Below are 72,089 nucleotides of genomic sequence, written 5' to 3' on the forward strand. Positions count from 1 at the left end.
CTCCTTCGCACGCCACCCCAGCTTCCCCTTTCCCTCACACGCGACTTCAGCTTCAACTCCCCCAGCACCGCCAGCTCGCGCCACCACTCCAAGCTCCAAGCTCCAAGCTCCCTCTCACCCACCGCACTTGCCCACCCTGGTGCCAGGTTTTTCATTTATTTGGTGGAACCCGTTATTTCGATTACTTGCTATTGATGAGATTTAACTGATATTGGGGTGCTATTCAGTGTTGTTTGGATTTCTTAGTGGGTTGGGTTAGCCCGTTTGAATTGGTATTTAAGGGGACCTCTGACCGTATTCTCCTCATTCAAATTGCTTGAATCCATTGCTTTGTTGAGGTCGTCTATGGTAGCACTTGAGCTCTATTTTGTTGTTTTTTGTCTTGAGACCATTGTTGTGCCTTTGGTCGGGTTACTTCTGTTATTGAAGTTAGTTTCTTTTAATTGACTTGTTGGGGGGGGGGGGTTTGCCACAATTTAGGGTGCGCGTTTTGCGGCCAACTACACCTTTGGAGGCATTTACTGAGAATTTGTGTGGAAAGGTTTGGTATTTGTCTGCATTTGAGGACTTCATTGCTTATTGAATTGCTTTTGCTGGTTCTTACAATAGTGGGGCTTCCTGTGATTATTGATTGTTTTGTTGCATTGTTGGGAGCCGTGTTCTGATAGTGTGGGCAGCTACTTTCTGCGGTTGTTTGTTGATTTGGGAAGCTACTGTGATACTTCCATTTCCTATTGCTCATTTGTTGCATCTAATTGACTTGCTTGGGGTAATCTGCCCATCCATTTTAATTACTCAAGTATTTGGAGCAGTTGTTGCACATTCGGACTGCTTTGTTTCTACATCTGACTGAATTGGGACCACAAGTGCTTATCAATTGCATTTGCTATAAGTGTTGGGGTATTTGTATGTCCTCTGGATGATTGAATTGTGCATTTTGTTCATTGGATTGGCTTTAAAATTGTTATTGCTTTGAATTTCCGGCTTCCATTATTTGTTGGCAATTGTAGTCTCTTGTTGCTTAGAGTGACATCTAGAGACCATGGTGAGGCCTTGATCTGCTTCTAGGTCTAGGACACCTAGACATTCACAGCCTCTCCCATCCCAACGGCAGATGACTGGCTCCAACTCCGGAACACAGTTGAGAGACTGGAGACTCGAGTGACCCACATTGACATCAACTTGCACAACATGGCGTAGCATTTGGCAGCTTTTATGCACCATGCGGGTCTTGTTCCTCAATTCCCGCCTGACCCACCCCTGTTTTGACGACTTCAGGGAAGTACCGTTGCCTTTATCCTCCATTTTGCTGTTAGATTTTCACATTGAGGGCAATGTGTGACTTAGGTGTGGGGGGGATCAGTTTGGGTGCTAGTGTTTCCAGTTTTCGATTTTTAGGTGTTTTTCCTTTGTTTTTAGTTTGATATTTATCTCCTTTTCGTTTATTTTATTTTCTTTTTTTTTCTAGTGGTCAGTTCTTATATGAATACCAAGTTTTGATCTGGGGTTGTTGTCTCTAATTCTGATATTGCCAAGTTTTAGTAATAAAAGGGTATCAAGTTAATGTGGTTGAGTTCAGAAACATCTCTCTGGTGAATATCAGTAATTGCTTGACTTTTCTAATTTTTGGTTAACTTTTCTAGGTATAGGGAATGATTGTTGACATTTTTCATGTGAATTGGTCCAATTATTAATTTTAGTTCTCCATGTTTGAAAATATGAGGTTGGCTGCTATTATGTTTGTGTTATTTTCAGTTATTGTGCTATATGGCTGCAAATAAGAGTTGACTGTACCCCGCTAGTGTCACTCTGAGTAATCGGGGATCTTCACCAAAAGTGTCGATTCTCGCGTCAAAAAGTAGTGATCACTATGAGTACGTGGTCTTATAGCGATCAGAGTTGAGTAACCGGGCTCCTTCATCTGACAAATGTTGGAGTTCGCGTCAAAAGGCTTTAATGGCTAGAGAATAAGTTTTTTGTTACTTCAAAAGAGAAAAAAAAATAGAAAAATAGAAAACGTGGTAAAAAAAGGGGTAAAGATTGCGTTAGTATGTGCAAATTTCAGCTTGTCGAATTGTGATTTTAATGTGAGATTTTGGTTAATAGTTGGATCATTTGCTGATGAATGTTGAGCAACCATTCCTTTTCTTTAGATTAGTTTGCCTTGATTTGGAGGAGTTGGTGGTTTAGAAGCTAACTGGGGTGATTTTTCTTGGATCTTGACCTGTGATACTTGATGTATGTTTTACTTGGTATCTTGGCATTATGATAGTTGGAGCAATAGTCATTGTCAATTCTTGGTGTTTGATTGCTGCCCTCATGCTTGAGGACAAGCATGATTCAGGTGTGGGAGGAATTGATAGCATGTTAATTGTTAGTAATTTTACTGTTAATTTTCCCCTTTTGTCCTTACTAAATATTGTTTTAAATTGTTAATATATACTTATATTTGGTATTTGGACCTATCTACAGGAAATGGAATTAAAAAGTGCTAAAAAGGGGACCTGTTGGAGAAAATTGCACCACACGTGGGAGACCTCAAAAAGTTTCACAAACCCGAGCCCACCTAGAGCTGCAGACGGATTGCATCTCCTTTTGCTCAGTAGGAGTGTTTTGAGCATAAAAAAATCCTACGGGCAATAGGAAACTAAAAGCAAGGAATTCGGTAGAGCCCCACTTTTGGTTTGATTCTCAATTTCGCCGGGGACCACAGGGATAAGAAGCTTTAGTCATTGTTGGCTTTAAAAAGGAGAAAACGTACAGAGGCTTGGGGGATAGTAGTTAGCAGTAGTTTTAGGATAGTTTTAGTTTTTCTTTTCTTTTCCCTTTTGTTATGCGCACAAGGTGCTCGACAATATTTCCCAACGGGAAAAACATCCTTATTTCTTGCTTTCTAGTGAAAAACTTGATGTCTTTGCAATCAATTAATTTGCGTGGAGATTTATTTATGCGGCGTGGCTAAGTTTTTCATCTAGTCAAGGATCAACTCGACGGCACAGTCCTGAAAATTTGTGAGATCTAATTAGTTTTCACGCGTTTCTCAATTTATTAATATTTGCACGTTGTCTACTTGAATTTTCATGGGATTATTTTATTAATTGGATGTCAAGGGCCCGATGTTCAATGTGATTTATTAATTTCGTGCCAAATTAGTCGATTAAATCCGTAATTGTTTGATTGATTAATATTAGTGGCAACTGGTATGTTTACACATTAGGGGAACGTGCAATCTAATTTAAATAACCCTCGTAGCGTGTTATTGATTAGGGTTAGGTTTTTCTAGTTATTAATGCAATTAGGAAATTAATTCCTACAATCGTACCTAAGAATATTTCCTGGTTAGGGATGATCAATGGTCGTACCTTGATTATCAATAAATTAAGGAAAAATTGGTCGTTAGAATTCATCGGCGACTATAACTAGTCTATTAATAAATTAAGTGAACCTCTGTTGCATCAATGATCGGATAAATGGACTGTGTCTAAGTAGTTGTATCCTTGGCTAGAATTTATCTATTCTTGATTTAATTCCTGCTATATTCGTGCTAGTTAATTATTTATTTAGAATTGAATTGCTTAATTGTTTTTAGTTTTAGTCCGATAAAATCCCCCTTTACCAATTGAAATATCAAAGAGACAAATATTCCTAGTTCCTGAGGAGACGACCCTACTTGCCACTGTCTACTATTTAGTAAATTTTGTCAACTAATTAATTCTGGTATATCGGATTAAGCAAACTCTTCGAGAACAGGGTGAATCAAGTAACCCATTGCACACCTAGAGTCCCTGCTCCAGTACCTAGGATTAATTATTGACTGCTTTTAGTGGTATTTAGGTTTTATTTTTATTATTGCACAGGCTCGACGCCCTGTCAATCATATGCGTCTGAACATGATGAGGCTGAGTTTCTGGACTTGCTCTCATCATCAAACACTGTGTAAAACCCTTCTCGTAAAGTGATCAAGCTAGTACTAATCTTCTCAAGACTTGTGTATTAATCCATTTGGTGAAATAATCAATCTAGTAGTAATCTACTCTTTTTAGGATGACACTAATATGAATGTGTCCTCCTAGCAAAACATTTGACAGATTTATGAGGAGTTTCGAGAAACAGCAGTGCCACACGATGTGAATATTCAAGCATTATAGTTTATACGGGGATTTCAGAGCATGAAGAGTATTCAAGTCCGTGTACATTAGTTGATTTAGGTATATCACGAGAGAGTGGTGTTGGTATATTGGATTGCTCTCTTCTTATGCCTAAAGTGATTGAGTCTAGTTTCTTTTAGATCTTTACCTTGTTTATCACCAATAAAAGAAGAAATTGCCATGTTTGATGAAAGATACATGCAAAATACCCTGGGCAGATTCACCTTCCCAGTTGATGACACAAATATGAACTTGCAAGAAGACTTTGAGCTTGAATTGTCATGTGTTGCTACTACTTTGAATTGTATTTAAGAATTTTATGGCATTTATAAGTGTGCAAAATTAGAGTCAGTGCTCATAGATTGTAATTAACTTCACATCACATGTAAGAAATTCCCCAGAAAAATTCTGCAACTACTGCAGTTGGAATTTGCTCAAGTACTGTTCTGTCTAAAAGGATGAAATTGCCATCTAAAACTTCAATCTAGATTGACCTAAATCCACTGTTATGGTGTTCATGGAACATGTGACAGGAAGAGGGAGAGAGAGCATTATGGTGTAATTACTTTAGTACTGCTTACAAAAGAGAATAAGTAATCAAGCTAGTACTAGCTTGGCTGGTCATTGGAGTTAATCAGAGAATAAGTATTTACACATAAAGTTTAATGTTGTAAGCAGGGAAGTATGATTTCAAGCCCAAGTTCAGGGAACAATACACAAAAGATGGGATTTTCTCTTCATTAATTTTATCCTCCCAGAGTCATTCTATTTTCTCTTCATGACCTTCTGTCTTTCGATCATTTACTTTAGAGTCTGAAGAAGATGCAACATAATTATAATAGTTTTCTATTTTAGTTTCAATTATTAAAAAAAAAAAAAAAAGAAGCTGTACCACTGCAATAGCTCAACCAAATTAGTTATCCTCAGACGCTCTTCAAACCCATGACTGGCCTTCTTATAATTGACTGTGAATTTAGTTTCAATTATTAAAAAAAAAAAAAAAAAGCTGTACCACTGCAATAGCTCAACCAAATTAGTTATCCTCAGACGCTCTTCAAACCCATGACTGACCTTGTTATAATTGACTGTGAATTTAATCTCATCGAAAACATCATCAGAACAAAATGGGGAAACGAAGTGAGAAAAATAGGTATTAGAACGTCACGTGGTCATTAATTTGTTGCAGCATACTTGCAGGGAAATCAACAGAACAGAAAACTAAAACCATTGTTTCTCATGGTACATTTGACTCAGTATAAAGAGGATGGCAAAACTTCAATAAGTTTATTCGAGGTTTGCATTGGCTTCTTAAGGTTCCACCATAATTTTGCTATTTTGACTTTAGGGGCCCATGTTGATAGCCAAATTTGTCAGAATTGTACATGAAAATCACATCTTCTAGCAGTTTCTTGACAAGCTGTAGCATCGAATTCTGAAACTACAAAGAGTTGGATGATCATGTCCTGAACAAAATTATTCCTCCATACTCTGCTTTAAAGTTTTCAGTTTCCATTTCTAGGTGTGAGGAGTTCCAGCCTCAAGATGCTCACCTATGGTTTTAGATGTACATGGGATGTAGTTCCACCTTTGGCAAGAAGAGAAGACTTGAAACCCAATCGCATGTACTTTGTCCACTTTTTATCGATAGAGTTCATCTTTATAATTTATTGAAAATGCTTATGCAAAGTGATTGACCGGCTTAACCTCAAGGGTTGGCTGGTCTAGAACAATAGATGACATGAATTTTGAATTTAACGTTACAGCAAAAGTATAATGTATGAGTAAATCTTATATACACTGACAGTGTATGCATTATCACCGTTGGATTCATGACATATGTACAAATATTGAATTTCAAATTCAAATTTTACATAGTTGTCATTCATCCAACGCTGCTGACACTGTCAGTGTAGGAAAGATTAATCCTTAATTGTATGAATATAACCAAGAATGAGAGAGAATTTTGCATTACCTAAATATCCTCTCAAGGTCCTCAAAGCTCCCAACACTAGCCCAACCATAATCAACAAAATCGCCTTGCTCACTATCATCAAGAGGGCTCTGGAAAATTTCAGAAGCATTATCGAGAGGAGCAGCCTTGTCTTCTGGGGAAATTTTGACAGTCAAAAAGTGAAACTTTATAATAACAACATACAAAGGGAAATTATCTCCATGAATAGATTATGCACTGCATCTTAAATCATGTTTGCAAATATCTGTTACATTATTGGATGTTTCAGTACCCATAGTATCTTCATTAGCTTTTGCAGCACCCGGTAACGAGAGATCAGGCCATGAGTCCACACCAAATTCCATTGCAGGAAGATCTTCATTTGTGTCATATTGGGAACTGCATTGTAGTTTTAGTCCATGTAGATCACTTTGTGTAGCAGGTTTCTTCTGTTCAGCAGTTTTTACATCTACAGCTTCCTGATTCTTTTCTTTCTTAATACAATCTCCATACGAACCTAGAGGTTTTTCTTCATTTGCATCTCGATATGGAACAATATGATCCTCACATTCACCCCATATAATATTTGACAGCTGAAATGCAACAGAAAATATGTGGAATCTCATGACTTAAGAGCAGATGCGTAGAATAATAGAAACAGCATAACTTCACTACATTGTAAACCATTAAAGTGCATATACTAATTCATGACAACAAAGATATGCATAATTGCTCAATGATATAGATATATAGATAGAAAGATAGAGATATAGATTGATAGGTAGACACACACAGAAAAACCCACATCCACACCCCTAGAATTTAGCCTAAATTGACCTAGGGGGGACTGGTTCAAAGATTCTGCTTTCCAATAGATAACTTATTAGAGAAACCTTAACACCTAAAAATTACTAACACATGACAATATTAATAATCAAAATTTTTTTGTTTTCAATCATTAAAGAGTTAATTAATCACCCAGGCCATTTATCTTCCATATAAAATTTGTATTCAGTCCAGTGATCTTAAATCTTAGGTTTCCTTGCCTTGTTCAACTGCTTTCGATCCTGATATGCAGCAACTTTTGTTTCAGACAAATAACTTCATCAATGAAATTAACTTCTTGAGTAATATGATCATCCTCATGAATCCCCTACCCCAAAAGAAGTCCATTCCTGAAGAATTAGGGACCTTCTGCCAAGACAAACTACTTCTTGCATGCTATAGTATGATGAGCAAAAATTTGAGACACATATTACAGCTATAATGGGAAGAAACCTTCACTTGTTAAGTTTGACGTCTAAACTTCTTCGTCCCAGGTTCATCACATAATATGCATGTGTCTTCATTCTGCAACATCTCTTTGTTTGGCAAATTTGAGCATTACTGGATAAGGTATGATGTCTTGCTCCTGTGCCAACATAAATCATTCCTTCAAGGGTACTGTCCATGCTTCATATACAGAGAAATTTTAGCGATCCAGCTATGCTTCTAAGCAATTTGCTCTTAATCATGAAGTGCATCACTCATCGCCAGACTCTTGGATGCATGAGGTCAACCAATGTGGTGGAGTAGGTATTCTAAGCATCTAGAGCTCTTATATGAGGTATATCCAAGGATGAACAACTGCAGCTTTACTGCTCTACAAATTTAGGTGATTCAGAATCTATAAGCGGTCTTACAAATGGAGTCTAGGCTTCAGGAAATCGGTTAGGTTATCCTTAGAAAGCATATCCAAACAGTTGCTCTAAAAATCAGAAACCTGCGTTCATCATGTAGCAGCACGACACAGTTTATGCCCATATTAGTGCATGCAATAGATTGAAAACAGGTCTTGCTTATGATCATAAATAGGCTAATTCTCGAGGCTATTAAATGTTGAACAGCCACAATCTGAGGCATCTATAATCTCCTTACAACCTTGGATCCCTCAACTTCCATGGGGAACCACGGCAAACCCATCTCAACTCCTAAGCAAATTGTTTGCCAGTAAGACCAGCTCATCCAAGATTGCGATAAACTCTAAAGTTGGAATGGAAACGGTAAGTGGGACATGGAGAGGCAAACGTTATATGGCAATATATGTGAAAAAACTTCCATACCTTATGTAAATTTTGAAGGCAGTGAAGTCTAATTTTGTTAATGCTATGTACGAAATACTAATACTTTGAAGGCAAAATTATTGAAACTTTAAATTCTTGGGATGCAGCCCACCCCCCACCCTCATGCTTCCTCTGCATGTATGGCCCAAAGAAAGTGCAAAGACAATAGCAATTTCCACTTAAGGCTTCCTTTCAACACATAGCAATTCAAACATATCCAAGATCTGACACCAAAGAACATTAGGTAACCAAGGAGTAATAATGACGTTGATCAAGTTTTGCTCCCTGCTTTGGAGTCTCCCAACTAGACTAGGTGCTTTACAGGAACTCCTGATTCAGCGCATTTGAGAAACCAAAATGCCTTAAGACAAGGGTGCATGTATGAATCAAACCGTTATGACACGCATTCCCATCATAACTAACATATGCAGGAGCGAAAAAGACTACATAATTCATTACATTACAGATCCTCTTTTGCAAACCACTTTTTAACTATTCTGCTATTTTCCAGAAATTAAGGAAATAAATTTAGCAGAAATCTGTGGCTGTCTGCCACAATTGTGTCCTCATTATATGCACAAAGAAGAAACTTTGCATCAATTTGTAGATGAGATAAGAAGAAAATTTCAAGCAGTAGGAAGAAGACAAAGAAACCATGGGACAGAAAACATAATACAAACGAAGTCGTCCTTCCAAGGTCCTATAGACTGCACAACAATAAGTATTTTTTGAGCTCCATGAAGTTTACATTTATAAGACTACCTAAGCACAAGAAGGCTTTCAATAGCTATGGACATAAAGAAATAGATTAAGATACAGGAAAGCCTATCCAGCTTTTAGTCCACCAGCCAAACAAAAAAGATGGAAATTTCAAACTCTTCTAATCTATCTAGAGATGGAAGTATTATCTAAAATAATAGATGTGCAACACATTAGTCCAAATACTTGCATAAACATCAATTTCCAAATCATTTGTTTCCAATCAAGTCCCAAAGTTAATCTGCAACAGCTTCTGTGTTGCTACATTAGCATAACCCACACAAAAGGAAAACATCAAGGAAAATGCCTGTCCTTTTCCTTCTTTTGCGCAAGGTGCATATTAGCTAAGAGTCCATAACTTTGTAGTTATTGGTACCTTGATGCATATTAAAGACGTACTTCTGAGGTTTCTCTAGCAATTTTATGTTGTAAATGGGTGTGAACTATTTAAGCTTTTCCTTTTATCTCTTTATCCTCTGTAGTTCAGGCAATTAGACTTTGGTAGAATCTGTGTTTTCTCACAAGAATAGGATGGTTAAGAAAGATCAAACTCATTCAAATTGCTTGAAGATGGATATGGGATTCCGACAAATTTGAGGCTACTGTGTTCAGTGATTTAGCTCTGTGGTTTTTTAGCCCTAAATCTGGATGTCTTGCGGCAAATCCAATTTTCAAAACCATTTACCCATAGATTAAATTAGATGGAATAGGCGCGATGTTATGGTAGTTTGATTACCAATTTGAAATGGGAAAAAAATGAATAACCAAAATACAATGACGACTATATGAAAGTCAACCAAAATGAAATTCACGTTGCCAAAAAGAGAATGCATTGTACCTTAATGATTAATCAATAAATAATACCAAAAAAAGTTTGCTTAGGGATCAAATTATTTTCATGAGTGCCTCAAGAATTCATATAGAAATTAACTTCGACGGTTGTGGAACCATTGGCCAAGTAGTGTGCTTTAGGCAAATAAGCGTGTTTGAATTATTATTCTTTTGGAGTTTTTGTAAAAAGAATATACTATAACAATTTGATATATTTGAGAGTGAAAAGATGATTAAAAAATATATTCATAGAAAAAGTAAAATTTTTTTGGAGAAAAATTGCAGTCCAAATGAACATTAAATTTTACTTGGACATGAACTATCCTTTCTAAAAAACTTGAACTTGGCAAGGGCCTCGAGCTGGGGAGTATGTGCCCAACACCAGCTGGATTCGGATTTAGATGATGGATTAAAATCCAAGACCCAATTTATGTGGACTAATCGGAAAAACTGTTAGGGTCTTTATGTATTATCATTAACTTGACAAAACACAGCGATTATGAAAGTAAAGTATAAACAGGATAAGAAAATGACCTTTCAATTCTTTTCTTTCCCTTCATGTGATAATTTCTCACAAAATAATCTTTCAATTTCTCTCGCATCATTTAGCAATACTATTCTCGTAATTTTCATCTATTATTGTGAAACTTTTTAGCTGTTAATGTTAAATATTTTACAATTTTTAAGATACACAAAGAGCTAGAATTGATTGTAGATTTAGTTTTGATTTGATTTTTTTTATTTTTGCATTGCACTAGCAATAATGCAAGATGATGTTCATACGCAAAGCCAAAGAATTTTTCTTTTGTTTGTTACCTTATTGCGGAGGGGGAATAGAATAAAGCAAAAGTTGTTTATATGCAAAGCCAAAGAATTTTTCTTTTGCCTGTTCCCTTCTCGTAGACAGGGAATTTTTTTTGTAGAGGTGGAATTAAAAAAGCAGAAGTTGTCTCTCTTTGGTAGAGGAGGAATAAAATAAAGCAAAAGTAGATAACATGTCCTTGTCTTCACATAAATCAGTTTCCGTTTGTAGAGGGGCAATTAGAAAAAGTAAAAGTTGTCGTCTTCAGAATCAGGGAATAAAAAAAAAAAAAAAGCAAAAGCGACATGTCTGTCTATGCTGTGCTGATAACATGTCCTTGTCTTCACATAAATCAGTTTCGAATAACTGCCATCAGCAGAAAACACTCTTAACAACACCAATCCTGTTAAAGCTTTTGCTACGTAAGAGTAAAACCATCTCATCTTTTGCTAGTGAATTCCATCCACTGCAGAGTAAAACCATAATCTCATCCAAAATGGCAGAAAGCCTATCCTCAATCCTAACCTCTGCATTGCAGAATATAGGTAAATTGGTTATTGAAGAAGGAAAGTTTCTACAAGGCGTTAGCGAGCAAGTCAGTCTCCTTCGTGACGATCTCAAATGGATACAAATGTTCTTAAGATATGCAGATACGAAACAGACTGCAAGGGACGCTATACAACAGTGGCTTCCTGAATTTAGAGTGGTCGCTTATGAAGCAAGTGATTTGGTTGAAGATTATGCTTTGAGGGTTTCAATTTCAAGCAACAGAGGCTTTACGCGTGCTCTAAAGAGGACTGCTTGTATCGCCAGAGAAGGTTATGCCCTTCATGATTTGGGCTTAGCGATTCAAAGTCTCAGAACTAGGATATCTAATCTCACCAAAAATTTTGGCCGGTATGTAAATTTAATTGCCAGAACGGAGGAAGGAGAGTCGAGTGCTCCATCCAGGCAGCAACAATTAGGGCACACTTACTCCGTCGTGGCCGACGAGGATGTGGTTGAACTGCCTGATGATGTTCAGGTGCTGGTTGACTATTTGCTGAATGAGGTGGCAGAGCGTAAAATAAGCGTGGCTTCGATTTTCGGCATGGGAGGTATAGGCAAAACGACTCTTGCTAGAAAGGTATATCACCATGAAAGATTGAAGCATTATTTTAAAGGTTTTGCTTGGGTTTGCGTGTCACAACAATGGCAACCAAAAGATCTCTTATACCTGAACAGAGCAATGAGATTATGACGAGCGAAAAAGATAAGCTAGCGAGGCAGCTTCGAGAGCACTTGGGAGCTAGGAGATGTTTGATAGTCCTCGACGACATCTGGTCAACAGATGCTTGGGATAGCCTAAAAGATGCAATCCCAGTTTCGGAGCGTGGAACCAAAATTTTGCTCACAACTCATATTAGAGACGTGGCGGTACATGTTGATCCAGATGGTTATTGCGTCTTTTGAAACCGGAAGAAAGTTGGGAGTTGCTACGCATGAAATCATTGAGGGGGAGAAGTGGTGAAGGTAAGGGAGAAGTGGTGAAGGTAAAATCTTTCCCCTTTATTCATATATATATATATATATATATATATATTGACATACTATAATGGAATATGTAATATTTATATAATAGAATCGTGACTCTGTCAGTGAAACGCACATTTAATATTAGACAAATATGTAATTCTTCTTAAAATTCATTCTCTATTTTTTCTAAACAAATGAATGTTTTAAATTTGCGATAAGATACATGTATATTTTTATTAGTTTTAAAAAATAAGAAGTAAAGATTTTGTGTTTTTGTATTTTTCTATTTTTCACCCTTATTGCTAACTATAAGATTTTAAATTGATGTTTCACTAACCATTATGGGTTTCAAATCGCAGTAAATATTGGGTAAATATATTTTTAGCGTGCTACATATTTATATGTATGTCTATCCAAAATTGTCAGAAGAGCTCATAAGGAATTTTAAACATTTAAAGATCAGAACACAATATTTAAGAAGTTTTGGATTTCAAAGTGAAATGGCACACTATAAAGAAACATGGAATTACCTACGAATTTTTAGTAAGAAGCTTTAGAACTTCTTACCAAAAAGAACGGGGGTATGTTTAATAATCACAATAACTACGACCACTTACTGGCAATAAAGGATAGATCTGTCAAAGTCAAAGTTTCAATGGGTCTTGCTCCCCGACTTCTGACCCAGTCTTGTCGGTTTCATGCTCCACCACAGCCATAACCCAATTCCTTCTTCCCAAGTCTTTCTTGGTTTCTGTTTCCGCTCAACTTTCCTCTCCCCGGTTTCTTTATTTACCTATCTCATGCTTTTTATTTTTCTTTACATTTGTTATTGTATTTTCTTAATTAGTGTTGATGGATTTTCAATGTTCTTGACGTGTTATTTTCTGATTTTCGTTGCCTCTTCATGGATTTTAGAATACCGGAAAGCTTGTTGTGTCGTTGGATCCGAGTTGAAGCTGGATGACTCAGATGGTTGTGGCAATTTTTTGAGTCTCCGGGTTGACTCGGACCGAGTCTGAACGAGTCACTTGCAGTTCATGTGTCTCCAATGAATAGGAGACCCATCTCAGAATGGGGAGCTCCATCTTAATGATGACTCATCTGACTTGGATGAGTCTTTCAATCGTGCTTAGGATAGCCTTTTTCCAAGACTATTGACAAGTCTCAAGTCTTTGGATTGGGAGACTTATCGGTTACTATCAAGTTTTTCGTATAGTTGTTGCATGATGCTTATGAATGATAGATGCGTCATTGTTGATATTAATTCAGTTTGTTTAATGCTACACAGGTTGTGAAGATTTGGGCAAGATCGAAGAGTTAGGGAAGGAAATGTTGAAATACTGTGGGGGTCTTCCATTGGCCGTGGTGGTTTTGGGTGGAATTCTTAGAACTAAAAAAACCCTCAAGGAATGGAATGAAGTGCATGAGAATATCAAATCCTATCTGGCTAGGGGAGAAAAAATTGGGAAAGAAGGAGAGGTGCAAAAGATTTTAGCTTACAGTTACTATGACCTCCCTTGGCAACTAAAACCATGCTTCATTTACTTGGATAAATTCAGGGAAGATTCCAACATTAGAGATATTTGAAAATGATAGGAGGGAACAAGAAATAATGATGGAGGTTGCAGAGCGTTACTTGGAAGAATTAGCAATAAGATGCATGGTTGAGATTAAAGAACATGAGGAGGGGAAGCTTGCAGTAACAAGGTTCGAGTCATGTCGGCTTCATGATCTTATGAGAGATCTGTGCTTAGCCAAGGCAAAAGAGGAGAATTTGTATAAGCTGGTCGATCGAAGTCCATCACGAGATTGTCCTCCTGCAACTGAAGCACAGTATGGTTTAGTCCTTCATTTGCGTCCAGAGGATATCTTTCAATACAACTTTCCGCCAAAAGAACAAACTAAGCATCTTCGCTCATTCTTGTGTGATTCGTTGGTAGCCGAATGGGGATATTTTAATCCAGGGGTGAGAATAATGTCCCAGGTCAAGAATTTGAAGATGCTTAGAGTTTTGACAATTCTATCCTTCAATATGGCCTCCCGAAGTTGTTATCTCAAATCACCTATGAAATATGTCGGTAATCTTATCCATTTGAGATGTTTGAGATTGGGAGGTCGGAGAATAAACTTGCCATATTCCTTGGGCAATTTAAAGTGCCTGGAAACTCTTGATTTATCTGGTAGTGATTATACTTGTAGAATACCGAATGTGCTATGGAAATTGAAAGGTTTGATATATCTTTATCTTCCAGCAGAATGGGGGTGGTGGGAATCTCAGCCTAAACTGCGGTTGAGCAAGCAGCTGGAGATACTTGAATCATTCGATAACAGATTTTGCTAACCTGAAGATGTATGCGAATTATCGAATCTCAGATTTTTCAAAGCAAATGTGTATAAAAATCTCAAGGACCTGGAACACATCATCAATCATGTATCAAAATTGGACTGCATACGCATTAGCTCACTTACAATCAATGACTTTGATTTTCGCAGAAACAGGGGTTTGGATGTTCTTTCAAGGGTGTTGTTTAGTAGGAATATTCATGAATTAGAGATCAACGGTAATTTATGCAAGAAGTTACCAGATTACCAATCCCATATATTTCCTGACCTTACTGAATTACGGCTGTTTGACACTAATATTGAGGAAGACCCAATGGCAACACTTGAGAAGCATCCTAACCTAAGAAAACTGATACTTGGGCAAGGTTCATTTCTGGGCCAAGAAATGATCTGCCACTCGATGGGATTTCCCCAACTGAAACTTCTCGGGCTTTTTCAATTGGGTTACTTGAAGCAGTGGAAAGTGGATGAGGGAGCTATGCCCAAGCTCTCAACTTTAGACATTACGGCATGTAAAGAATTGGAGATGATTCCAGATGGGTTGAGATATGTAACCACCCTAAAAAAGGTATCTCTTTGGGGCATGCATGCAGAATTCAACAACAGAGTTATAAAAGAGAATGGTCAACAAGGAGAAGATAATGATAAAATAAGCCATGTGCCTTCGGTTAATATCTCCAGGTACTCTTTTTCTCCTTTTACTTTTTTCTTCTCCAATTTTTCTCTTTTTAATATTCAATTTACGGTTCTTGAAATTCCCTTTTTCTTAGCAATCTCAATTTTGATAAGCTTCACCAACGTCATTCAATATTTTCTTTTGTCTTTTTAATGATTATTGTGTTTTTTATAACTTTTTTTTCCTCTTCGGAAGAAACATGGTCATAGTACTTGCTCTGTGAAACAGGATCATTCAATTTTGTCTTTTTTGCAGGCGGTGAGGAAATAAGTTCATATTTGAATGCATTGCGTTCCAACCTGTAAGGTAAAATCAAAAGATTTTCCTTATTTCCTCATCCGTGGAAATGGGTTGACATAATCTCTCATAAATTAAATTTAATGGATTAGTATGTGTTACCGTCATATAATGTACTCATCAACAAAAAATGTTGCATGGCGTAAATAATGCCTAATAACTATTTAAACTATTTGTGCTTCCCATGTAATTGTTTTAGATTACCATCTTTATTTAATCAAATATCTTGGATTAAACTTAAAATCTGTTTAGCATTTGGTGATAAAGAAGAATCATGTTGCCTTCAAGTCTTATTGATATCAAAACCAACAATAAAAGAATTCAGTCAAGACTATTTACTTTAATTTGTAGTACAAAATGACATGACATGTTTGTTGAGGTGGCATTACCTACATTGCGATGTCCTTAGTACTTAATACAAAAAGCTAACTTATAGTTCATTTTCACACATTATACCTTTGTTTCACTTAGCATAAATAATGCAAACTTTGGATTTGAAAAAAATTTACTGAACAAAAAATGTCTCCGTTGTTTCCATTGTTAACGTTCTCTTATTGAGCTGCTTTTAATTTGCTTGAAGTGCTGTGCTCTGTACTGTTATGGATGTTGGTTTCATTTCCTTGCCAAATAATGTACCATGCCCTGCATCTGGTTGGGTTATATGATAGTGCTATTTGGGTAGCTATTGAGTTGTTTTTCAATTGGGCGCTGGTTAATTTACTTCCACTATAGTTCTCTTCTCTGAACTATTTTGGGCGCCGGTTTTATTTTCTAACCAAACAATGTTTGACATGGTTAATTGAGAACGTCGTCTACTTACTATCCCCAGAACCAAACAATTTTGTCCTCCCTTGATTTTTTTAATACCTTCCCTTGTTGTCTTATTTGTGTGCTTTGACTTTGTTTTCCCTTTTACTTATTCGAATTTTGGTTTGTTTGGCCTCTACCTAATTTAATCAAAAGAATTAGATTGTTGTTATTACTTTACTGCAAAAGTTTAGTCCATTCCCATGCACTGCAGTTTTGTTTGGGTTACCAAATGATGATGCATTTGGCAGAACTAACGTCACCTAAGTTTGGGTAAATTTTCTTTTATTCCCTATAATTTGGTACTTTATCACATGACCCCTTTATAGTTCAAAAATCTACATATAACCTCCTCATGATTTGGGTTAAAGTGTGTCCGTTAGTTTTTTTCATTAAAAATAATGATTAATAGTAAACAGTCAAAGTCAAACTAATAAATTGACAAATTCACCCTTTTACTACTTTTTTATTCTTTTTTTTCTTTTTTCTCTCTCTCTTTTTCTTTTTTTGAAAAGAGAAGAGATGATCTTGAAAACCTATACTTTCGCCTACAAAATCATAATTTTCTCCAAATACAAAAGAGATGTAAGAAAAATATAAATAAATAAATAAATAAACAAAAAATGCCAAATCTTTTTTTACTCCGAATATCATTATATGTTTCTAAACCCAAAAAAAAATTTCTAATTCTTATTTATCTATATTTTTATTTCAATATCTTCTTTTTATATTTGGAGGAAAAAAAGAAGTAATGAGTGTAAAAATTTGTCAATTTATTAATTTGACTTTGACTTTTTACTATTGATTGTAAGTTTTAATGGAAAAACTAACGGTAATATTTTAACCCAAATTATGAGAGGGTTATATATAGGTTTTTAAACTATAGAAGGGTAATGTGGTAAAACACCAAATCACGGGGGTGTTAAAAGATAATTTACACCCTAAGTTTCCGTGTTCTTATTACTTAATGGCAAAGGGCTATCTCATAGTTAATTTCCACACGTTATACCTGTGCTTCGGTTATCTGCTGATTCAGCTAACTAGCATAAATAATGCACCAAACACTATCTACATGGATAGTTCTATTGCAAGCTTGGCTTTGAAATAAACGTCTCCATTATTTCCATTGTTAACATTCTCTTTATATGTTGTTGCGGCTTTCCATTTTGACTGTCATCTGGCATTCTCCAGCTTACTATGGCAACGGATGATAGGTTAGCAACTACACAATATCTTGATGACTATACTTGTGGATACAGAAAGCCAATGCAGTAACTACATTTCTTGCATACGATTATTTCAGTCGTCCGTTTGCCTGTTGGTGACTGCTTGTTTTCATTTATGATGCCATGCTTTATTTGTGGCCCCTTGCTTGCATGATATTATTGCTTATTTACTTCGATTAGTAGCTGAAGATTCTGAACAATATTATTCTGGAAGTGATTGTTCTGTATGATAGTTAACCATTACTTGTTACCGTTGGCACTGGGTTAGCACTTAGTACATGCTAAGTTGCTAAAAATGCCGCCAAAAAAAAAAAAAAAAACTCAACATTAGAAGAGCGATACCGGGGAAGGAAGAGGCGGCGCTGTTCAATGAACAGATGGCCTTGTTAGCCGCGTATATCCCAAATATCAACGTAAATACAAGGGCTATATAGCCTATGTACAAATGTGACTTCTGTAAATATATGATCCCTGTTGCAATAGTAACCAGTTCTACGTATACAATGCATATGCACCACAAATAAACATACTTATCTAGGCTACCTCATGCAGAGCGTGAGGCCCCTCTACAACAAGTTATCCCTAGTTCCTAGCTACTAAGTGGACTAGAGCTAGATAGAGTTGGGATTACCGCAATCCCCCATTGAACTACAAAGTCAGTGTTTCAAAGTGATATAGTTTGGTTATCTATTCTTGAATTTTGTGAGACTACGTAATAACATGGGCAGAAGAAACATAGGATACTCTTGCCTAAGTCTAGCTTAAGTATTCCCTTAGACATGTTTGTATGCATATCAATGTGTCATTTTAATCTTTCCTTATTCTCAAAATTTTTCATGACATTTTTAGTTGTTGTTACTCCTATTTTTTGTCTAAAGTATATATCCATACTTGTTTTGCAGTGGATGGAGAAGTTGATCAACCCTCAGCTTCAAGTGATCCTCTAGTTGCCTAATTATAATTATACCAGTATTTTTATTTGCAGGATTGCTACATTTGGGCTGAGCCCTTTTTTTGGTGTGGTTTTGTGTTATAATGTTGTTGAGTTAACATTTCACTGCATTCATAACTGTCTTGTAAGAAAAAAGAATTACCATAGTTTGCTTTTCTTTCTTTCACATCAAATTACTGATGACAATGGGAAGACAAAACTTTATCTAAACTTCTCCTCACCAAAGACGTGGAAATCAAAGATGATGAAAATAAAAAGAAAAGAAAAGCATTAACTGTCTTATCCTTTAACGTTGCTGATGAGTTCTTGTTTAATGGCTAAGATTGAAATCTCACAAAATAAAGAGTTTAGATTCAAATCCTTCTTCCCTCTCCTCTCTTATTAAATTCCACCCTCCCCTATTTATTAAAAACAACACTAACAATAATAATAATAATAATAATAATAATAATAATCTTGTAAGACAAAATTTGCAGCGCTTTTCATGTAATCATTTGTACATATAACATATTAGTCGCTACATAAATTAGGTCTTACTCTAGCCTGCAACTCCGGTTACATCCACGTTGGTGTTGTGGATCGGATATTAGTTTGATAGACCTATCAACTAATGTCAAGCTCTCAGATTTAGGGCATTCAAAGAATCAGTTAATATATAATATGGTATACTGTAGCTTGAATCGTGAATGCATTCCCTCCAAAGTCAAACTTCTTCCAGCTTAGAAAAAAGAAATATCATTTATAATGTGGAATTTAGGCCCGTTTGATAAGCGAGTTTTTTGGATATTTATTTAAAACTTTACTCTACCTTATTGTAGAAGTTGTAGAAAAAAATTTTGAAATGTATAAAATTTTGAAAATTTTGAAGTACATAGTTTAAAAATTTTTGGAAGTTTTTTGAGGTTACTGTTGCTAAAGTTGTTAAAAAATTTGTAGCAGACAAACTTGGCCAAAAACTTGCTTGCCAAACAAGACCTATATTTGGAAGACAAACTAATCATGAGTTATTGTAGTGACATTGACAAAAGTCGGTCGAAAGAGAATCTATCTTCATTAAATATAGAAGTAACTATTTGATGGGCATAGAAACCACCAAAAACAAAGTACCTACTTTAAAGATCTACCTTTGAATGCAATAGTAAGTAGGGTTGCGTCCACGAAAATTGGCTGATTCATTTCTTTGCAAAAACAACAACTAAAATGAGGGGATTTTGAGAAATTAAATTAAAACAATTTAAAAATAATGAAAAGTCAAATAAAAATAAATTAATAATGTGCAAACTCTTAGTCAAAGGATTAATTTTAGTTTTGATTCATTTAATTGATCATTGATGCAAGGATAAAAATCATCTACTCATAAATAAATTGGTTGTGGTTGTTAACAGAGATTTTAACAACTTACTTCTCCTTACTGTCTCAGTAATCACAATAGGCTCTGTGATTACTTCCGTTCTTGATTAGAGAATCCTAACCGGGGGGGAGGGTTGGGTTGGGCAGTACAGGGGGAGGGAGTGTAAGTGAGAGGTCTCGGGTTCGAATCCTCCTGTTTACACTAAAAAAAAAAAGAGAGAATCCTAACCAACGGTCTCCTAGCCGTTTGTCATCACAACAACCTTAAGTGTTTTTGTGCGGTAAGAGGTGAAAAGTTTGATTCTTACCTTTCATCACTTGCCACTAATATGGGTTTCTTCAAATTCAAATAAGTGCATAGTGCATCTGTCTGATTCGATGGTAGTTCAGTTCTCGTCGATTCTCCTTGGCCCAATTGGACCCTCCTTTAGATAGGTCAGAATAGGAGCAAGAGTAAGAGTAGTGTTGAAGTTGCCGATTGACCTACTCTAAATAAGCTCTTAAAATTTAATTTATCGATGGCATTAGTTATTAAAGAAGTTATCAATTCTAACCAACAAATAGTGGCAAGTTATCTAATCAGACAAAATAATCATCTTGAGAATGAGCAGAGAATATATAAATACTTGTGAATAGATGAAACAATAAACCTAAATTTGATTTCATAGTTGATACGAATAGATGAAACAATAAACCTAAATTTGATTTCATAGTTGATACAGAACCAAAATTTCAATTATCTTTCAACTAGAAAAGCAAGTAACAAAAGAAGAATGCCATAAAATAGAAAAGTAGAGTGGCAAATTATTTAATCATGCAAAATAATCATCTTGAGAATAAGTAGAGAATATATAAATACTTATAAATTGATGAAACAATTAAATCAAATTAGTTCTCGCAGTTGTTGCAGAACAAAATTTCAATTACCCTTCAACTAGAAAAGCAAGTAACAAGAGAAGAACACTATAAAATGGAAAAGTAGAGTTAACAAGAAAGAGGAAGAGAGAGCTGCTCAAAAAAGGTCCCCCTCCAAGGCTCTCTACTCTCCTCTTGTAAGGAAATGTCTATCCTTTTATTTTTGGAATCCTACTCTAATAATACTACTTCCTAATACGACAAAATAAGACTAATTGGTCTATCAATAGGAAATAAAAGATTTATACTAATAAAGACTCAAAGTCCATCTCTAATTGCTGAAAATAAGGAACTAACATCGATTTTTATTAGGCAAAGAATCGAGACAGCGTCTCCTAAATTTTTGACTTCACGGCTTTTGTAGACGTACGTGCTCACGCTTTATAATGTACAACCTTTTGGAAAATTCCCTTTTAGACTCTTTTTTGTTTTAAATTCCTATAAATATCATCAAACACAAAATATTAGTAGATTTCATCAATGAACACAAGCTTTTGCTTCTTAAGAGATATATTTATAAATAAAATATATAGCTATCTATCTATCATTGTGCGTCTTAAATCAAAGAAGGTAAAGAGGGGCTGTGTGGAGTAATCTTGCTCAAGCACTTGATGCATTCTTCATGACTTCCTAGTGGATCCTCTATTTACCTAATTGAGTTGGTAGTTTTTTTGTTATATGAGCTCGCTTTTGTGCACTGCTGCATTTTAGCAATCCGTTATTTTTGCTTATTCTCATGTAGAGTTTTGACAATGTTTGTGAGTAGAAATACAACCGTCTTTGTAATAGCTTGATCCAACTTTCAATTTTTTTTTCGAGTAAATGAGTTGCTGTAATTCTTTTGGCCCTTCACTGCAAAGCTACATTAATCAGTCAAAGCTTCCCTTGGCTGCACCATGAAAATAATGAATTGAAAAGCGAAAGCAGTACTAGCAACAATAACAGAAAATCATTTTTTCAAACAAAGCAAAATTCAATCTTTTTTCAAGAAAACAAAAGGTAGAAAAAGGAAAATGATGATTTAAAAGCTTAAAATTGATATTGTTTGAAGTCAAAGTGATTTCAAAAAGAAATTGGATGCAAGATCAAAGTATTATGAAAAGATAAGAGAAGAGCAGCATTTGTTAAGAAAAAGAATGGATAACTTGAATAATTTTCTTCAAAACAAAAAACAAAATTCTTTTACAAAAGAAGAGAAAATTTGCTTTGAACCAATTAGTTTACTATTCTTAAGAAGGGAGAAACAAGATTTATTAAGACTACTTGTGTGAAAGATGCAAATGTTGTGTAATTTTTGTTGTCAATTAGGTCACATGAAAAATGAATGTTATGTTAGAAAGAATATGAGAAAAGATACGAAAACTATGTGGATTGTTAGACCTTATACTAACTCTTATGGATCCAATGATAAAAGGATACTGTAAATGCTATTTCTTTTTTTTTTTTTTGGCCAAACTTTATTTTTTTTTATTTATATCAAAGAAAAGTAACTAAAGAGGGGGACACGGACCTTACCTCCCAATAGTTCAAACAACCCTAGCGTTTTCTAATGGAAGGGAGACCCATCCTATCCAATCTAAGTGCCCCTCGGGCTCTAACAGGGAGATCTGCAAACTGATAGTAGACTCTGTCACCCCCATTATTGCAACCAACATTTGATAAGCAATCGGCCACTTGATTACCTTCTCTGAAACAGTAGGAAATACTGATGAAACAGGGTGAAAGCTGGAGGAGATTACGACACTCTGTGTGAATACCCCACGGGCACCGAGATGCCTGCATCAATATTTGAACCAGCACCAATGAGTCCACTTCAACATGCACACATACATATCCGTGGGAAAGGCACAAGTTAACCCCAAAGAGAAAGGCCCTCGCCTCAGCCTGGATGCTAGTACAGCTGCCGAAAGATGTGGAGAAAGCAAGCAATAGCTGTCCTGTATCGTCACGCAAGACCCCCCTCCCCCTGCCCTCCCAGGGTTGCCTCTTGAGCATCCGTCCGTGTTCAGTTTGACCCAATCCTGCGGCAGCCTCACCCATGTCACTAAGCGAGCCGACTCCGGCTTACGTGCAGAGGCAATGAAAACATAAAAGTCAGACCAATTCGTAGGGACCCAGGACCACCCAGGGAATCGCAGCATGAAGAGATTCCGCACCTCATCGAAGACAAAGCCAGAAATAACCCCAGGGCCGTAGACTTTCCCCTCAAACTGCGCTGTATTCCTAGCCTTCCAAATATTCCAGCAGATCAAAGGAGGAATAATCTAGTGAACAAAGCACAGAAACACATTCGAGCTCGAACCAAACCACCAACTAGCCAAGTGACCCCGAACCGTAGCACACGGGCTCCAAACCCCTGCCATAGAACCAAAGAATTTCCATATTGCTACAGCCAACGTGCCCCCACAAAACGTGTGGTCGAGAGTCTCAATTCCGCCCTCGGTACAACAGAAGCACTTCGAAGGACCAGCAATACCAAATTTGCACACCGTAGCATCCAAAGGCAGCCGATCCCTCAGTAGCTGAAGCAGGAAAAAAGAGGTTTTCAACGGAAGTGAGGGGTGCCAAACCCTAGAGAAGATAAATGACCGTGGTAAGTGGGCCCGCACTAAATCAAAAACTGAGCTCAGCGCGAAAACGCCAGACGGGGTGGGGCCCCAAACCATCGAATCATCCACTCCCTCTTCAATCCTCGGAAGGGCAAATCGACTAATCTCGGATAATATGTCACCCGACACCCAACCTGACAGCAACTGAAAATTCCATGAACCCCCTATGAGGAAATCCGAAATCCTGTGGTCCAAAACATCGCCCAATCGTCCCGACGAAGGCCCGGACCCTAGCCAGTTATCAAACCAGAAGTTCGAACTCCCCGAGCGAACCACAAAGGTGATGTGTTGCTCCGACAAGTCCCGCACCTGAAGCATCCTACGCCACGTGGCTGACGCCTCCACTGAATCACCCACCATACCCGGATGAACATTGGGAGCATACTTAGCCATCATGAACTTGGCCCAGAGAGATGAGTTCTGTCGAAATCGCCACCACAACTTCACCGAGAAAGACTTCACAACATCTTCCATGGAGCGAAAACCAACCCCACCCTCCTCCTTAACAGCACAAAGCTCCTTCCAAGAAATCCAATGGCGCTTGGGGACACCCCCAGCCCCACTAAATGTTATTTCTTAATTTTTTTGTGTAGTGTGTATGAAAAACACCACTAAAGAATCAAAATTTTATATAGTAGTGGGTGTTCAAAACATGTGACCGGAGATGCTTTATAATTCATTAAGTTAAAGTAAAAAAGTAGTGAAAATGTCACTTTTGGAGATGATAAGAAGACCAAAACCACTGGTGTAGATGACAATTATAAAAATGGTGAAACTTTCATTCAAAATGTGCTTCTAGTTGATAATTTGGGTTACAATTCGTTAAGTGTTAATCAATTATGTGATAGAGATTTCTATGTATTGTTTAAGAAGTATGAAATTTAATTCTTGATACTAATTTCAATGTCATTTTCAAGGAAAAAAATACAATGATATTTATATAGTTTATCTTGAAAGGATTGAGAATTCCAAAATCAAATGTCTCAAAGTATCAAATGATGCTCCTTGGTTGTGACATAGGCGACTTTGTCATTTTAACATGGACTTGTTAAATGAGATTTCCAAAAAAGAGCTTGCTAGAGGTTTGCCAAAAATCAAATTTGAAAAAGATAAGATTTGTGATATTTGTCAATTTGAAAAACAAACAAAGATCGCTTTTAAACCAAAACATTGTGTTACTACCTCTAGACTTTTGGAACTTTTACATTTGGATTTATTTGGACCACCTCAAATTGCAAGTTCAGGTGAAAAAAGATATGATTTTATAATGGGTTAAAAACAAAAAACCCCATGTGGTACACTTAATATACAGAAAAGCTCTTCGTAGTTTCAAAACATATAAAACGACACCTCATGTTTTAAACTAAATTGTAAACTAACAGAATTTATTAAACTTAACAAAAATGACAGTCTTGTCTGTTAAATTTACTGGATTCCGTTAAGATTACCGTTAAGTTTATCGGATTCCGTTAAATTTTTCGTTAAGTTTACCGGATTCTGTTAAGTTTAACGAATTTTATTAGTTTACAATTTAGTTCAAAACATGAGGTGTCGTTTTATATGTTTTGAAGTCACGAGGATTTTTCTATATATTAGGTATACCACAGAGGTTTTTTTTTTTTGGTTTTAACCCTTTTATAATTATTGATGATTATTCTATATATACTTGGGTGCTCTTTCTTGTTCATAAAGATGATGCTTTCAAAAACTTTGTTTCTTTATTTTCCAAAGTTTAAAATTTATTCAATATTAGCATTGTGAGTGACAGTGGGTCAAAATTTAAATAATGTAGTTTTCTAAATTTTTGTGATCACAATAATATTTCACATGAGCTTTTAACTGTTATGGTCTCCCAACGAAATGGTATTAGTGAAAGAAAAAATAGAACTCTTCAAAAAACTGCTAGAACCATGATTACTAAATGCGCTTTACCAAAATATTTTTGGGTCAAAACGGTTAATACGGCATGTTATATTATGAATAGAGTATTTTTAAGACCTATTTTGAACAAAACTCCTCATGAACTTTTATTTAGTAACAAGCCAATTGTTGGTTTTGTTAAAGTATTTGGCTGCAAATATTTTATTTTAGCTATAAAAAAACATCTTGGCAAGTTTGATAAGAAAATGGATGAAGGCATTTTCTTAGCCTATTCTAGTGATAAAAGAGACTATAGAGTTTACAATCGAAGAACTCTTGTGATTGAATACATTTGATGAATCTAATGATGTTGTCACAAAGAATATTTGTGAAGATGATGAATGAAGAAAATCCACCAAAAGAGAACACTTCTTAAAGTATGGAAGAAGAAGAAGAGAAGAAAGATGATGAATCTCCCAAGAAGCTCCCAAAAGTTTGAAAATTTGTACAAAATCACCCCAAAGAGCTTATTATTAGTGATTTGTTTGAGAGGGCAAAAACTCGCTCCTCTACTAGAACTTTACTTAATAATCTTGTTTTGATTTCTTAATTTGAGCCTAAGAATGTAAATGAGGCGAGAGAGGATCGCCTTGTCACAAGTCTCTTTGGGGAAAAATTTTCTTAGTTTTATCCCGATTAAAAACAATTTCCAGAGAATGAGAGGTTATGCAGTTCATGATGATATCAATCAAATTATCAGGGAAAGAGGTTCGTTTAAGGGTTTGTCTGATAAAAGACCACTCCATCTTGTCAAAGGCTTTTACAAAATCTAGTTTTAAAGCAAGCTGCCCAATCTTGGAACAGGATTTATTCATAGAATCGAGGACTTCTTGGGCTAAGAGGATGTTGTCAAATATGTGACGGGAGGGGGTAAATGCATTGGAAAGACTAATTTTTGCAAGATGGGTTTTAGGCAGTTCACTATTATGGAAGATATCCTTTTGTAAATGAGGTTACAGAGGCTTATGGGTCGATAGTGTTCCATCTTGGTAGGGGCATCAAGTTTGGGAATGAGGATGATATGGGTTGTATTTAGGGAGCGTAAGAGATGTTTGGAGTGAAAAAAGGATTTGATGACCTATGTAGTATCATTTCCTATGATAGGCCAGTATTTTTCAAAGAATAAAGCATTGAGACCATCCAGTCCCGAGCTCTTGTTGTTTCCCATCCGAAAGAAGGTATGTCGGATCTCATCATTAGAGATCGATTTGTTGAGGGAGACGCTATCCTCATGAGAGAGTTTGGGGATATGGGGATCTAGGGAATTAGGAAAAGGCTGTGGATTAGAGGAGGTATATAGTTGGGAGAAGTAAATTGCTAATGCCAGAAGGTAAGGAAATCCATTCAAATGTCTCAGGGTGCCGCAATCCCTGAATGAAGTTTTTGTGCTTTCTGGCGGAAGTGTAAGAGTGGAAAAAATGGGTGTTGGCATCTCCTTGGGTCAACCATGTGATCTTAGTTTGTTGGGTCCAATGTGTTTGAATGTCTTGAGCTTGGATCCTAGGGGTGGGTTGACTCTCCATTTGGCTATGGAGAGCGGTGAGGGTCTCCTCAAGGGAGGTGAGTGTGGGACCAAGGTTGGAGATAAAAGATTTACGCCATCCCTTAGACATGCGAGCAAGGACTAGTGATTTATGGTGAAAGCTAAAAGCATTTGAGCCCTTGACCTGGAGACTCCAGGCTTGAGAAACTAAGTGTTGGAAAATTTGAAGAAATGGGGTCGACGAGGTTGAAGGCTTGTTGTGGTTAAAAGGATAGGGAGATGGTCAGAGGAAGAAGGAGTGATGTGAAGAACTTTCACATGCGGGAAATGTCTAGACCAGTGGGAATTGCCTAAGGCTCTGTCAAGGCGCTTCGGGATATGGCCCGGACCTGGTTGACCATTATCCCAGGTATATTTAGGGCCATAAAACCCGAGGTCAAATAAGTGGCTATCAGCAAGGAATTGTTAAAAATTTATCATTTTTCTTGAGATTCTGCGAATGCCCCCGTGATGTTCATTTAGGGAAAGGGTGCAACTTAAGTCCCCTATCACTAGCCAGGGAAGGTCATGGGTAGATGCGAGTTGAAGTAAAGAGGCCCATACCTGAGATTGCAGTTGGTACCGAGAGAGGTTGTAAACACCTGTTAGTAAAAAAGGCGTGTGAGCGTGCCTGTGTTGGAGCTTGACATGGATGAGCCTTTTTTCTAGGGCAAAGTTTTCCACATCAAGGACCTGGGTGTCCCATAGTAGGCTGATACCACCTGAGTGACCTAAAGCTGGCACGCTTAGATGACCTGTGAAAGGTAAGTTCTGTAGGATCATTTCTAGTCTTGGACAGGCCACCATGGTTTCTAGTAGTAGCAAGATGTTTGGGCGGTATTTTTGGATCATCCCTTTGACATGCAGCATGAATTCTTCACGTGCGATGCCCCTACAGTTCCATGCAAGGGTTCGTATCTCTTCAGGGAGTTGTGGCGTCATGGAGTTGTCAATGCATGGAGTTCGTATCTGTTGGCGGGTTATTGTTGTCACGTGGACATTTAGGATTGCATCCATCGTTGCCCTTAGTCGGATGATTTCGTTTGGCTCCAGTGCAAACTCGAGTAGGTACTGATAATTCATATATGTCTGGGCAGGGATCTTTTCTGGGTTTGCGGTAATGCTTAAAGTTTTGGTTCCTAGTGGTCCTGAGAAGAGGTATGGGTGTAGATGGTAGGGTTGGATAATGAAGCGGTTTCTTTTTGGTCGGAGAAATTTGTTTTTTTTTGATCGGGAGGTTTTCCGTGGGTTGGTGCCTTGGTGGTAGTTGTAGCCAACTTGGCTTGCCTGGTTGTTATGAACCGAAAGGTTCAGGGAATCCTGGTGATGGGCCATTTTCGATCATTTGGTTCGGGTTCTCCTACTGTATGTTTTCGTTGGTGGAAGGGAGGGAGGGTTGAGAGTGTTGAGGGCCAGTGTGGTGTTGACATGGGGAGGGGGTTCCTGTTCCATGCGCAGAGGTTGGTAGAGGTATTTGGGAATAAACTGTTGTTGGGAGAGCTGTAGGAACCACTAAATAAAGAGACAAAAATACGAAGAACACAATAAGACCAAATTGCCCCTAGACTTGGCAAGAAATCACAATCCAGCCGGCAGAACACCTAGGAGGGACCACGCAGCACTGTTCCTTGGGCTTGGGCCTTTTTAAAAGATGGGACCAAGGAAGGAAGAAATGCCCCTATTGTTTCCCATGCGTTCTCTAACTCACTGATACATTTTTTTTTTCGGTAGATAAAGGAATAGAAATTAATTAATAGCTTAAGCGTTTGCCTGATTCACTTGCAAACTGCAAAGTAAACTCAGACAAACTTCTTACAAATGTCATGAAATCAGACTTATCAGTTGCAGCTTTTTCCAATAGGCTGTCTAAAAGAAAAAGTTGCAAAGAAAAGTTACGGGGAAGGAAAAATATTTGTGCTGGTGATCATTTTTTCAGTTAATTATTTTAGCTTACAAATATGAAAAATTTACTTAGCAGAAAAAAAAGTCTTAAGTGGATAATTAATTTAATGATGTTATGAAAATATGAATGTAAAAATAACTAAAAGAAATATCCTTTGTTTGAAAATGAGACCATCGAGTGACAAAACCATTTACAAATGGATTAAATTAGATGAAATAGAGGCGATGTTACGGTAGTTTGATTACCAATTTGAAATGAAAAATAAATCAATGACCAAAATATAAAAATGAGTATATGAAAGTCAAGCCGCCTTGCCAAAAATAGAACGCATTTGATATTAATGATTAATGATAAATAATAACACAAAAAAATTGTTCAAGGATCAAATTATTTCTCTGAGTGCCCGAAGAAGCCATATAGAAATTAACTCTGACGGTTATAGAGTCATCACTCGAGTGTCTTTTAGGTGAATGAACTTTCTCTTAAAGTGATTGATGAAGTGGAAGGATTATCAAACTTTTTACATTTTTCATAAATATTTTTCTAATCACTTTTTTATCTCACATTTATCAAATCACTATAGTGTATTTTTTTTTTAAAAATCCAAAAAAAAATAATTCTAATGGGACATTGGTATTGAGCTCCCAAATTCACTTTAACTTTACTCGGACTTGAACTATCCTTTCTAGAAAACTTGGACTGGGCAAGGGACTCTTCGAGCTGGGAAGTATGTATCTAACAACAGCAGGATTGGGGTTCAAATAACAATTGGGGTCTTTATGTATTGTGATTAACTTTACAAAACACAACGACCATGCAAGTAAAGTACAAACAGATGAGAAAATGACTTCATTTTTTTATTTTCTAATTCTTTTCTTTCCCTTCATCAGGACAATAGTGTTTTTGTAATTTTCATCTATTACCGTCATGCTTTTTAGTTGTTAATAGTCAAATACTTTACAATACTTAAGATATACAAAGAGCTATACTTGATTATAGATTTTAGTTTCAATCTGATTTTTTTTTTTTGCATTGGACTATGTGACGTCCCCACTTCTCCCTAAGGCGAACCAGAGGGTATCCGCGGAACATCTGCCCAACTCTCGCCAGGACTCAAGCAGTTTCCATTCAAGCTTAAAGCAAAATCATTCAACAACACTAGATAAGTAAGAAAGTGCGGAAAACTCCCAAACTTAACAATATACATAACGCTTATCCAATCATTACATTAAATTCCCAAAAGGTACATCATTACCCAAAATATACTACATCCGGGTACATCAAATATCCAAACCATATATTAGGTTTCCGAATTACAACCAGTAAGAGGTCTAGCCCAAAATATATTAAAACCCTAAGCCAGAAGTGTATCAAAAGAGTTCCTCCAAGTATCATTCCATACCCAATCCTGTTCAGGAAAACAAATCTACAGGGTGAGCGAAACGCTCGTAAGGCCAAGGACACACATGCAAGCAAATAGTTCAAGTAACAAGCCCAATTAACAGGTCAAATAATAAAGTACAAGTAATTGCCAATTCCAATGAAATGTAAACAGAAACAATTCAAGGATATGATAGCTCTCAGGAGCTAAGTTCCACTTGCATTGTCAGGGTCATTTGTATACCTTCCCGCGATGACTCTCCGTCAACCGGTGGGTATTTCCAATCCGTAGATCACCACTTACTTCCCTTCATTCATCATTTCACCCTCTCGGATCCGTAACCAACAAGCATGTAAAGGCGATACTATACAAGTATGCCAAGCAAGATCTCAAAAGATCAAGCTTCAGGTCCCAAGATTTACCAAGTTCTCCCGACCAAGACCTCACGATTGGCTGCGAGATTACGAGGTATAACCATTGGGTTTTGGGCGTCCCCACAGGTCAGGTTTTCAGAAACAAATCAAGTTTTAGCCGATGAGATTTCTCTGCATTCGACTTTAGGTCATATACATGTAAAATCCAGCAATTTCATGTAATTCATGTAGCAAGTCATGTATTGATCCAAGTAAAGGAGATAAAGTGCGGTAAAGTACACACTTTTCCTAACAAGTACAGTTCAAGTAACAACAGGTTCAAGTAGAGTTCATGTAGGCAACAGATCTCAAGCGAAGTGCAAGTAAACATGCACTTGACACTCACCAATATAAGTAACGAGGAAGAAATGTCCCTCGGAGCTTTAGGCGTTCACTGTAGGATCCTCTTGAAGGTTCTCGTGTGCGCCTAAGCAAATAATAATAAACTATCATTCACAAACCCCTACTATTAAAGAAGATCGTACCATAGTACAATCTTAGAAAGTCTCGTGAAACGAGCCTAAATTATCCTAAATCGAGGCTCTCAAGTGGGGTTTCAAAGTACAGGAGAAATTTAGTTTTCATCTTGGAAATTAAGTATAAATCGTTCAAGTAATATCGAAGGAATAAGGAGTACTTGAAAACTCCATTTCCTTGGAATTCAGAAAATTTCAGTTTTGATATGATACATTAGAAAAATCGTATCTCACGTTTTACAAGTCAAAAATTGGAAAACTTGGTACCGTTGGAAACCTCATCCAAGGTACTAAAAGTTCCTAGAATACTCTTTTCTAAGGTTCCAAATGGAAAGCATTCAAAAATAAGCTCAAAGTCGCTGTTTTGGTTCATAAGGCAGATTTAGGTTGGTTTTTGGCCAACTTTGAAAATTCGGCAAAATTCACCTGATTGGAACTAGCTTTTGAAATTTGGAAGTCTTTTAGAGTCGTAATCCAAGTTTACAACAAAATAAGTGGAATGAGAAACGGAGTTTTGAGACTAAGATATGGCAACTCAAAGTTACCAAAATTCCCTTGTGAAATATGGGTTTTCCAAACTCGAGTCATGAACTTTGGTAATTTATTTGAGCCATGAAACGGCCTCGGAATAACACCATAATTAGCAGTATAATACTACCATATAAGGGTTGTCCCTCTACCAAATTTCATGGAGAAATAACTTCAGAAAGGTAGTCAACCAAACAACCCAAGTTTCGAAGAATCCTAAGGCAAAACTGTCTTGAGCTTTTTGTTTTCCATTCCAAACATTTGGCCAAGGAAAATCCTTCAAACATGGTTCATTGGTGTAGGAAAGGCCTAAGGAACATTCATGATACATTTGGTAAGTGTTTTAACTCCAAGAAACTCAATTAGCAATTCCACACCAAGTCTAGCATCAATTCTGCCCAAAATTTAGGGTTTTCAAGAACAGGGCAGGTTTCGTATTTTGATCACAAATCACTCAATTCAACTCAGAATTGAGCATGGTTGGTGGCGTTGGAAACTACATTCATAAAACTATAATTTCACAGAAGAAATCATTTTGAAATTCAGCACACAACTAGCTCAAATTTGAGCCTCAAGTTGCAGCTTCTGAACTTCATTCCAAGAAAACAGAGAAACAGGACAGTCATCTTTAAACGGTTGGTACGGGGTACTCAGGTAGAATTAGGGATTGAATTTTATACCAAATAAAACCTGGGAATGTCTAGTTTCCAGTGCCGCAAACGACACTCGATTCTGACATCGGACCGATGAATTATAGCTGAAACAAGATGGCTGTCTGGTAGTGACGGGAATCATTTCCCAGTTTTGACAGATTTTCTAAATCTCAACATGCACCCACCCAAATCACGTAAAATTTTGAGGAAACTTTAAACACAACCTATATTTCACATTTGCATCAGAAACAAGTCAGTTGGACTTCAAGAAAGTACACTAAAATGCACGAAAATAGCAGGGCAGAATCGGCACCTTCACATGCAACTCCTCATTTGACTTCCTTTTCATTTTTGCCACTTAACTCTACTAAATTAGCACTTAATCAACACAATTAGCATTCAATCCTATCAAATCAGATCATCAAAGTTATTGTGGGATTTCATAGAGCCCACTCACCAATTTTCCAACAATTTAAAGCTGCCCATGAGAATCCAAGAGCTCATGAGTGTAATCTATCTTCCATAAAACAAGAATTAAGCGGTTGATCATTACTTACTTTCTTAGAGAGCCAAGACAGAAATTTTCAGTCACTTTGAGCTGGAGAAAAACCGTGAGAGGCAGCTCCTTTCCTAGCTTATCTTGATCACCAAGTGATTTGAAGGTTGCATGTAAAATTTGGAAGTGATTGAGCAAGGAATTGAGGAGAGAGAGTGGAGGAATTTTCTGGTCTTGCTCTTCCTTTGTTGCTCGGCTGTTTGTGAGTATGAGAGGAAGGAAATGCTGATGGTATGAGCTTCTAAGGTAAGCTTAAAACGTGTGGCTCAATTGTACTCAAAGCTGTCCACTAAAATAATGCACGTACGCGTGCGTTTCGTGCTCGATTTCTCGCGAGTTTATTGCACTAGTGCACTAAACCTCTAATGCACTTATATTCATATTATTATTATTCACTCTTAATAGTCCCAAAATAATGGCCTAAGGTTCCTCAATTACTCGTGAGCGTAAAAACGCGTATTTCCAATTTAAGCGCGAGATAGTGAAATTTCTAAGAAGTTCTTATGACGGTAATATAACTAATTAACATTTGAACACTTAAATGTAAAAATACCTATTTTGAGACTAATGCACAAGCTTCCAATTTTCCAAACTTATTGTATTCTCGAATCGATTATTTACTCCAGTCGCGTATTTACTATTTTCACTTAACGAGCCTTCAGAAATTAAATTCCGAAACGAGTCACTTTAAAAATATAACTAAGCTATGGATACATTTAATTAGGCCTAAAAATGTTAGAAAATAATATTTGGGGCAATTGGCCAAATAAATAATTAAATGAGCTAGAATTTGGAGTTTAAAATAGGTAAATTTTTGTGAGTCTTTACATGAGTCGAGTATTAATTCCTCAATTAACCTTTCTTAATCTACTATTCATCATTCTTAATTCTCCAATATTAATATACTCCCGATTCAAGTATAGCCCCAAAAAACGTGTACTCGTTATTCCAATCTAAACGAATTTTCTAACAGGACGCTTTAAAATATAAAAGAGGCGTTGTTCCATATAAATGGATTTTTTTTTAAATGATAGAAATAAATAATTCGGAGAAAATGAGTAAATAAATATTTAAGTAAACTTGTAATATTCGATAAATAAGAAAATTTTCGGGTCCTCACAGACTAACAACAATGTGAGATGATGTTTACATGCAAAGCCAAAGAACTTTCCTTTTATTTGTTCACTTCTTGTAGAAGGGGCTAGAAAAAAAAAGCAAGCAAAAGTTGTCTCTCTTTCCCGATAACATGTTCATACTTTCTTGTCTTCAGTCATAAAATAAACATTAGGTTTTCTTCTGAATATGTTTATCTTTGAAAAGATTTTGTGGCCTGAATATTAGGATCATCGGAGTACCAAGAATAAAAGAAAAGGAGACGCGGCCTCAATTCGAAAGAACAAAATTTGTCATCACCACAAAATTGAAAGGCTGGATAAGTCTGCCAGTCCTGCTTCTGCAGTAGGTATTGTGTCCCTTTCTTCTATTGTGGAGCTGATAGTTATTGTTAATTGTGCCTTTGTCTGAAAAATAATTAAACAATAATTAATAGAGATGGAATTGGTGGGATGTCCCAGTTGTTTGGCCACCAATTTTAAACGAAGAAAAATAATTAATGATCAAAATATAATGACGAGTATATGAAAGTCAACCGGCCTTAATTCACGTAGCCAAAAAGAGAACGCAACCAAGAGTTCAAAAGTTCAACTTCCCCTTCCTTCACCCCAGTAAAGGTTCCCCAAAAAGGGGGAAAAAAAAAAGGGAAAAAAAGGGCTTCCTTGGAATCATTCAAAGCTGGAACCTCTTCCAAGTTACAGATGGATACTTGACCGAGTCCCTTCAATCATTTCATTTGCCTAGAAAAAGTCAACAGAGTTTATAATACCCTATTTCGATTATTACAAGTACGCAACAATAAATAAAAACCCACGAGGCAATTCTTTGCCGATGTGAATTACTATAATTTCCAGGCGCCATTCAAACCAAAAGGGAAAAATAAAAATGCATACAAGCTAGTCGGCGTTCACGTTTCATATTATTTCGTAATCAAGATCGTTGGAGATTTTGCATTTTGGAACAGCTGTATCTAATGAAAGTTCAAAGACAGCTGACTCCTTTACAAAATGTGACTAGTCTCTGTAACGAAAGCTAAAGATATCAAACTTCGCATTAAATATGAGAGTGTGAGACAAATGAATGAAATTTGTCAATTTTCATGAATCAGACTTTTCAAAATTTTGACACTCAAGGTAAAGCAGTTAATGTATACATATCTGATAAACGTAATAAACGTTTGAAACGTACTGTTCAAAAGAGCATGAGCTCTTGGATCAAATTATTTTCATGAGTACCCCAAGAATCCACATAGAAATTAACTCCGACAACTATGGAGTTATCAGCCGAGTGTCTTTAGGGCGAATGAGCCCGTTTGAACTACTAGTTTTTAGAGATTTTGTTAAAAAAAATGCTATAATGATTTGATGTATATATCAGTAAAAATGTGAATGAAAAATATATTCATGAAAAATATAAAATTTTTTGAGAAAAAAATTGCAATGCAAAAGAACTGTAAAATTTACTCGACATGAACTATGGTTTCTACAAAACTTGCACTTGGCAAGGGTCGGAAGCTGGGGAGCGTGTATGTAACGACGGTCGGATTCGGGTTTAGATGAATAGAGTAAAATCCAAGACCCGATTTATTTTTCTTTTTTTTATTTTTTCATTGGACTTGCAATAATGCTCGTCAACCGAACCAAATTTATTCTGGTCCGGTGCGCACTGCGCAGTTGGACGAGCAGCCAAGCCAGCACCGTACCACTCTGATTTATTGTGGGTGGGTGCACCACAATAACGCAGGATTCGGGGCCTGATGGTTGGCAAAAACATGGGAACAAAGTGATGTGTAGGCGGCGCATCCACGTCCAGGGACTTTTGATAGGTAGATGATGTGGGCCCATCTTCAACGGCCAAAACATGGGAACAAAATGAAGATGAGCATAGAGTATTGCAGCCGTAATAACGCACCGTGTGGGGCCTAACAATAATAATGCATGCGTGGAAATTTCAAAAGGTTCCACACTTCAGTGAAGATAAACTGCACATGTCAATATCTGAGTCAAGATAAATTGAAGAGTAAAACCATCTCATCTTTTGCTAGTGAATTCCATCCATTGCAGAGTCAAACCATAATCGCATCCAGAATGGCAGAAAGCCTATCCTCAATCCTATCCTCTGCACTGCAGAATATAGGTAAGTTGGTTATTGAGGAAGCAAAGTTTCTACAAGGCGTTAGCGAGAAAGTCAGTCTCCTTCGTGACGATCTCAAATGGATACAAATGTTCTTAAGACATGCAGATACGAAACAGACTGCAAGGGACACTATACAACAGTGGCTTCCGGAATTTAGAGCGGTCGCTTATGAAGCAAGTGATTTGGTTGAAGACTATGCTTTGAGGGTTTCAATTTCAAGCAACAGAGGCTTTACACGTGCTCTAAAGAGGACTGCTTGTATCGCCAGAGAAGGTTATACCCTTCATGATTTGGGTTTAAAGATTCAAAGTCTGAGAACTAGGATCTCTAATCTCACCAAAAATTTTGGCCGGTACGTAAATTTAATTGCCAGAACGGAGGAAGGAGAGTCGAGTGCTCCATCCAGGCAGCAACAATTAAGGCACACTTACTCCTTTGTGGCTGAGGAGGATGTGGTTGGACTGCGTAATGATGTTGAGAAGCTGGTTGAACATTTGCTGAAAGAGGGTGAAAGTACAGAGCGCAAAATACGTGTGGCTTCGATTGTCGGCATGGGAGGTATAGGCAAAACCACTCTTGCTAGAAAGGTATATCACCATGAGAAATTGAAGCAGTCTATTAAAGGTTTTGCGTGGGTTTGTGTATCACAACAATGGCAACCAAAAGATCTCTTGCAAGGCATTCTACTCAAGCTTACTCTTGAAAACAGAGAAGAGATTATGAAGAGCAAAGAAGAGCAGCTTTTAAGGCTGCTTCGAGAGCACTTGGGAGCTAGGAGATGTTTGATAGTCCTCGACGACATTTGGTCAACAGATGCTTGGGATTACCTAAAAGACGCAATCTCAGTTTCGGAGCATGGAACCAAAATTTTGCTCACAACTCGTAAAAGAGACGTGGCGGAACATGTTGATCCAAATGGTTGTCACCATGAACTGCGTTTTTTGACCGAGGACGAAAGTTGGGAGTTGCTACGAAAGAAATCATTGAGGGAGAGCAGTGGTGAAGGTAAAATTTTCCCCTTTATTCACGTTAAATTCATTTTATGTAAAAGGCCGCCAATAGACAATTGAAATACTAGAATGGAAATATAACTACCATTTACTTAAACAGCTTGATCTTTTTTTTTTTTTTTTAATTTTTAGATTCATACAATCCAGTAGATTTGAAAAAGAAAAAAACTAACATGTCTCTTAGTGTCATGGTTCAAACAGTGTTTTGAAAACCGGATCGGACCGGCCGGTTCGACCGGTCGAACCGCGAACCGGCCATGGCACCGGTCCGGTTCCATGCTTAGGTTGACTTTGCCAGAAACCCGGTCAAACCCGGTAAAAACCGTGAAACCCGTTGAACCGCATTGAACCGGATTGAACCGGTTTTCGAGTTTTCCTTTTTTTTTTTTTTTTTTTGTGCAAAATGCTTCTAGCAAGATTCGAACTTAAGACATTTGCAATAGAAGACCAATGTAATAACCATTGCACCATCACATCTTATTTGTTTTTTTGATAATTTATTTATATAAAACAAACATCTATATTTCATTTTTCCATTTTTCTTACAAAATCTCATTCTCTCGTGACTCTTTCTTTTTAATTTTCAACTCTCTCTTTCTCTCTCATCTTTTCTTTTGTCACTCCCTTTTTTAATCAAACCTCTTTAGTTTTAATTTATTGATATTTTCTCCTATCTTTTAATTTTGTTTTTGTCCATTAAATTGAAAAAAGTTAAAAAAGAATTATTTTTCTTTAACCCAAATTATTTAATGCCACAACCACTCACTTTTATCTCATTTTTTGTTTCTTATCAAGTTTGCATTTTTATTTTCAATTATCTTGACTTCTTTCGAACTCCAAACTTTCTTTTTTAAATTACAATATTTAAATCTCAAATATGTAAATTAAAATTTAAGTTCACAATGTCAAATTTTCATAGACGTGAATTTTGTATAATTTCAAAATATTGTGATATTTTTGGGTTGGATTTGAGATTTTTTTGGTAGATATAATTAAAATTGAGATGAAATTTATTTGTTTTAACTTATAATTTAAAATTTTTATTTTTGAAAATCCAAATTATTCAAAAATAGTGAACTTTTCATCATATAAAGTTTTAAATTAGTCTATTGCATGTCTTATTTTGTGCATATATATATTTATATAAATTATTTTTTAAAAAAATCATTGAACCGAGGTTGAACCGGTCCGACCGGTTGAACCTCGACCCTTTCACCTCACCGGTTCAATTGACGGTCCGGGTTTTAAAACATTGGGTTCAAAGGAACGGTGGCGGCCGGACCATTCCACATCAGCGTAGCAAAATCGTCACTGTGTTAGTGAGACGCATATTTAATATTAGACAAATATGTAATTCTTCTTAAAATTCATTCTCTATTCTTTCCAAACAAATGAATGTTTTAAATTTGTGAAAAAATACATGTATATTTTTATTAGTTTTAAAAAGTAAGAAGTAAAGATTATGTGTTTTTGTATTTTTTTCACCCTTATTGCTAACTATAAGATTTTAAATTGATGTTTCACTAATCATTATGTGTTTCAAATCACAGTAAATATTGGGTAAATATATTTTTAGTGTGCTCAGAAGGAATTTTAAACATTTAAAGATCAGAACACAATATTTAAGAAGTTTTGGATTTCAAAGTGAAATGGCACACTATAAAGAAACATGGAATTACCTACGAATTTTTAGTAAGAAGCTTTAGAACTTCTTACCAAAAAGAACTGTTTTCGTCCACTTACTGGCAATAAAGGATAGATTTGTCAAAGTCAAGGTTTCAATGGGCCTTGCTCGGTTTCATGCTCCACCACAGCCATAACCCAATTCCTTCTTCCCAAGTCCAAACTTTCTTGGTTTCTTTTTCCTCTCAACTTTCGTCTCCCCGGTTTCTTCATTTACCTATCTCATGCTTTTTAATATTTCTTTATATCTCTGTTATTGTATTTTCTTAATTAGTGTTGATGGATTTTCAATGTTCTTGACGTGTTTTTTTTCTGATTACCGTTGCCTCTTCATGGATTTTAGAATACCAGAAAGCTTGTTGTATCCATGGATCTGAGTTGAAGCTGGATGACTCGGATGGTTGTGGCAATTTTTTGAGTCTCCGAGTCGACTCGGTCTGAGTTGATCGAGTCTGAACGACTCACCGGCAGTTCATGCATCTCCAATGAGTAGGAGACCCATCTCAGAATGGGGAGCTCCATCTTAATGATGACTCGTCTGATTTGGATGAGTCTTTGAACCGTGCCTAGGATAGCCTTTTTCCAGGACTATTGATAGGTCTCAAGTCTTTGGATTGGGAGACTTATCGGTTAACAGACTATCAAGTTTTTCGTATAGTTGTTGAATGATAACATGATGCTTATGAATGATAGATGCGTCGTGGTTGATATTAATTCAGTTTGTTTAATGCTACACAGGTTGTGAAGATTTGGGCAAGATGGAAGAGTTAGCAAAGAAAATGTTGAATAACTGTAGAGGTCTTCCATTGGCCGTGGTGGTTTTGGGTGGAATTCTTAGAACTAAAAAAACCCTCAAGGAATGGGATGAAGTGCATGAGAATATCAAATGCTATCTGGATAAGGGAGAAAAAATTGGAAAGGAAGGAGAGGTGCAAAAGGTTTTAGCTTACAGTTATTATGACCTCCCTTGGCAACTAAAACCATGCTTCCTTTACTTGGGTAAATTCGGGGAAGATTCCGACATTGGAGCAGAGAGTTTATATCAAATGTGGATAGGAGAAGGTATGATATTTGAGAATGATAGAAAGGAGCAAGAAACGATGATGGATGTTGCAGAGCGTTACTTGAAAGAATTAGCAATAAGATGCACGGTTGAAATTAAAGCATATGAGGAGGGGAAGCATGCAGTAACAGAGTTGGAGTCATGTCGGCTTCATGATCTCATGAGAGATCTATGCTTAGCCAAGGCAAAAGAGGAGAATTTGTATAAGCTAGTCGATCGAAGTCCTTCACGAGATTCTTCTCCTACAACTGATGCACAGTATGGTTTAGTCCTTCGTTTGCTTCCAGAGGATATCTCTCAATACAACTTTCCGCCAAAAGAACAAACTAAGCATCTGCGCTCATTCTTGTGTGATTCGTTGGTAGGCAAATGGAACTATTCCAATTCAGGGGTGAGAATAATGTCCCAAGTCAAGAATTTGAAGATGCTCAGAGTTTTGACAATTTTATCCTTCCATTTGGCCTCCCAAAGTTGTTATCTCAAATCACCTCTGGGGTATGTCGATAAGCTTATCCATTTGAGATGTTTGAGATTGAGAGGTCACAGAATAAACTTGCCATATTCCTTGGGCAATTTAAAGTACTTGGAAACTCTCGATTTATCTGGTAGTTCTCATTCTTGTAGAATACCGAACGTGCTATGGAAATTGGAACGTTTGAGATATCTTTATCTTCCGAACCACGGGTGGGGCCCTCAGTGTTGTAAGCTACGGTTGAGCAAGCAGCTGGAGATACTTGAATCATTCGATAACTTACTTTGCTATCCTGAAGATGTATGCAAATTGTCGAATCTCAGATCTTTCAAAGCAACCGTGTATAAAAATTTTGAGGACCTGGAACACATCATCAATCATATATCAAACTTGGACTGCTTGCGCATCAGCTCACTTATAATCAGAAGTTGTAATTTTGGCAAGACCAACTCCAACAATTCGAATGACAGCAACGGGAGTTTGGATGTTCTTTCAAGGGTGTTGTTTAGTAGGAATATTCATGAATTAGAGATCAGGAATAGTTTATGCAAGAAATTGCCAGATTACCAATCCCAGACGGTTCCTCACCCTGCAGGACTTACTCAATTAAGCCTGAGTTATAGCGGAATTGAGGAAGACCCAATGGCAACACTCGAGAAGCTTCCTAAGCTAAGAATACTGGAACTTGGGCTAAGTTCTATTCTGGGCCAAGAAATGAGCTGCCACTCGATGCTTTTTGGTTTGGGTAACTTAATGCAGTGGAAAGTGGATGAGGGGGCCATGCCTAAGCTCTCAAGTTTACGGATTATGGATTGTCCAAAATTGGAAAAGATTCCAGATGGGTTGAGATGTTTGACGACCCTAGAAAAGGTATCTCTAGTGGGCATGCCTGAAGAATTCAACAAGAGAGTTAGGAAAGAGAATGGTCAACAAGGAGAAGATTATGATAAAATAAGCCACGTGCCTTCAGTTACAATCCACAGGTACTCTTTTTCTCCTTTTACTTTTTTCTCCTTCAATTTTTCTCTTTTTAATATTCAATTTACGGTTCCTGGAATTCCCTTTTTCTTAGCATCTAGTTCCAATCTCAATTTTGATAAGCTTCACCAACATCATTCAATATTTTCTTTTGTCTTTTTAATGACTATTGTGTTTTTTTTTTTAATCTTTTTTTCCTCTTCAGAAAAAATGGGATCATAGTACTTGCTCTGTGAGATTCTTTTTAGTTTCATCTTCCAAATATTTATTTTTGTTTATCTGAAACATCATCTAATGTAATTCCTGTTCCGTGACTGATTAAGGAATTTGGTGATGTGGAAGTAAGTTTATATTTGAAAGCATTGCCTTCCATATTGTAAGATGAAATCAAAATATTTTCCTTATTTAAACTATTTGTGTTTCCCATGTAATTGTTTTAGATTACCATCTTTATTTAATCAAATATCTTGGATTAAACTTAAAATCTGTTTAGGTTTTGGTGATAAAGAATCGTCGTGTTGCTTTCAAGTCTTATTGATATCAAAACCAACAATCAGAGCTTGTGTTAATTCAATCAAATACTATTTACTTTAATTCGTAGTACAAAATGATATGACATGTTTGTTGAGTGATGATGCACTTTGATTCCATTCTCAGTTATTAGAATTGTTTCCCATGCAAGTGGTGCCTGTGGAGGATCGGGAGGACAAAATGTTGGTGGAAAATTCTTTTTTGAGATTTTTTTGGTTTAGGTTTAGTAACTTTTCTTTTTTTGCAGCAATGTTATCAATTTTTTTCTTAAAGATGAATGAATTTACTATAGATATTTATAGAAAAATTTTAAGATCATTATTTTCTATTACTAATTGGACTGAACTATATATATATATATATAAAAAGGATTGTTAAATATAAGATGCCAAAGAATTACAATTGAATAGAATGAAATATATAAGTTAAGTAGGAAAAGATGCAAGACAATTTTTTTTATTGGTTATAAATTTTTAAGTTTAGTTGGCAGACTTTACATTTGTTTGATTTGCTGGTCCTGTTTATATTTGTTTATCATCTTGTTTCCTTTTTTTTTTTAAATTACAAATAGGAATCGGTATCAAGTTCAGCTTGTGTTATTGTCATTAATAAAACACATATTTTTGTTATGAGAAATCACGAAAATATTGTCATAACATGAATTTTTTGGCTATGACAGCACACTTTTGTTGTCATTCCCCTGTTCCATGAAAAATAGATCCACTTCCAAAAGGTGAAGAAATTTTGTAAGATTTAATAGCAGATTTAGCTCAATTTTATGGCTATTTATCTATTGTCCTTCTGCTTAATCTTTTTCTTGTCTTTCTCAGAGTTTTCACTTTTTGTATCAGCTTTTTGAAGGAATTTTGTAATAGTAGATTTTGTGGTTATTTCTCTTCATTTTCGTGTCGTTGTGCAGATTGGTTGGCGGAATAATACGTTATTATGAAGTAGAAACTGTTTGTCCAATCAACCCTGTTTGACCAAACCCTGGGTCTTGTCTTAAGAAAATTCTACACTGAATCTCCTGGCTTTCCCTGATCACATCCGATTCAAATGTGAGGTAATTAAACTTAGTTAATCTCTTTTCTTTCTTCCGGCAATTTTTAATTTATATGGAAATTTTAATGCATAGAGGGATATTATTTGAACAACTTGGAGCAATTGATTTGTAACATGGATGCATATGGTGTTTGCACTTTTTTTTTTTTCTAAATTTAATGTGATTTGAAGTGGAATTATAGAATTCTGGTTTCAAAATTCAATCTGTGATGTCTTTTGTCACAAATATGTGCTTTTCGTCCACTCTTCTGAAATTAAAGTTCGTCCATTTTTGTGATTCACTATGTTAGTCTGTACAATTAACATTTATATGAAAATTTTCTCTGCTAATTGTCCCAAAAGAGGTACAAAGGCAGAATATTGTATTCTTATGGTGAATGATTAAGTTTGTTTCCTATATTGTTAAAGCTTGGTATATTGCAATTTTATCTTATGATGACTGATTAAGTCCTTTTTCTAGTTTCATTCTACTCTGAAAGTTAATTAAAACTCTGAAACATTTGTTAAACTATTAAGATTCGTTGCAGGAAATTCTGAGCCTCAGGTTTCTTAAGAAAACAATACTTGCCTCTATTACCAATTTTCTGTATTGAAAACTCTTGCCTAAAGTCTTCCACCGTCTTTCATTTGCATGTTGCAGTTTCTGTTATGCGGACTCCAAATGATCTGAAACCAGCATGACAAGGGCCAACCAGCATTTGTATGTATTGCGAGCATCTTTACTTAGCTATTAGGGAAAGATACCAATCTGTTATATGATCCTTCACTTTTAGTGTTTGACCCAACAAGGAGATAATGTGTGACTATTTTCAGCTTTTGGTTTGGTTAGTCTCACTTTGTTTAGCTGCTCAAACTTTTCTTGTGCTCAAAGCTGTTGGCATAGAGCTAGATTCAGTGCAAGATTCACCAATGTAGTTGGAGGAGGCCATCTATGTTCTTGTGTTCTTAAGAAGAGAGGGTTAAATTAATAAGGAAACTTTCCCAATTCCCTTAACTTTTTTATTAACCTTAAGATGATCATCTAAATAAGTACAATACCAAACTAAGAACCATCATTCTCCCAAAAAAGAGCAATGCAGGTTTCTTGATTCCAGCTTTTACTCCTACTGAATTTGAAATCTATCAATAATTTTCAATAAAGGACAATAAACAACTACATGCATGTAGACAAATCGAATTAAACAGTTTTTTTGGGTGCTTTTTTTCCTTTATCAACAAATGACTTTCGTTCCTTGTTTTTCATTTTGCTTAAATTTTGTTTATTTCTTTAAACTTCCTATGCAGTTAGAATTTTTCTTTGAACTTAAATCTTTTCTCTCTTTTTTTTTATTTAAATCTTTCTAGCACCTTTTTTTTTTATTTAAAGCTTCTCTCCCCCCCCCCCCCCCATAACAAACAAAAAAAAAATACATATCAATAAACTTTCTATATCCGCCACCATCCTCCCTTTTCGCCCTCCTCTCTTGGTTTAACTGATAATGTTTTGGAAAAATATCCTAAGTTGCGGTTAGATGGGTTGGGCATACTCGACTTATTCAATAACAGGTTTTATAACCCTAAAGACTTATCCAAATTGATGAATCTCAGGTCTTTCAGAGGAATTGTGTATCACAATCTTGAGAATCTCAAACAAATCGCTAACTATAAATATGACGTGGACTATATGTCCAAATTAAAACTTTTAATTATTCCCAACTGCAAGTATATGGGTCATTGAATCAGTATAGTGTAAATTATGGTCGATCCAGGACCACAAGTAACAATAACAATTACTAAGGCTTATCACTTAGACAATTGCCTAAACAATCTCAAATTAAAGTAAAGTGCAACTACGACAATGAACTAGTAAAAGCTACAACCAAAGATATGACAAGTGAGAGACAATAAGAAGATATTCCCAGGTTTTTGACTCACTTAAATGCTCATAACTAGGATGTGATTTGGTTTGTTGAAACTATTACCATACCTAGTCTTCACTTACTTTCGTGGTTGAACAAGTAAGCATAAGTTTATGAAGATAATGAAATTACACAAGTTAAATCCACCTAAATGCATTTCTACTTTCACGAATCTAAAATTCAGAGCTCAAGAATTCTGATCTAGTATTGTTAGCCAACTCTAGGTAGACAAACAATAGGATAGATAATTTGTAATTGGTGATCAAGTAACTACAAACATAAAAAACATGGAATACATGAACTAGCAACAAGCAATCACAATCAATCCACGGTCAAAAATCAAACAAGTTCATCTCAATCATAGAACAAAACAAACTTAGGTACTTGTAATCGATTAGGATGAAAGCACATGTTTTTCTTGAAACAAATCATGATAAAAACAAGTAAAAGTATGAGTTAAGTTTGAAAAAAAATGTTTATTCCAATAGTAGAAATAAAGCTCCTCAAACTCCTCTTGCAATCTTGTCTTCAAATGCAAAAGTTACAAGAATACCTCACCACTAAACAACTACAAAAGTTGCTGTGGACACCTTAAGAGTTAAGGTTGAAGAAATCTTTATTCCAATAGTAGAAATAAAGCTCGTCAAGCTTCTCTTGCAATTTTGTCTTCAGATGCAAAAGTTACAGGAATATCTCACCAGTAAGCAACTACAAAAGTTGTGGTGAAAAAACCTTAACTTCTCTAGATGTTTCAAACTGCCATATAGAGCCGTTGTGGGAACCGTCGTCAAATCTGGTCCAAACAGGGTTGGATCCAGTGTTCTGTTTTCCAAGTTTGATTCTGTCTTCAATTTGGTGCTGGATCCATGCCTGCTTATCTAGGATCCAGTGTTGGATCTGCTTCTCCTATTTTGCTCTACTACGATCCAGGATTGGGATTCGCAACTAGCTTCAATAGATTCACGGCTGGATCATCTTGTGGGCACTTCTTCGTATCTTTCTACCTTGGATCCTCTGCTTGGATCATCTTCTGTCAAGTGAGAGGATCCAAGGCCAGATCCAAGGGTCTTCCTGTTTCAATGTTTTTTTTTTTCATTTGTCACGCAAGCTTTACTCGTCCTTACTTGTGACTTCTCGAGCACACTAAATCATCCTTGAACTATCCAATAAATATGAAATTCACTCCAAACCACTGCTCGATCATTAATCCTTACAAAAACACAGATTTTGTGAGTAACATGAAATAATCACAAGTTTTTCATTCAATCCCCAATAGACACAAGATCTCAACAAAACTAGCATTAATACTCTCGTAGCTTTCAAAAGTATTCAAACACACTAAAACAGGCACACACAAATGATATAAAGACAAACACTCATCAATTTCAAACATAAACTGCATGCGCATCGCCTCGCTTGAAATTTGGAAGTACAATTTTGGGACCGACTCCAACGGCTTGAATAACAACAAGGGTTTGGCTGTTGTTGAAAAGGTGTTGTATGGTTGGAATATTATGGTACTTCAAGTAAGCATTTATAGGATTACCAGCCCCACATGTCCACCAGCCCCGTAGGCCTTGCTTAATTAGAGCTGTTCCACGCCATTATTGTGGAGGACCAATAGAAACACCGGAAAAGCTATATTTATGTACAAACTCTTTTTTAGACCAAGAAATGATTTGGCAGTCAATGGGATTTCTTCAGCTGAAACATCATGTTTGCCTATGTTAAAGAAGTGGAAGGCGGATGAAGGGGCCGTACCTAAGCTTTCAAGTTTGCATCTTCAAAATTGTAAAATTTTGGAAATGATTTCAGATGGATTGAGATTGACAACTACCCTAAAACAACTATAACTTGTGAATTTGCCTCAAGTCACAATTAGAGTTCAAATAACGAATGATGAACAATATCCAGATTATGATAAAATTAGTACTCTATTTCTACTTTTACTTTTCCCTACTTAAACTTTTTGTTTACCGTTCTTACAACTCCCTTTTTTTCAGCTTCCAATCTCAAGTTCAATAATACATTAATACTTCACCAACAGGATTAAATTCTCTGTCTCTCTCTCTCTCTCTCTCTCTCTCTCTCCTTTTCTTTTTGGGTATTGTGCTTTTCAATTTCTATTTTTTCCTTTCTGAATGCAACCGGATTATACATATTGCTTTGTGGAGTCTACTTTAGTTTTAACTTCGGATTGTTTATTTATTTATTCATTCTTCCTTAGACGTCTTTGAACGCAATTCTTGTTTCATGACTAATTAAGGAATTTGGTGGAGAATAGCAAGTTCATTACTTTTGAGTAGCTTCCATCTTCTGGCATAAAATCAAAGATCCTTCTTAAATACAACAATTCAATGGCTTTATATGTGTTAACGTTGATTGTACTAATGACCAATGTTATCGGGAGTAAACAATACATATCAATTGTTTAAACTATTATTTTACATTACCATTCCTAAGAATCGAGGAATTGATGCCAATATGTTGGTCTAAGCTCCAATATTTAGGAAAATTATGTGATAAGGAAGAATCAAGTTGCCTTTAGGACTCACTCATAGTAAAGCCATCACTCAGAGCACATGTTAATTCCATCAAGGCTGTTCAGTTTAATTCTTTGTACAACATAGACATGACATATTTGCCAAGTGCTTATGCACTTTGTGAGACTACCTAATTTGGGCTGAAGAAGCATATTTGTATGCGTATTATGTTCTTTTTTAAATCTTTGTTCTCCTTTTTTTTCTCCTTTTTTTTTGGTATTTTTATTTTTCGCCTCTGGGCTTTTTAGTCATGGCTCTTAATATAAACCTAATATTCATACTTGTTTTGCACAAATAGAAAGCTATTGAAGAGGATCCACCCGCAATACAGAGAGATGTCATGATGGATTGGGATCCTAAATTAGTTGATGAACGCTCACATTCAGGACAATCCACCCTCCTGTTACTTAATTAAAGCTAATGTTATAATGATTATTATAATTTGTAGGATTGTTGGATTTCAATGGAAATTTTTTCACAATAAAGGAGAGATTGGACTTAAGAAGCGGGACATTGGAGGGGCAGGGCCAGAAGATTTGAATTTGGAATATTTAATTCTTGGAATCTCAACTTTAATCACTAAACTAAGGTCACATTGACAATGGAATTCCTTTTGTTGCATCTTGTGTGGTATGATTTTTTACAAAATTTGTTCATTTTGCTGTAGTATCTTAATTACTTCTTGCTGCAGTTGTTGTGGTAGCATAATAGATTGCCATATTGTGCTTTTCTTCCACGTCCCATTCATCAAATTACTGGCCAAGACAAATACTGAATTACTTGGCCGAATACCTAGGCATCGAGGATGATGGAAATAAAAAGAAAGAGAAACATAATTGGATTGTATAAAACAAAATTTCCAGCCCTGTTTAATATAATCATTTTCTTTCATAGGAATGCCCTGATTTTGTACTTAAAAACGCATTGTTCAACACATGAACCAGGTTTTACTACGGCCTTCAGCTCCAGTTAGATTCATGATAAAATACATTTTACCCCTTGAATTGAATGATTTTTCACATAACTCAATTATAGTTTTTAAAATATATACATAACCTCCTTGTTAATAATTTTTAGCTTTATATAGAGTATTTTTGATATTTTAGTTGACTTCGTTAAGAAATACAAATTCCATCATTTTGACAATTCAAACTATGAGAGAATTATGTATAACTTTTAAAATCACAAGAGAGTTATGTGAAAAAAGCATTAGACCACAGTATGGTTAAATGCGATTTACCATTACATTTATGTTGCGATAGACCACAGTATGGTAGCCAAAAACTAGACAAATCATGTGAAGCTTTTGGGCTTAAGGGCCTCGAAAGATCAACTCTTATATAGTATGGTGTGTTTGAGCCATGATATATCGTGAAGATCCATTAAATCATGTGCGGCTTTTGGGTTTAAGGACCTCAAAAGTGCATAGTTTGAACCCAACCAATCAAAAGTTGTCCTGTTTGAATTATTATTTTTAAGAATTTTTATAAAAAAAAATTGTACCAATTTGATATATATGAGGTAAAAAAGTGATTCAAAAATATATTCATTAAACACATAAAAAATTTTCGTTAAAAAATTACATTCCAAACAACGTCTAATAACTTTAAACAAAAGGGAAGCCATGTTAAATAAAGAAAGAATTGTTCCAAGTGTTAAAATCAAACAGGACAATGAGAGGCTGTGTGCAGTAGGACTAGTGCTGAAGCAACTTTATGGATTCTTTATTACTTCCTTGTCAATTTTCCATTTGCCTAATTGAATTAGTAGTGTTTTGGTTATGTCAATTCGCTGTTAGGCACTGAATTTGGCAAAGATTTCCCAGTGCATTGCTGTGCGTTTTGGTTAATTAGTTGTTATTGATGTATTCTCATGTTTTGGTCCGAAAATATTTTTGAGTAGATATCATGTTGTCATAAAACTTCATCTAACTTTGGATTTGATCTTGAAGAAAAATAAATAACTTAATCCTTCTGGTCCTTCACTGCAAAGCTACGATTTTTTTTTTTTTAGCTACATAATTATATTGGCCACTATGGCATGAGACTTTGATTTAGCGATTAGCGTTTAAAGTTGCTGATGCAAGAGATCCAAAAAAACTTCTTACATATGTCATGGAATCACACTTATCAGTTGCAACTTTTTTCCAACCGGCTGTCTGAAAAAAAGTTGCAAAGAAAAGTTGCGGGGAAGGAAAATTATTTGTGCTGGGGATCAGTTTTTCGGTTAATTATTTTTGCTTACAAATATGAAAATTTTATTTAGCTGAAAAATAAGCCTTAAGTAGAAAATTAATTTAATGGTGGTATGAAAAGCTAGGAGATGTTTGATAGTCATCGACGACATTTGGTCAGCAGATGCTTGGGATAGCCTTCTTCCAAGACTGTTGATAGGTCTCAAGTGTTTGGGTTGGGAGACTTGCTCGGTTAATAGTCGGTAAAGGATTTTGTATTGTTGTTGAATGATAACCATAATGCTTATTTCTCATTATGGAAGATCTACTATGATTGAACCAAGGATTATCTGCGAAGTGAATGATAAATGCATTGATATTAAATTAGTTTTGTTTAATGCTAGACACCAAAAATTTTGTGTCATTTATTTTTTATCTATTCATTTTATTTTATTTTTGTTTTGTTTGTTTATTTTAGTTTATTCTATTTTATTTTTATTTCTTACTTTTCTAAAGAAAATCATCTATTCATTTTTTAGAAAATTAGAAAAGAAAAGAAAAGAAAAAAGACAGAAAAGGAAAAAGAAAAGAAACAAAGATGAAAAAGAAAAAAAATGAACAATTAGATTTCTACAAAAAAAAAAAAAAAAAGCCACGTGCGCGTGCGTTTCTGGCTGCATGCAACAAGAAACCAATACAAGAGGGAGCTAACATTTTGGAGCAATTTTGATGAGTTTTTGCTTCCCCTTTCTTTTCCTCCAAGCCTTTTCAATACAGGGCCACGTAACTTCAACAAGAATCATCAAGAAACATCTAGAAAAAAGGGATCAAATGGCTCCAAATGAGCCACAAAAATCCAACTTCATCTCAGCTTTCGTTCTTGATCAATTGGGCTCTATATGAAAGCAAGAGAAAGGTTTGAAAAGGCAGCCATCAGGGTACGAGAGAAGGGAGAGGCGGCGGAAAAACAAGAAAAGAGAGAAAAAGAGAACAGGGAAGGAAAAAGAGAGAGAGCAGAAAAATTTTCCAGAAAAAATTTTGTGAGACAGGCTTGAGCGTCCTGCCTCATTTGTGCTCAAAGTCTGATCTCAATTTCAATCCTTTGGGTGATTGTTTCATTTCTGCACCATCTTCAATCAAAGAGGAGGAACTTTTGTTTAGGAAATTCCCCGGAATAACGTCTCCAGACCCTTCAAATTTTAGCTCAAAATCCGTCCGTCATCAGTTCTTAGACACTCGTCAGCAGAAGTTTGCTGGTTCGAATCTTGCATTCGGATGCATTTTCTTCAAGCCCTTCCGCGTTCATTTGGCTCCATAAAGCATTAAGAGGTAACTTTATTCATCCCTTTTCTTTCACATGTGCCAAGATCCTTCCCAATTCGTCAATAAACTTGCTGCATCTGTTCTTACTCTGGGTACGTTTGGTTCTACAGAATTGGAATTGAATTGGAATTGGAATTCTATAGAATTAGAATTCTAGGAATTGGAATTCCAAAACATTGGAATTCTTTTGTTTGGAAAATGCATAGAATTAATAGAGAATTCATTTGAAATTCCAAATTCTTTGTTTGGATGCGAGTAGAATTCATTAAGAATTAGAATTGTTTCCAACTAACATTTGCTTACATAAAAATTTTCTTTTTTTCTTTTTCATATGGAATAATTTTTTAAACATTTAGCTAATTGTTACTAAAGTTTCAAGGAAAAAATCAATTAATGCCTTTAATAATTTATTTTTTCTTGCATTTAACCAATTGTTATTAAAGCTTTAAAGAAAAAAACCAATTAGTTCCTTTTCTACAAAAAAAAAATATAGTATTACTCTTGTTTCCTTTATTCTTAATTAAATTATATTAGATAAAAAACTAATTGGGGTATGTAAGACAATAAGATAAAGTTCATTGTGTATGTAAGTAAAGCTTCTGGACAATGATGAACAAGAAAGTAACTATTCACAAAATAAAAAAAAAAAAGAAAGTATGAAGTCTAAAGTATCTCTTAACAAGACCACACTAACATGCCTTTTCATGTAGACACGTTTGACCCAAAACTTCAAGAACAGTTTTGAACAAAAACCTGCATCACTTGTTACCAACAAACCATAAATATTTCATCTTGTGCAATTCGTTGATTTTTAAAGAGAAAATTATCAATAGAAAGGTGTGCTGCCAAACGTACCCAAATCCACATGCATAAACAGATATTTCTAGTTATGAGCAACTGCCTCACCTGATCTTATGAAATTAAAATTGACAGTGCGATTCTTAAAGTTATGAGCAAAACATAGAGCAACATTGCAACTACTTCAACAATTATATTTCTAGTATCCCTCAACCCACAATGCTCTCTTATATTTGTACATAAAACAGTAAAACAATTATTAAGTCGAAGTTGCTCTACACAAACTCTGTTGATCACCAAGAAAACAAAAACCAATTTGAAGCTGCTTTTAGTACATGACTGGTTCCTGCAAATTGATACCAACAAGATCAGGGTTTATGTTGACAAGTTGATCAGTTTATAAACTAGTAATTAGTGATAATTACATGTATAAGATGATTTTCAAGCCACACAAGAAAAGACTAATAGTATAGAAATAAGCAGGTTATTGTTGTGTCCACATGAAATTATATTATAGGTCCATAATCATTCTAACTAGTTTCAGCACAACTTAGCTTTAGCTATAGATCAATTTAAACACAATAGGATAGTTATCATAGATAGTAAGTAAACGGTGACTAACAATAAGATTCATGTTATAGACTTATTGACTGATCATCATCAATTTCTAGTTTATAATATTACTCACTTGTAGTATACTTAATAAAGTTAGTGGTGCACCTACGATTAAGACATATTGTGTCAAAATATATGTGTTAGGTGATATTTATCATAAGGGCTCTTTTTTTAATATAATAACTATGTTGTGGCATCAAAAAACTAAAACCAGAGGTCACTAATTGAATTAGTAATGCACTAACATGTGATTAAATGACTTATGGCTCAAAGATTAAAATCTTTCTTTTTTGTTAAAAGAAAATTAAAGCATGTAATTGTTGATCCCTGCTTGAAAAACTACATTAACAGCAGATAAACTGGTTCGACTAACGGCCAAGCTTTTGGAGGCTATTCTTAAACAAAACATGTTAGTCCTACAATCACGGTAGAAAGTGCTAAGGTGCTTTAAGTTGACCAGATTCAATTTGCTGTTAGTTGTAGATCTCATAGCTAGGATACATAGAACAGAGTTGATTCTTTGCTTAGTTGAGTCAACGATCAACTTGAGTCAAAGATATTTTAGCCCATCTATATTGTTAAACCTTTCTGTTTACCACATAAAATTACTTAGAAATGAGGATTTAGATTTAGCCATACTAGATATGTGTGAACAAGAATAAAAATCTGAAACTTTTAAGCAATTGACTGTGGCAATCATATTAAACCACCATATTGTTAACATAAGTTAGAGAGTAATGATTTTAAACTTTATCATAGAAAAGGAAAATGTGTCAGCAATCAACTTGATTCCATAATCAATTGACTAATTCCCTTTTATATGTTAGTTGATTGTTGTTAAAAGTTATGCCCAAAAGTAATCATGTGCATGTGGTGAGTATGCAAAGAAGAAATTGTGGTCTTGTTGAGAACAATCACACCACAGCTTATTTGAATCCATCAACTGTGACAAATACAAGTTCATTAACTTGACTAAAATTGCATCCACTACTAAAGACTTCAGCAGAAGTAGTAATTAAGTCACCGGAATGCAGCTTTAGGATGAAATAAGTTCCCTTGTTGAATGTCAATAACCTCAATTTTCTTTACTCCATTTTCTTTCTATCGGTAGATTCTTTCTTTCTCCATTTTCCCCCTCCTTTTGTGCATTTTAGATTCTTTATTTCTTCCTACTTTGTACTTTTAGAATCCATTAAATTTAAGCGCTAATTGAGTACTAAACTTTATATTGAATTTTGGGAAAATGTATATATCACGTTTCAAACCTTGTCTAAAGTCTGAACTTATTTTGTCAAGGGATACAGAGCATTTATCTTTGAGTTGCATATGCAAAAAGCTGGAGTTGAATAGACCACAAACCTCCAGGATGTGATGCAACTTGCCGTCTATCCTTGTTTTGCTCATCATCCTCAAGAATAACAGCTTTATTATCTCCTAGAGCTGACATTAAGTTGACACCACAAAATTAAGACATGGACTTCTTTACTATATAGTATATTAGGAACAAAAATTGCATGATAACAAGGTTGTGCGTGGGGCTTACGCTTTAAAAATGTCAATACTTCAATAAAAAGAAGATTGAACAGCAGAGAAAATGCTGCTCATGCACCAATCCAGTACCAAGTTTCTATAAAAAATAGACCTCCGTCCTTAACAAGGGTCTTTCCAACTGTAGGTTCTGAGCCATTGCTGGGCTGTAAAACCAAAGTCAAGAACCATTACTAGAATTAATATCTGGCACTCAAGGGTTAGGCAGTGCTTTGTAAGAAAACGTCAAATTTCAGTGCAAATTCTTAGGAGATATTACCTTCAAGACTGAAGAACCCAATTCGAGAAAATTAGGCAGGGGTAAGAAGAGAGCACTCAGATTAGTCTTGCGATTGGCAAGGTGATGGGTGGATGCGTGGCAGGAGAGGCGAAGGGAAGAGGGATGGCTGAAACGAAGAGCGATGGGGGAAACGATGTTGGAAGCGGCAAAATGTTAGGGCGGAGGCAGAAGCGATGGTGGAGAGCAGGAGCACTTGAGAAAAAATGGTGAATTAGAATAGGAGAGAGGGATGCTTGTATATTTGACCCACTTTTAATTTTTTACCCACGTTAGATCCGCGTGTATATCCATTTCTTAGGGTTTAATTGTGGAATTGGAATTAGAATTCTTTTGGTCCAGTAAAGAATTCAATTCATGGAATTGGACCTCCATAGAATTCAAATTGAATTCTAATTCTTCAAGTGGAGCAGAATCCAAACAACAGAATTGGAATTGGAGTCCCAATTCCAATTCTAAACCCCAATTCCATGGGGAACCAAACATACCCTTTTGTCTCCTTTGATGTGTTTCTCTAGTTTAGATTTTTGGTATAATCTTGTATTAAACGTAATGAGATTGAGTGTTGATAGTAGGTTGTGTAATATGATTGCTTTAATCCGAGATTGTGATGTTTAGTGGGGACATTGTTTGTTTTTGACGAAATGCGAAAGCAAAGTTGCAGAAGAATAGAATGTTTCGAAGCTTGCACGAATAATTTAAAAAATTACAATTTGGCTCCTCAACTTTTACATAATTGTACTGTGGTCCAAAACCTAGAAAATTGAATTATTTTTCTCCCTTTTAAGGTTTAATCCTCTTTCACATATTTTAAGTATGTTTTTGAGCAAATTATTTCTGGATTTTAGGATGTAATTAGGGCTTAATAATTTTAATAGATTTAATGGCTTGTTGGGTAGTAAAATAAGTTAGGGTTTGGGTTTAGGATTAGTTTGATTGGGTTTTTGGTTATTTTTTATTGGGTTATGATTTGGGTTTGGGAGCCAAAATCCATGCACTTTTGGGTTTGCTTGGACAAATGATAGACTGGCCCATCCTTTTTCCTTGGACTTTTTGTTGGGCTGGGACAGTTTCGGCCCAACGAAATAATAAATTGGAGCCGGAAATTGTAATCTGGTCCTTGGTCTTTTGAGTAATTTTAATGTGGCCCTAAAATTTTGGATTTCTTATAATTAGTTTTCTAATTTAATTTCATTTTGGTCCCTAAATTTACTTTGTTCAATTTTGACCCTTAATCTTTGTAATAATTAATATTTGATCCTAAAACTTTCTGAATTTTTGCAATTAGATCCCTAATAGTTTTTATTTCTGAAGTATAATTTGACCATCTTCTTTAATTGTTAACCATGCTTCATTTAAATGCTTAATTGGTAGATTTCATGGTTATTTCCATTTTTTTTACAATAATAAAGTGAATTTGCCATGAGTTTACATTTTATTCTCTTTATTTATTAATTAAATTGATGCCCTGACCATTTTGTTGATTTTGGAGTATAGATAGGACAAATTCAATCTCAATTTGCCACTACTTCAAGGGAGGTACTTTCAATTATTATTTTAAATTCTTTTTATGTGCTCTTTTGTGTTTTTTATGTGTAATTATATGTTTTGAGTGCCTTTTCTTGTATTTACTCATTTTTGTTCATTTTTGTTCATTTTTATTTATTATATTTAATTTTTGATGATTATTTAGAGGGTATTTAAATACCAAATTATAATAGATAGATACTCAAGAAATGTATTTTGCTAGGCTATGTAATAGATAGATTTTGTTTTTGTTAAAAATGTAATTAGCTAGATAAATATAATAGTTAGATCATTATTTTTTTAAATTTCACCCTTAAATTGTAGTTAGGGCTCCGAATGTAATAGTTAGATCTTTATGTGTGTTTATTTGTTTGTGTTCTTGAATGCTTGTGTGTTTATGTGTTTATTCGCTTTCTTTAGGGTTTTGCATCTAGATATCATGCCTATCTGTTATATGCTCTATATATGTGCTTTATGTGTTTATTTGATTTAATTATATTTTATATGATTTATTTATTTATAATAAATGCATTATGTCACCACACTAGTCCAACGTTAGTTGTGGCATTTTTTCAGTTTTTTCACTAGTCTAATGCTAGTGAGAATTTCTAGACATGGTACTAGACCCTTAGGGCCGCCTACACACTAGAATCACATGTTTGCATGACATTTATTGCATTTCAAACATATTTTTACTTTTAGAGTCTTTTTCCCATATTGCATGATCTTTCCTAGATATATTATCTTTTTTATCTTTATGTGCGCGAAACATGACATTTAGACTTACATTCCATTTAAGAAATTAGAAATAGACTAATTCATTTGCTTGACTAAGTTAGGAGAGTCACCTTTCAAATATGAAAAATAAACGAGTATGACTTCTTAACCTTAACACGCTTTTTCCTCCTCTATAAGAAAGAAAATTCGAGTCACGAATTTTAGTACTCCGTACCCATTATGTTGCATTCTCTTTTTTAGGTCACATGCATTTATCTATATATTATAATTTTTCTTTCCTTTTGTGTCCCAACTTTTGCATTTTTCGTGACCTCTTCTAAGAATCATTTTTGGACATCACAATTAATGTGATTTGCATCAATTAAATTTTGAAAAAACATTCTGACCCTCCTAATTCCCTTTAGGTCTTGATTCACATCCATGTAGAAACATTTCAATGTGATAAGTTTCATAGGCTAGATTAGGAAAATTTTCAACTAAATTTCGCAACTAACCTTGATTAAGTTGACGGGGTGCATTAGGTTTGAGCCTATCAAATCTTTGGCATCTCTTTCTTCAACGTGACACCCAAACTCTTTTCTTTTGTTTTCAAAGATCTGGAGTCGTCTAAAAGGGGTTTTATTTATTATTTATTTTTATTTAAAAAATATTTTTGGGTGACTTGATACATCTAAACTCAATACCAAATGGCGACTCCTTTTTTTTTTAAAAAAAAAAAACCCTTTTTAGACTATTATTTTGGACCAAATTCATTGCATTTTCTAAGTCTCATTAAAGGCCCTTTTTCTTTATTTTATTTACCAAAGACTCATTTTTAAATCACTTTCAATCCCTATTTTTTCTAACTTCACTTTTTTCACTCATCTTTTAATAAAAATTCATTTGTTTTATTCTAAAATCAAAAAACTAAATTTTTTAACTCCTAAAATTTATTTTTTTTTTTAAAAATGGAGCGCAACAACTGACGACTCCATTGAAAATTTTTAGAGAGTCCAAATACTTGGTTTAGTTTATCTTTTTCTTTTTCTAACCTCTTTTACATGTCACATCGGGATGTTTTAGGTTGTATTTTTCTTTTTCTTTTCCTTTTTTTAGAATTATTGCATCTCACACGCGCAATCGCCTCTAGCTTGCTATACATATGATGAATGATTTATTTTCATTTATGTTATCGTGCTTTTTGCATTTGGAATGGAGAAATGTCACCTTAGAGCCTTCACGCGTACCTAATAGTATAAATCCTTCCCCTCAAAGGAGCACTTCATACATGCATTCGCTATTTCTTTTAATCCCGCATTTTATTTTCTTTTGGTGATTGTCGCACCACTCCTCTCTATTAGAATTAGGATCGATCCACTTGAATATGTGACCGTGGCATGACGTGCGCATAGCAATGTTTGGGGGATCACTTGAACAGCCAACTAAAGACTTTGGTATTGATGACCCTTTGCCCTTTCGTCTGAAAGTTTGGGAGTCTGAAATCTTATCGAATTTAGATGCATTAATGAGTCCAATCTCATACATCCATATTAGAAATTACCTAGAATAGAGTCAACCTTACCCAACTAGGAACACTAGATACGAGAGGAGGGATTCTACCATTCTTTCTTTATTTTACATTCTTATAACATTTTATTGCTCCAACGTGTTACGTGTTATTTGTTGAACTAAGCTCTCCTTGTTTTCTCTTCTTTTGCATGTACTAACTTTAGAAAATAAGAGTCCTCACACGGTAATCCTTTAAGAGCCCATCTTAGTAGATAGATTCTTACATGTTTAAATTACGAGTTATTGCATTTTAATATTTTAATATTGCACCTTATTTTAGACCTAGCCTGACATATAAAAATGGTTCTTGTAGGACATATTTAATTCTTGTTATTGCATATTTACTCGTTATAATAAACTGGCATCATGCATCAACCTTAGAGGGAATGTCATTTAGAAAATTCCACTTTAGGATTATGCCAACCTTTTCTCCCTTGGGTATCTAACCTATCATGAGATTTGTATATTTAAATTTTTGTTAAAACTAGATGAGTGGGGCCCGTAGATAAGGTATTTGACCTAGACTTTATGCTCCAAATTGACAGTCCTCAATGAATCAAATAATTGCTGGTAGTTCTGATTAAGGTTCGGAGGTGGCCCGCACTCCTTTCACCTAGTGAAATCCATCAAGTAGCATCTCACTTAGGACCAATTGGAGATTTCAAAGACATTCAGTTGGATGGTTGCTTAGTAGAGGCCTTAGTACAATTATGGGACCCTAGTTTTGCTCAGCATTTAGGATAGGAAACCAAGAAATATTCGTAACAATTGAAGAGGTAGCCAGTCTTCTCAACTTGTCGGTGCATGGCACCATAGTGATATTCTTGTTTGTGTCCGACAAAGTTGAGTTTTGTCATTTCACTGGATTAAAAGAATTTGTAGTACAAGGGTTTGATCAAAATATAGACGTGAAATTCCTATTTGAGCGGTTTGCATTAAGAGATGGGTTTGAGAATTTTTCATTTGCATCTAAGGTAATGTGGGAGCGAAAGAGACCGTGGGTGTATGGACTTGTCATAGCGGGAATCTATCTCTTTCCATAAAGAGACAAGAAGAAGATCGCCTTTAAGATCACTAAACTTATGTTTGACCTCTTTGTTGGAATTAAGAACCAATCATGCACTATAGTACCGACAATTTTAGTTGACATATTTGTCTCTTGTACCAGTTGCCAGAGGAGAGCGAAATTCTTCCATGATCCAAATTTGATCTTGCACATGTGGTTTATGGAATATTTTAGGAGAAAACTACCCATTTTGGATAGCTTGTCATTAATTGGGTATAATTGAATAGCGACCCATTATAAGAGGATTGATAGGAGTAATTTATCGAGAAGTGTGTCAAAATACGTGAGTTTCTTGAAGATGTTGTTGAATAAAAAGATTAAATGGCTTTTGGAGTGGATCGATTGCTTCAAACTTGTTCTACGTGCCAAGTCAACAGAATTTATTCCATTGTTAGGGACACAAGGCATCATAGCTTACATGCCAAAAAGGTTTCTTAGATAGTTAGGACGAGTTCAAGGGTTACCAGTACACTAGATTTGACTGCGTTCATTATCATCTTGGACAAGGGGATCTGTCCGAGTGAACTTCCGATGAAAGTATCGATTATTGAAGCCTAGGGAATGCTGTCCGACGATGAGCACCTTGCCTACATTCCAGATGATACGAACCCGGATCCGATGATGCCAGTATTTGAACCACAAGCCCAAGACCAAGGTAACGAGTTTGGGGGAAGCGGAGTTCTAGACTATCAAGGGCAACGCGAGATAGTTTCGAACGGTAGAAGACACCACAATCAGGTGTGTTCCTGATTGATAAAGTCGACGAACACTTTAGATCCTCTAAAGGTGCTCAAGGGTGCTCACAAGAAGCTAGAGAAACTCTCTTAATTTTTGAAAATCCCAAAAGTCCCTTCTCTATGGAATTGAGCAGCTTTTTATAGGCTTACAAAACAACTTAACCTAAGCCTATGCGAAAGAGGTAAGTTTCCTAATTGAATTGGAAGACTTTACCAAAACATAACTAATTACCCTAACATACTAGATATGCCTTAGTAGGCTTACAAGACCCAATTAGAAGCAATAAAACTAGGAAATAATTGGAAATAACGGAAACTGCTAAAACAACTGAATCAGTCCGACGCGTTGCACACGAAATCCTTGAACTTTGAATGCTTGGCTTTGGCTCTCTTCATTGGACCCCAACGACCCATCAACGGGCCACGTAATAGCTTTTGGGCATCTCCTAAGATTCATATCATTCCCCTCCTCTTAAAAAGATTTGTCCTCAAATCGTGGAAACGCAAGAATTGTTGGCGCGGGCTAACAACACTTCGGTTATAAGCTCCAATGGAAGGAGGCATAGAACATTGCAGGACCAAGACTTTTGCCCCTTGCTCAACCTGCACAAAAAAGTAGACACTAAACAAAGCAAATGTTAGATGTGAGGGGCGCGAAGCATCGCCCTCAGGTGTAAAGCGCATCAAGAGATTTTGCTTTCTCTCATGGCTAGCAACTCGATTTTCCTTTTTCCTTGCATCTTCATGCGCACTCTCCGTCCTCAACTTCTCTAGATCTTCACAAACTTGGCTGGGGGATAAAGGGACTAAAGTAATATTCCTACCATCATGGATAAAAGAATACTTATTAGTTCGACCTTCAAAGGATACATCCTTATCGTATTGCCATGGTCGTCCCAAAATAATGTGAGTGGCTTGCATGAGAACAACGTCACAAATCACCTCATCCTTATACTTCCCTATGCAAATAGGCACCGACACTTGTCTATACAGTCGCACATCCCCATCAGCTGTCAACCATTGCAGTCGATAAGGTCGAGGATGTTTCTTGGTTGGGAGAGCCAAAGTTTCTACCATGAGTAAACTCGCAACATTGGTGCAACTTCCCCCATCTATAATTAAGCTGCAAATCCTATCCTTAACTTTGCAACAGGTGTAAAAGATGTTCTCCCGTTGAGACCCCTCGTTCTCCTTAGCAAGCATAGTTAACGCCCTACGAGTGACCAAACATCCTATATTCCCAGGTAGCGGTGCAATCTCTTCCTCTAATTCCCCATTACCCGTCAAAAGCGGCATCCCTGCATAATCAGACTCGTCATCTGTGGCCATTTCACCATTGTCCCTTATAACCATAATGCGTTGATTAGGGCATTGGGATTGTATATGACCATACCCCTGGCACTTGAAGCATTTTCGATCTCCATTGTGCGAGTTAGAAGCACCATTAAATGGGGTTGGCGCTCCTTTACTTGTACCTGATCCAACTTGGTCCCCTTTAGGCTTGAGTAGAGGAGTTGAGTTTGCAGGCTTCTCCTCTTTAGGTCCGGGATTGGTGCTCCAACTTGAAGGAGTTACATGGGATGAAGATCTAGCGGTACCCCTCCTCTTGATTCGCCTTTCAAATTTCACAGCCTTATCCAACATTTCACTCATATCCATGTAATGTTGGAGTTCAACTATCTCAGCAATATCGGATTTTAGGCCATTGAGGAATCGTGCCACAGTGGCTTCAGCATCCTCATTCACATCGGCTCTCATCATGATCATCTCCATGTCTTTGAAGTAGTCCTCCACACTCTTGTCGCCCTGAGTGAGAGTTTGTAGCCGTTGGTGTAACTCCCTATGATAGTAGCTTGGGACAAATCGTCTCCTCATGATTCCCTTAAGTTCTCCCCAAGTTTCTACTGCTCGCTCACCATTTTTCCTCCTACTAGTTCGAAGTTGCGAATTCGACGGTGGCAAGCTTCACCTTTTGCTCCTCTGAATAGTTATTGCACTCGAAGACAAGCTCAATTCTGCGCTCCCATTCGAGGTATGTCTCAGGATCAGACTTACCCTGGAATGATGGGATGTTGAGCTTAACTCCCTTGATGGATTCATTCCCACCGTTTCTCCTTCCTCGGGCAACCCTTGGTTGTAGATCAAACTCGCCATCCTCACTATTAGACGCATCCGACTCAACTTGCCTCGACCTTCCTCTGCTCAAACTAGCTCGATTTTTGGATGACTCCAATTGTTCCATCCGTTCGTGCAATGGTTCCATGGAGCTTCTAAGCATGCGCCTGAATTCTTCCATCATATCCTCCATTTGAAGTCTTAAATCAAAAGGTTAGGATTCACCTTCGTTTGACATGTTTTAAACCTGCGGGAAATCAATGACAAACAAAGAACCTCACTTCACTCCCTCACAATTTTCTCTCTCACTCGTGTATGTCACTCAAATTGGCACGTGCCAGTAATTCTCACCAATTTTCTCAAAGCTCTTGATCACCCACCTTGAGGAAATTTAGAGTGACCTTAGATGAACAATTAACTACCAATAATTCACGCAAGTGCAGCTAGGCTCCCTTTGGTGATTTCAAGGACTCAAAAATTCACAAATTTTTTTTTTGACAAAAATGCATAACAAATATGGGAACTTACGAAGTGACTATAGATTTGGAAACTCAAGAAAGGAATTCTACCTAATCTTAAGTGAAGGCTAATATTTAGAAGTCTCCAAAATTCGGTTTTCCAAGAATGTGGTTAGGCGCTAGGCGACTCAGGAAAACCCTCGATAACTGGAATGACCTAAATTTTTTTTTTTTTGTAATTAAAAGAAACGATGAACAGTAGCTGCTACAGTACACGACTAACTGACAATTAGCAACACAAACTGCGGCAGCCCGACAGCCCAAAAGAATTTAAGAAGAAAACCCTAATAATAACTCTAAACAAATACGACAAGAACAAAATAAGAGGGATATAGCTTGATACCTTAACCTATGCTCTGATGCCAACTGATACGAACCCGGATCCAAGGATGCCAGCATTCGAACCACAAGCCCAAGACCAAGGTAACGAGTTTGGGGGAAGCGGAGTCCTAGACTATCAAGGGCAGCGCGAGATAGTTTCGACCGGTAGAAGACACCACAATCAGGCGTGTTCCCTGATTGATAAAATCGACGAACACTTTAGATCCTCTAAAGGTGCTCAAGGGTGCTCACAAGAAGCTAGAGAAACTCTCTTAATTTCTGAAAATCCCAAAAGTCCTTTCTCTATGGAAATGAGCAGCCTTTTATAGGCTTACAAAACAACTTAACCTAAGTCTACGCGAAAGAGGTAAGTTTCCTAATTGAATTGGAAGACTTCACCAAAACATAACTAATTACCCTAACATACTAGATATGCCTTAGTAGGCTTACAAGACCCAATTGGAAGCAATAAAACTAGGAAATAATTGGAAATAACAGAAACTGCTAAAACAACTGAATCAGTCCGACGCGTTGCACACGAAATCCTTGAACTTTGAATGCTTGGCTTTGGCTCTCTTCATTGGACCCCAACGACCCGTCAATGGACCACGTAATAGCTTTTGGGCAGCTCCTAAGATTCGTATCACCAGAACTCAAACAGAAGGTTTTGGTCACCTCGCAATACGAAGATTGGTTTAGAAACTTTGGCACAAGAGAACCACAAGAAGGGCAATCCGATGAGGTTAAGAGGTTGATGGCTATTATCGAGATGAAAGATAGGGAGAATCTACAACTAAAAAAGTCCATCGAAACTAATAAGGAGTTGGCAAAAAAAAGTAGAAGGTCACGCAAAGAAATGCGACAAAAGTATCAAGAGATAAAAAGAAAATGTGGAGAGTTGTATGATCAAGTGGAACGCGTGAGCCGTCCTTATTCCAAAGAATCCAAAGACACTGTAATTAGGACTGTCAATGGGGTTGGGCCAGCTCGAACTTGGCTCATTTGGTTAGATAAAAAGCCCGATGAGTCTGACCTTTTAGTAAGTCGGTCTAAGTTTGAGTCTAAAAATTGGGTCCGAATTAAATATGAGCCGAGCTTGATCTCATTGGGCTCAAATCCAATATAGGCCCGGCCCTTTATTTACCTATATATAATATTTATATTTTGATATTATGTAAAATTACGTATCCAAATGTATTATTACTAAATACTAAAAATATATAAATTACAAAATACAAAAATACATCTGAAGACTTTTCTATAAGCTTTCTTGAGAGCCAATATTAGTAATGCATAATTGAATCTTTAATTTTTCTTATTGGTTGAGTAAATTTTTGTATTGGCATAATATTAGTTGATTTCTTTTTGATCTAGAAACACAAATCATCAAGCATGTTTGGATTCAAATCACAAGACTATAAAAAAGTTTCAACTTTTCAATATATATTGGCTTATGATCGCATGTTTTATTACTATTTTTCATGTAATTTGAACGAATTAAATATAAGCATTGTTGAAAATTTTTTGGTTTATATGATTTTCAAGAATTATTATTTGTTCATGTTTAGTTTTAATATTGTAGTCTTATAAATGTTAAATTAGTTTTACAACTTAATAATTATAGTAATTATATTAAAATAGAAAATTAAGATTAATAACTGAGTTTGGGTTAGATTCGAATAAGGCTCATAACCCGAATATTATGTGAGTTGAGTATGAGTTTCACATTTTTTTAATTTGAAACTTAGAGCTCGAAACCCGAAAATATTACAAATTAAATGAGTTGAATTTGAACTTATGAAAGTCCAGCTTATTAGGCCCGACTGACAAAATCAACTATAATAGATATGTTGAAAAGCACTAATAAATTTGTACGAAACCATTTTAGAGAAATGATGTAAATATTCTGCAAAGCTGGCAATAAAATCACTTTTCTCTTTTGTGCAATATTATTATTAAAAAAAGAAATTTGATAAACGGGCCCCACTTCGAAGGTGTTGCATCATGGTAGGGTGACCCTTGGTATAAAAAGGGCTCTCTCAAAGGATATGCATCCGAAATTATTCAAACATTTACTAATTCATATCTTTTTCTTTTTTTTTGAATAAATTACAGCAATCTGATAGAAAACGCACTTCTGAGTCAATTTCTTTTCCTCATCCCTAGGTACTTTCAACATAGTTATCCGTAGAAACCTCATCATTACGCTGTCCCACAACCAAATCTTGAGAAATTGTGAAAATTTGAGTTCCCAATCGCAGCCGTCAGAGAGATTCGCAATAATTTCATCGTCAGACACTGCAAATTTGGGGGTCCAATTGAGTGAAATACTGAATAGATTCAACGAGTTAAGCGCAAAAATGGCAGCGTAGAGGCGCATGATTGACCAACTAGTCTCGAATAACACTAGTGGTGTCCAAAATGATCATATACCTATTGACGATGACCAACATGAGTTAGAAAATCCATCACTTCACATGTTACATAGTCAAACCATTTTTGTTCCACCTTTTACAAGTTCACCTGGAGGCGCCTTTACTTATCCCATCCCTAGTTTACCGCACACATATCTGAACAATATTTTCATCAACCCAACTAGCAATCAAATTTCTCAAAATTATCTGTAAATCAACTTGAACATTCCAAGGAAAAGTCGAAATAGATGAACCATCTACTCTAATCGACAAAAATCTGCTGAAAAGATTAGACCGATTTGATGAGTTTATAAAGAAGAGCCAAGAATTGAACAAGCATGGATGTTTAGACTATGATGAGTTATGCCTCTTTCTAGATATGCAATTGCCTATTGATTTTAAAACTCCTAAATTTATTAAGTATGATGACATAAAAAATCCAAAAACACATCTCTAAATGTTCGCAAATAAGTTAGGAAAGTCAGGGGATGATGAGAACCTACCAGTGCATTGTTTTCCTGAAAGTTTAAAGGGTGACGCTCTGGATTTGTATTCTAATTTGAAGTCAGAAGAAATGAAGCCTTGGTTGGAGCTTTCGTGAGGCAATATGAATATAGTTGCAAACTTGCACCAACAAGAATCACACTTGAAGGGACCAAGAGGAAACCATCAGAAGATCATAAGACATATACTGAATGTTGGAGAAAACTTGCTACTAAGGTGGAACACTTCATGATCGAGGAAGAAATTGTCCACACGTTCAGTAAATCTTATGACCCACCGTACTTTGAGGAGATTTTTCATATGACTAGGTGTTCATTCGCGACTATTGTTAACAAGTTGAAAGAATTTAATGAATTTGTCAAGATAGGAAAGATAGTTGACATATCAATGTTGAAAATGCAATTGGAGGCCCTGCAGAATCAAAATAATCCTGAAAAGAAACCTCAATTCAAGAAAAGGGAAGGAGAAACTCCTTTTGTGTGAGATCAAGGCCTCTCTTTTAGACAAAAATTTCAAAACTGCCCCACCTACTCATCTCACTACTTGTACTACCCAAATTTTTGTCCTATCTATCACACTACTATCAACCATCCTCGCCCCTGATCCAACTATACAAGTACACCTGCACCACCTTTTCAAAATTCTTAGCCAAACTTGCAAGCTTGACCCGAACCCCTTTTTAACCCAATGCCCGTTTCACCAAATAACCAAACCTATAATCATACCCAAACCAGTCAAACTCAAGATCAAAACTAATATCAAATTTCTACCAATTTGGGCTAACCTCTCGACCAATTATATAAGCAATTTAAGACTGTTGGTAAAATTGGTGTCGTGCCTCCTAAGTCCAACCCAAGGGGTATTCTTATTGGATATAATTTTCAAGCCATTTGCGCCTATCATTCTGGGAATCCTGGCCACTCTACTGTCAATTGTTAGGTATTAAAGGATAAAATTCAAGACATGATTGATGTTGACCATATAGTTTTAAGAAGAAAAGGTGAACAAGAGCCAAATGTCAGTAAAAATCCTCTCCTTGAGCATAAGGGTACTATTGGAGCCATCACCATTGACGAAGAGGTTGAGGTAGGTTTATATCAATTGTTCGTTGGAACCATTTGCGAGGGTGAACCATCGGAAGATATGGAGTTCTCAACAATTTCTGAAGCGAGCCATGCGAAATTGGATTACTAATTATCTTCCCTCTTGAGGGAAATTTCGGTAAATTTAAGGGATTATCTTTGACTGAATTCCATGACAAAGGCTACTTTGTTTTAGTTGTTTGTCTCCTTTCAGCACTATGTTAATATGTGTTATGTTTAAATTCCCTTCCCGCTGCACAGTTCCGATGGGAGTGCATTTTTAAGTAACATTCCATTTTACAAATGATTTGTTCTTGTTCAAGTGTCTATTTGCTCTTTTGAATTCATTGAAATAAAAGATCTTTGTTCATCTTTTTACTTGTTCATTGTGCATGTTTACTTTATTTTCAGATGATTAAAAAAATAAAACCACTTGACCCTTTGGATATCGCCATTCTGGATTTCAATGATTGCAAATTTGATATTTCTCACAAATTTGAAATTATGGGATCCAAAATTTAATACGAGAGTGATAATGAGGAGGAATCTAAATTTCTTGAACAATATGAAGAAAAACCCAAACCGAACTTAGAAAAGACAGAAGTCATTAATAATTAGCACTAAGATGGAGGTTGAGATCCCATCCTTATGCATTTCAATGTAAATTCAGTTGGAAGAAATTGAATGCATTAAGCAATGACATAAGCAGCTATCTCTAATTGATGAAAGACAGTTAAATGCTGTTTTTCATGGACAATGTTATCGAAGGCGAATGACCCATACTTATAATAAGAAAGTCAAATCTTGCCTATTCGAAAAAGAAGACAAGGTCCTGCAGCGAATTTTGCCTATTCAAGATGAAGCCAAAGGATAATTTGCCCTAAATTGGCAATGAACTTTCATTGTGAAAAAAGATATTGCATGAAGGAGCACTCATTCTCACAGAGATGGGCGGACAGATTTTTCTCAATCAATCAATTCAGATATGTGTAAGACATTCTTTATCTGAATATGTGAGCTTTCTTTTCGAAATACTATCTAGGATGGACTGAATATTTTACCCCTAGTTTTCCCCTTTAAACCACCAGAATAATCTACTCCTTCATTCCATAGCCCCTTAAAGATCGCAAACCCCATACTGAAGCAAATTTTATTTTTTATTTGTTTAAAAAAAAGTCGAAAGTCAAACTGGGACAATTTTTAGTTTCAATAGCCCTATATTGGAGCAAATTTTTATAAGATGTGGTCTTAGAATTTTTGAAATCCCTTTAAAGATTTGCCTTCAAGTCTTAACATTTCTTAACCCCCACCTGACTCTATTATAAAAGTCATAAAGCCCCGACCTCCCCCTTCGCAGTGTTTCTAATAGAAATTTTCTGAATCAAATAGCAGATAATGTAAATATACCTTCACCAATTTTTTGCAAGGGTAGGATTTTGGAGCACCGACTGAGTCATGAATGGAAAACAGAGGGTCGACACTGTTGAGAAGCTGGTGACTATATTCATTTGAATTTCACCTCATGCTGAGTTTCTTTTGGCAACACTAAATTTCAGGAACTTAATATTTGAAAGGGTCAAGTGTGATGTTTCTCTCATTGTAAAAGGGCCGTTCAAATTTGTATCTAAGTCTCTAAGTCATTTCCGTAAACTTTATAAGAGTCATTTTTTCGTCGAAAATTATTTTTTACTCTATTTTTGTGTCTGTACATGAAATAATCTTGCTTAAAACATTTACGTACTTTCCATCAAATTTAGTCAAAAGACAATTTCTGTAATTTATCGTAATTGGAATGTAAATGTATATCTCATGGTATAAGCATGTTTGGTTGAGCACAGATACTAGCAGATCAAGAAAAAGTTGCACAAGGTTTCTAAACCAAATGGTTCTTTGACATCAAAAAGATCATGTTTATAGGATTCTCAAGACTCAAGGGACAACACGGTAGTGGCATTATATTTCTTCGTGATTATTTTTATTCTTTTTTGCAGGATTGGATTACATAGGTTTTCTTGAAGGAATAGAAAAAGCAGCACTTATTTAGCTAAGGCTGATTTACACTGGGGCAAAGTTTTTCATAAAGGTGATATCTGATCCTATAAGTAAAGTTCAATATTGACTTAGAGAAAATAGAAAAATTGCTTCATATCTTTTGATTCAAATATATTTTCATATCATCTTTATTTCGTTGGATTTGGATTCTATCTCACTAACTGTTATTTCATTCGATTTGGATTTTATCCTACCAACTATTATTTTGTTGGATTTGAATTTATTCCACTAACTGTTATTTCATTGGGTTTGGGTTTTATCCCACAAACCGTTATTTTGTTGGGTTTGGATTTTATCCTACTAACCTTTATTTCTTTGGATTTAGATTTTATTCCACCAACTGTTGTTTCGTTCGGTTTATCCTACCAACCTTTATTTCATTGGATTTGAATTTTATCTCACCAAATATTATTTCGTGAGATTTGAGTTTTATCCCATCAATTGTTATTTTGTTGGGTTTGAATTTTATACCATCAATCTTTATTTCATTGGGTTTGGATTTTATCCCACTAACTGTTATCTCGTTGGGTTTAAATTTTATCCAACAAATTGTTATTTCGTTGGGTTTGGATTTTATCCCACAAACCCTATATTTTGTTAGGTTCAGGTACGGTCACATCAACCTTTTATTTTCTAGATTTAGATTTTTCAATTCATTAAATTTTATTTGTTGTTTGGACTGTAGTTACACCCCATTGATCAATTTAAACGCTTGCTAATTTTACTTAGAACTCACTTTGTTTATTTTGATTCAGTTGCGATTGAAGCAGACAGATAAGTGATTTGGTATCTACATTTTTGTCTTGAATTTCTGTGAAACTGAGATAAAGAGGGTAAGTTGTAGACACCAAAAATTTTGTGTCATTTATTTTTTATCTATCCATTTTATTTTTATTTTTTTATTCTATTTTTATTTCTTACTTTTTTTTAAAGAAAATCATCTCAAATTCATTTTTTAGAAAATTAGAAAAGAAAAGAAATGAAAAAGACAGAAAAGGAAAAAGAAAAGAAACAAAGATGAAAAAGAAAAAAATGAAAAACAAGATTTCTGCAAAAAAAAAAAACCACGCACACATGCATTGTTCTTGCAGCAAAATTGCAGCAAGAAAACAGAACAAGAGGGAGCTAGCATTTTGGAGCAATTTTGATGCATATTTGCTTCCCTTTCTTTTCCTCCAAACCTTGCCAATACAAGGCCACGTAACCCCAACAAGAATCATCAAGAAACATCTAGAAAAAAAAGGATCAAATGGCTCCAAATGAGACACAAAAACCCAACTTAATTTCAACCTTCCTTCTGAGGGTTTTGATCAATTGGGCTCCATATAAAAGCAGGAGAAAGGATTGAAAAGACAGCCATCAGGGTAAGAGAGAAAGGAGAGGCAACGGAAAAACAAGAAAAGAGGGAAAAAGAGAATAGGGAAGGAAAAAGAAAGATACAGAAAAATTTTCTAGAAAAAATTTTGTGAGCTAGGGTTGAGCATCCTGCCTCTTTCGTGTGCAAAATCCGATCTCAATTTCAATCCTTTGGGTGATTGTTTTGTTTCTGCACCATCTTCAATCGAAGAGGAGGAGTTTTTTTTAGGAAATTCCTCGGAATAACGTCTCCAGACCCTCCAAATTTCAGCTCAAAATCTACCCATCATCAGTTCTTAGACACTCGTCAGCAGAGGTTTGCTGGTTCGAATCCTGCATTCGGATGTATTTTCTTCAAGCCCCTCGGCGTTCATTTGGCTCCATAAAGCATTAAGAGGTAACTTTATTCATCCCTTTTCATTCACGTGTGCCCAGGTCCTTCCCAATTCATCAAAAAACTTGCTGCATATGCTCTTACTTTGTCTCCTTTTGATGTGTTTCTCTAGTTTAGATTTATGGTCTAATCTTGATAGTAGGTTGTGTAATATGGTTGCTTTAATCTGAGATTGTGATGTTTAGTGGGGATATTGTTTGTTTTTGACGAAATGCGAAAGCAAAGTTGCAGAAGAATAGATGTTTCGAAGCTTGCATGAATAATCTAAAAAATTTCAATTTGGCCCCTCAACTTTTACATAATTGTATTGTGGCCCAAAACCTAGAAAATTGAATTATTTTTCTGCCTTGTAAGGTTTAATCCTCTTTGACATATTTTAAGTATGTTTTTGAGCAAATTATTTATGGATTTAGGATGTAATTAGGGCTTAATAATTTTAATATATTGAATGGCTTGTTGGGCTGTAAAATAAGTTAGGGTTTGGGTTTAGGGTTAGTTTGATTGGGTTTTTGGGAATGGGTTTTGGTTTTTTTTTTTTTTATTGAGTTATGATTTGGGTTTGGGAGCCAAAATCCATGCACTATTGGCTGCGTTTGCTTGGACGAATGACAGACTGGCCCATCCTTTTTCCTTGGACTTTTCGTTGGGTCAGGATAGGTTTGGCCCAAGGAAATAATAAAATGGAGATGGAAATTGCAATTTGGTTCTTCATCTTTTGAGAAATTTTAATGTGGCTCTAAAAATTTTGAATTTCTTTCAATTAGGTCCCTAATTTAATTACATTTTACCCTAAACTTTATTTTTGTTCAATTTGGACCCCAATCTTTGTAATAATTATAATTTGATCGCAAAAATTTTTCAATTTTTGCAATTAGATCCCTGATAGTTTTGATTTCATAAGTATAATTTGACTATCTTCTTTAATTGTTAACCATGCTTCATTTAAATGCTTTAATTGGTAGATTTCATACGTTATTTTCATTTCTTTACAATAATAAAAGGAATTTGTCACATGTTTACATTTTATTCTTTTTATTTGTTAATTAAATTGGTGCTTTGACCATTTTGGTGATTTTATAGTATAAATAGGGAAAATCCAACCTTAATTAACCACTCTTTGAAGGGAGGTATTTTCTATTATTATTTTAAATCCTTTTTATGTGCTCCTATGTATTTTTTATGTGTAATTGCATGTTTTGATTGTCTTTTCTTGTATTTACTCATTTCTATTCTTTTTTAAAATATTCATTTATTATATTTAATTTTTGATGATTATTTGGAGGGTATTTAAATGCTAAATTATAATAGATGGATGCTCAAGAAATATATTTTGCTAGACTATGTAATAGATAGATTTTATTTTTGTTAAAAAATGTAATTAACTAGATAGTTAGGTTATTATTTTTTTTAAATTCTCCCCTTAGATAGTAGTTAGGGACCCGAATGTATTAATTAGATCTTTATGTATGTTTATTTGCTTGTGTGCTTGCATGCTTGTGTGTTTATTTGTTTTATTTAGGGTTTTGCATCTAGATATCATGTCTATATGTTATGTGCTCTATATGTTTTATGTGTTTATTTGCTTTAATTATGTTTTATATGATTTATTTATTTATAATAAATGCATGATATCACCACATTAGTCTAACGCTAATTGTGACTTTTTTCCCGTTTTTTCACTAATCTAACGCTAGTGAGAATTTTTAGACATAGGCTTGTCGAATACTAGATTCTTAGGGCCGCCTACACACTCAAATCACATGTTTGCATGACATTTATTGCATTTCATGCATATTTTTATTTTTCGGATTTTTTCTCATCTTGCATGATCGTTCCTCGATATATTATCTCTCTTATCC

At 35.6% G+C, this 72,089-nt stretch overlaps 2 protein-coding genes across 2 annotated transcripts; both read left to right on the forward strand.

The window, feature by feature from the left end:
* Positions 1–11,027: 11,027 nt before the first annotated feature.
* On the forward strand, positions 11,028–17,506 carry LOC113752138 (probable disease resistance protein RF45). The gene is made up of 9 exons (XM_027296271.1): positions 11,028–11,818; positions 12,026–12,099; positions 12,956–13,080; positions 13,165–13,233; positions 13,397–13,642; positions 13,758–14,397; positions 14,482–15,132; positions 16,005–16,080; positions 17,423–17,506. The coding sequence occupies exons 1-9, from the start codon at positions 11,090–11,092 to the stop codon at positions 17,504–17,506; spliced, it is 2,694 nt and encodes an 897-aa protein (XP_027152072.1). The 5' UTR covers positions 11,028–11,089.
* An 18,329-nt stretch (positions 17,507–35,835) lies between these two features.
* LOC113752139 (putative disease resistance protein At1g50180) lies at positions 35,836–42,604 on the forward strand. Its single transcript, XM_027296272.1, has 3 exons — positions 35,836–36,889; positions 39,316–41,095; positions 42,541–42,604. The coding sequence occupies exons 1-3, from the start codon at positions 35,836–35,838 to the stop codon at positions 42,602–42,604; spliced, it is 2,898 nt and encodes a 965-aa protein (XP_027152073.1).
* Positions 42,605–72,089: the final 29,485 nt, after the last annotated feature.

The sequence above is a fragment of the Coffea eugenioides genome, chromosome 11 (genome assembly GCF_003713205.1).
Source record: "Coffea eugenioides isolate CCC68of chromosome 11, Ceug_1.0, whole genome shotgun sequence".
In the NCBI taxonomy this organism is placed as follows: domain Eukaryota; kingdom Viridiplantae; phylum Streptophyta; class Magnoliopsida; order Gentianales; family Rubiaceae; genus Coffea; species Coffea eugenioides.

What these genes read in the sequence shown, in the direction of transcription:
- LOC113752138 (XM_027296271.1), top strand. Translation starts at nt 11,090, where the DNA reads ATGGCAGAAAGCCTATCCTCAATCCTAACCTCTGCATTGCAGAATATA. An exon ending in GAAGCTGGATGACTCAGATG is followed by an intron (nt 13,081 to 13,164) that starts GTTGTGGCAATT and finishes TCCAATGAATAG; the next exon opens with GAGACCCATCTCAGAATGGG. An exon ending in CCTTCGGTTAATATCTCCAG is followed by an intron (nt 15,133 to 16,004) that starts GTACTCTTTTTC and finishes ATTTGCTTGAAG; the next exon opens with TGCTGTGCTCTGTACTGTTA.
- LOC113752139 (XM_027296272.1), top strand. Translation starts at nt 35,836, where the DNA reads ATGGCAGAAAGCCTATCCTCAATCCTATCCTCTGCACTGCAGAATATA. An exon ending in GAGGGAGAGCAGTGGTGAAG is followed by an intron (nt 36,890 to 39,315) that starts GTAAAATTTTCC and finishes AATGCTACACAG; the next exon opens with GTTGTGAAGATTTGGGCAAG. An exon ending in CCTTCAGTTACAATCCACAG is followed by an intron (nt 41,096 to 42,540) that starts GTACTCTTTTTC and finishes GTCGTTGTGCAG; the next exon opens with ATTGGTTGGCGGAATAATAC.